The sequence below is a fragment of the Phacochoerus africanus genome, chromosome 3, assembly GCF_016906955.1.
Source record: "Phacochoerus africanus isolate WHEZ1 chromosome 3, ROS_Pafr_v1, whole genome shotgun sequence".
Lineage (NCBI taxonomy): Eukaryota > Metazoa > Chordata > Mammalia > Artiodactyla > Suidae > Phacochoerus > Phacochoerus africanus.
The window spans coordinates 28634848-28705146 of NC_062546.1; the positions used below are offsets into that span (position 1 = coordinate 28634848).

The 70299-nt window shown below is 51.8% G+C and overlaps 2 protein-coding genes across 2 annotated transcripts; both read right to left on the reverse strand.

Annotated features, from left to right (window-relative positions):
- Nucleotides 1-28179: 28179 nt before the first annotated feature.
- SRXN1 (sulfiredoxin 1) lies at nt 28180-34844 on the reverse strand. The gene is made up of 2 exons (XM_047771415.1): nt 34599-34844; nt 28180-30461 (listed from the first exon to the last, which is right to left on the reverse strand). The coding sequence occupies exons 1-2, from the start codon at nt 34806-34808 to the stop codon at nt 30258-30260; spliced, it is 414 nt and encodes a 137-aa protein (XP_047627371.1). The 5' UTR covers nt 34809-34844; the 3' UTR covers nt 28180-30257.
- Nucleotides 34845-47435: 12591 nt separating this feature from the next.
- On the reverse strand, nt 47436-59378 carry SCRT2 (scratch family transcriptional repressor 2). Its single transcript, XM_047770342.1, has 2 exons — nt 59246-59378; nt 47436-48226 (listed from the first exon to the last, which is right to left on the reverse strand). The coding sequence occupies exons 1-2, from the start codon at nt 59376-59378 to the stop codon at nt 47436-47438; spliced, it is 924 nt and encodes a 307-aa protein (XP_047626298.1).
- Nucleotides 59379-70299: the final 10921 nt, after the last annotated feature.

A 70299-nucleotide genomic window follows, 5' to 3' on the forward strand; every position in this document is an offset into this window, starting at 1 on the left:
AACCATGAGGTTGAGGGTTCAATCCTAGCCTCGCTCAGTGGGTTAAGGATCTGGCGTTGCTGTGAGCTGTGGTGTAGGCTGGCAGCTGTAGTTCCAATTGGACCCCTAGCCTGGGAATCTCCAAATGCCACAGGTGTGGCCCTAAAAACAAAACAAACAAACAAATAAACTATATTGAAAATGATAAATCCTGTACAAACTCCTTAAGCATCATTTCAATCTGCATTTTCTAGGATTATTGACCACAGACTCTCCCCCCATAAACCCCAGCAGAGAACACAGTTTGGCAGACATTTCTCCAGCTCTTAGCAATGAGTTCTGCCTCAGTGTTAATGGGTATCCCATTGTCTCTTGGATAGGAGTGAGGCGAGAGTGAGCAGGTGGGTGCTGGTCACCAGGCAGAGCTGGATCAAGAGGGGGCTTCCAGGCATTTTCCAGGAGCCCCACTCTCTATGGGATACCAAAACTTCATTAGAAATATAACATGTTGGGGAAAAACATGTTTCCTGGCACTTCTGTTAGGGAAAGAGCAAAGAAAACGGGAAGGATAATATTATTGAGGGATTACTATATGCCAGCCATTCTTCTAAGCACTTGCAGGCATTTTCTCATTTAATCCTCAGAGCAGCCCCTTGAGCTAAGTACTATTAATGTTTCCATCTAACAGATGAGTAGAGTAAGGAACAGAGAGGTTAAGTAATTGGCCTAAGGTCACACAGCTAGGGAGTGGATAGGAATTCTTGGATAAATCACTTATGATGGGGATGAGGAGGGAAGATTTCTACTCTAGGGCCGTTTAAACTCAAGGGCTTTAAGGAGTTAAGAAACTTGCCCACAACTGACCAGCTGGGAGAGGGGGAGAGGCGAAATTTGGATCTGGGTCTCGAATGTTCTCAAGTCTGTGTTATTAGCTGTGGTGGTTTGAAAACATATCCACCTCCTCTTCCCAGCAAGAGCTAGAGTCTATGTCCCCTGCCCTTGATTCTGGACAGGCTTGTGACTTTTGACCAGTTGGATTTCACAGACGTGACCCTCGTGACTTCTGAAGGAGGGTCCTAAAGGTGACACATCTTGGGCCTTGCTCCCTGGAACCCTCTTACCTAGAGCTCAGAGTTGCCAGGTAACAAGTTCGAATGCCCTGAGACCGCCAGATCGCGGGGAAGCCCAGGCTATGCGAAGCGGCTTCTGATCCACTGTGCTGTTCTCCCCATCCTCCCAGCCCAGGGGACAGATGTGTGAGCAAAAAGGCCTTCATGTGCTTCCATCCCCAGCTGTTGAGTCACGTCCACCTTTGAGTCTTCCCGGTTGAAGCCTCAGACATCACAGAGCAGCAAAAAGCCTTCCCTGCTGTGCCCATTATCATGACTCCTGAACTAGTGGAACCTGTGAACATGAGAAACTGGTCATTTTAAGGCATCACCTTGTAGGGTCTGTTGTCCCACAGCCGTGCTAATTGTACGGTAGCTCATTGCAATGTCTCCTAAAATGTTATCCTCATACCTGAAAACACCAAAATCCTGAACATTTCATTGATTTCTTATTATCTGCTATAATTATATTCCATAAAGTTACCACCCACACGGAATTAGTAAATACTGAACACATCACTCCTAGAGAAAAATACAGGGTTAATTTCCTGCGAGCCTGCAGTCACATTTCCCCGAACCTGATCAATACATAACCTTGTTTTATGTGTGTTTCTGCTTAAGGACACCTTATTTACTATATACTGTTGATTCTTTTCACAGTCAACTTATGGACAACAGTGTTATAACTCACACCTGAGCAAAGCTTATCTGTCTAACACATGTATTTCCTCTGTAAGACACATCACAGCCTTCTTGAGCTTAGAAACACCAGACAGCACTTCAGCACTGTGCTTGAGGCCATTATAAACTGTGACATCACCAACCAAAAAACACCAAAATGTGCAGGAGTTCCCACTGTGGTCCGTTGAGTTAAGAATATGACTGCAGCGACTTAGGTCCCTATGGAGGCACAGGTTGAATCCATGGCCTGGCCCAGTGGGTTAAAGGAGCCAGTGTTGCCACAGCTGTGGCATAGGTTGCAGCTGTGGCTCAGATCCCGTCCTTGGCCTGGGAACTTCCAGATGCTGTGGGTGCAGCCATAAAAAATAAAATTAGGAGTTCCTGTTATGGCTCAGTGGAGACGAAACTGACTCGTATCCAAGAGGATGTGAGTTTGATCCCTGGCCCTGCTCAGTGGGTTAACGATCCGGCATTGCCATGAGCTGTGGTGCAGGTTGCAGATGGGGCTCGGATCTGGTGTTGCTGTGGCTGTGGCGTAAGCTGGCAGTTGCAGCTCTGATTCGACCCCTAGCCTGGGAACTTCCATATGCTGCGGGTGAGGCCCTCAAAAGAAAAAAAAAAACAAAAAAAAAACCATTAAATTAAAATAAAAAAAATAAAGCACCCAAAAGTGCAAAGTGTGGTGCTAAGTAAACCTCAAACAGGACTCTTGTTTACAGTATGAGAGTGGAAAAAAGAAGGCAGAGTGTCAGTGTGATCTGCTGGGAAAGTGAGTTTCAGTGACACAAGTTTTTGCTCTGTCTGTATCTGTGAATGACCATGAAACCCCTGGAGGGTATTCATGTGGGGGTTATAGATAAATTTTAGGGGACAGGCAAATTCACAACATGGACTCTCCAAATAGTAAAGATCAATGGTATTATGTAACAAGTTCAGGATTTGCTGTCTTGATTAGTAATTATAGAAAGTGAGGGGTCCAGCAGGTGAAAGCATGTCCTGAGAGCCTTGCTGTTCTCGTTTGTCAAATGTGGGTGATGATGCCCACCCTGCGGGGCTTGTGGAGGGAAGGGGTAGTACTAATGACAACAACTTTCCTGTCTTTTTTTCTTTTGAGGGCTGCCCCTGCGGCATATGGAGCTTCCCAGGCTAGGGGTGGAATCAGAGCTGCAACCGCTGGCCTACACCACAGCCACGGCAACGCCAGATCCGAGCTACGTATGCAACCTACACCACAGCTCATGGCAACGCCAAATCTTTAACCCACTGAAGGCCAGGGATTCAGCCTGCATCTTCATAAACACTGTGTTGGATTCTTAACTAAGCTGCGACAGGAACTCCCAACAACAGCTATTATTTATTGAAGGCCACATGCGGAGCACTGTCATGCTTCATCCCATTGACTCCTCCCAGCAATCCTGTGAGATAGATCCTATTAGGAAGCCCATTTTACAGATGAGGAAACTCTGACCCAGCAAAGTGAAGGGATTTGGCCCAAGATCTTGGCAACTAGAACAGGCAAAGCTGGATCTCAAACCCATTTCTGTCTCCTGCCCACGTTCCCTCCCACCTTGCTCCAGACAGCTCTTGAGCCCAAGTTTATAAGATGCCTGCCTCGTGGTGTGCTTGCAGCCGGTGGATGCACTGCTGATGATCCTGAACTGGGGTCTGGGGCCTTTGAGGCCGTTCTGCAAAGGGAGGGTGGAGGCTGAGCCCCGGGGTGGGATGGGGGCCTGAGGACGAAGGAAGGGAGCCAGTGTGGTGAGAAGGCAGGGCGGACAGCTAGAAGGATCTTGAATCAGACCCCGTCCTCCCCTCCCACAGAGGGTTAAAGCAGCCCAGGCTCCTTCTGGCAGAACGGAAATCAGATTTTGAGAGCTGAGCAGGGCTCCAGAGGGATGTTTTTCTTCTCCATTTGTCTGCTGTGGCTGGCCCATAAAACCCACCGGAACTCCATGCTGGAGTGAGGAATTCCTGCTGAACTGGATGTGGCGAATACAGGCAGGGGGGAGCCCTTATCAGAGCAACGACCACCCCCCAGTGTCAAAGCTCCTGCTCTGGATCAGGTGAGTCCCTCCGAAGGCCTCACGGGATTCCTTGGATGGGGGCATCTACAAGGAAGAAGTGACAGCCGCTTCGCCAAGTGAACTTGGACGGGGGGTGAGGAATAAGAGCAAACAGGGAGGGGTCTGGCTGTGGCAGGTGTGTGGGTCCTGGCTCCTCCCCTTCCATGCTGGCTGGAACTGGGCCAGTCTCTGCCCAGTTTTCTCTTCTTTGCACTCAGGGAGCCTGAGCTGTGACTTCCCAGTCAGAGCTGACAGTTGGTTCTTTCTATCTAGCAGGTGCCTTGCATGCATTTCCTTCCCTGAAGGCATTCTTATCACCCCTATTTTGCAATGAACCAAGGCTCAAAGAGAGGAGGGAGCCTGCCCAGTGGTGCCCACTAGAAGGGCAGAGCAGGACTCAAACCCAGACCTCATCTCTCAAGCATTCCCGCTGCTGCCTCCCCATGTGAGCTTCTCGATTCTCCCTGTTCTGAGACGCCCTCTCCCATTTCTCTTGGGTGACCTCTTCCCTCTTTAAGACTCAGTTCAGGAGTTCCCATCATGGCTCAGTGGTAATGAGCCTGACTAGTATCCATGAGGATGCAGGTTCAATCCTGGCCTCGCTCAGGGGGTCAGGGAGCTGGCGTTGCCAAGAGCTGTGGTGTAGGTTGCAGACATGGCCTGGATCCTGAGTTGCTGTGGCTGTGGTGCAGGCCAGCAGCTATAGTTCCGATTCGACCCTTAGCCTGGAAACTTCCATATGCCACAGGAAGTGGCATATGGAAAAACCCCCAAAAACAAAAAACCAAAAACCTCAGTTCATGCATTACCTCCTCCAGGAAGCCTACCTTGATAAACCAGGCTGGGCTGGGCTGAGGCTCCTCTCTGGCTGCTACAGCCCTGAGAAGTAACTGTTTTGGTCACTGGGCTTTGAGCCCCAGGTGAGCAAAACCAACTTCTGATGTGGCACTTCCTTGTGCCTCATGCATCAGCCAACACGTGAAACTTTCCATTTGCCTTGAAGATGCTACATGCTTGTGATGGCTTTAGAACATGGCCCTAGAGAGAGGTGGGGGACATGTCCTTTCCGCTTGAGTCTGTAACTGCTTTAACCAATAGGTATGGCAGAAGTGACCCCGTGACTGCCGGGGCTGGATCCTAAAAGGTGATGCAGCTTCAGCTTGTTTGCTGGAGCGCCCATTCCTGGAGCCCTGAGCTGTTGTGTGAGAAGCCCAAAGGCTCTGAGACCACCATCCTATGAGGAAGCCCAGGCCACGTGCAGAGGCCACATGCAGGTGCTCCTGCTGGCGTCCTAGTCTCCAAGTCGTCCTAGTCCAGGGACCTCCAGATGATTCCAGGCCTCAGGTGTTAATGCCCATCCAGCCTTTGAGTCTTCCCCATCTGAGGCTCAAGACACCACGCAGCAGAGACAAGACGTCCCTGCCACACCAGCTCTGGATTCATGAGCATCATAAGTGCCTTGCTTTAAGGCACTGAGTTTTGGCGAAGTTTGTTCTGCAGCAATGGTAACTGGAACAGTGCTATTGTGCAGGGCAAGTCACCTTCATTTCTTGCCAGGATCATTGCAAGAATCCCCTCAAGGGCTCCTTGGTTCCTCTCTTTCCCCTCTGACATGTGCTCTTGACACAACAGAGATGTCTGATAGTACACAAATCAGACCCTCCTCTGCTCAAAACCCTCTGTGGCTCCCAGCTCACTCAGAGCAAAAGCTGAATCCGTACAGTGACCCACAGGCCCCATGTGATCTGTCGCCTCTCTTACCCTCTTACCCCTTTGCCCTACCTCCTACCCTCTCCCGTCCCTGATTCCCTTCCAGCCACAATGGCCACTTGGTACTCCTCATACCCCTTGCACTCCACCTCAGGACCTTTGCACGTGCTTTGGACCATGCACCACTGCCTGGAGCACTTCCTCCAGGGGTTGTCTGGTTCAGGCCTCTGCTCAGATGTCACTCTCTCTCTCGGTGAGGGCCTGCCCTATTTCACACCTTGACACTCCTTCCCCACTGCCCAACCACTTGCCTTCCTTTCTTTTTTTATTTTGCTTCAGTGCCTATAACTGTCAAAGATACTACACATTTTACTGTAAAGCAGGGATCACTGTTTATTTGTGAATGTATCCCTAGTACCTAAAATAGTAGCTGCTACTCAGTAGTGGTTTGTTGAGTGAATGGCTGAGGTGCAGGAACCCAGAGGTGGGGCTGCCGGGGAAAGGCAGACAGAGCTCAGGAAAAAGCCAGAGTGGAGAGGCCAGGTTGAGCCAGTGTGGTCAGGACAGGAGGACATTTCATGGAAGTGACAGCTTGCTGCCTGGCTGGGAAGCCCTGAGGATGGGCGAGCACAGGGCAAGGCTTTGAAGATGCAAACAAGGGGCGTCTCCTGGGCCCCCCTCCTTCCTGGTCTGCTGTGCCTCCGGCCCTGCCAGTAAACAGGATCTCTGGGCAACTGTCTGAGAATCCTGCCCAGTGCCCCAGAGGCCTTGACTTTCTCCTTCCTGGCGATAAATCGGGTCCCTTCCAGCTGTGACATCCTGGATGCCACTGGGGGAGGGGAGGCAGGGCAAATTGGTTGCAAAGAGCCATGCATGGCCTTGAGCAAGGCACTGTACCTCGAGTTTCTTGTCAGCAAATGGGAATGATGGGACTATGGACTTCAAGGGGTGACTGTGAAGACAAATGAGAACATGGCACGAGGAGTTCCCATCGTGGTGCAGCTGAAATGAATCCGACCAGGAACCACAAGGTTGTGGGTTTGATCCCTGGCCTGGCTCGGTAGGTTAAGGATCAGGCGTTGCAGTGAGCTGTAGTGTAGGTTGCAGACGCAGCTCGGATCCCATGTTTCTGTAGCTGTGGTGTCGGCCAGCAGCTCTAGCTCCAATTAGACCCCTATCCTGGGAACTTCCATATGCTGCGAATGTGGCCCTAAAGAGAAAAAAAAAAAAAAAAAGAACATGGCACAAAAGAGATGTTCCATTAACCCATTAGTGGGTAGAGGCACAGGGACCCAAATCCCAGCTCCACCACTGAGCTCTGTCTCTTCACCTGTAAAAGAGGGTTAGGTCCTTAACTTCCAGGGTTATTGAGAGATTCAAAATGTAGAGCAAGTCCTTAGCACCCAGAAGGCATAGAAGAGTCGTTACCTGTTCAGTAGACATGCCATAGTTGTTAGCTTTTATTAATGGTAACTATTCTGATGATAGAGAACAGAATGTTATTGAGAAGCCGTTTGGGGCCCAGAAGCCTTGGTTCACACCCCAGAGAGGACCGTGGACTTGACACAGCACACCTGCAGTCACGTGACTTTGTGTCCTGCCTGGGAGTGGGGTGTGGAGAGTTCAAATCCAGGCCCCACCACTCCGAAGCTATGGAAATGGAGACATGTTATTTAATGGCTCAAGGCCTCAGTTTCTGCATCTGAGAAAGGAGAGTAATGATAGTACTGGCCTTGGGGTTCCCGCCATGGTGCAGTGGGTTAAGAATCTGACTGACTGTAGCAGCTCAGGTTGCTGTGGAGGCCCTGGTTCGATCCCTGGTCTGGCACAGTGGGTTAAAGATCTGGTGTCGCTGAAGCTGTGGCAGAGGTCACAGCTGAGGCTCAGATTCAGTCTCTGGCCTGGGAACTTCCATATGCTGTGATTACAGCCATAAAAGAAAAAAAGTTTAAATAATAGCATCAGCCTCTTGAACATTGGCCTCAAGGATTGAGTGACTTAAAACGTGTCCAGTGCCTGGCACTGTGTGCGGCCTTAGCAAGCAACAAGCAGAGCATACTGGGCAGTGTTACTGTGTTCATTTCATGAATAGGTAAACTGAGGCTCAGCCAGGAGAATGCACTTGGTCCAAGTTGTCAGTTGCAATGTTTACTGCTGCTGAGTTGGAATAAGCTTCGTTACAGCATTAGAAGATCCAACCAGCGAACTTGCTGTTTGTAAGCTATCCCCTTCTGTCTCTTAGGGATTTTCTTTTTTTTTAGTTAAATGAGAGTCCATGCCAACAACATTAGAAAAATGGACAATGAAACGACTCAACATTGAGATGATCTCATCCACAAACTTTTTTCCAGAGAGCTCGGGAAACATTTTGGCCTGGTATTAAAAGGTCTTGGGTTCCAACTTGAGATGTACCAAGCAAGGTAGTAGGGAGTCCTTGAAGGTTCTTGAGCAAGGGAAGAATGAACTTGAAAGATATATATCGGAGAATGCATTGGGGTTAATTTAAGTTACTGAGGTCTGGACATTGCTGGTGGGGTGCAAACTGGCACGAATCTCTATGGAGAGTAGTTGAATCCCACAAATATCCAAGGTGTATTTGTAGAGCCCTTACACAAGCCAGGTGCTGAGCAGGTGCTGAGGATTCACCCCAGCCCCACGCTTGTGGTCTGTAAAGAGGCAGACGATAAACGAACGTACAACTTGATATACTGCACGTCGAAGGAAAACACGTCAGGAAGAAAGCAAAGCTGAGTGAGGAGGGGAGCCCGCGTGGGGAGGGGAGGGGTTTGATTTGAGGCACAGATGGATGAGCCATGCATGGAGATGTATAGGAGAGCCCATTTGGGGTAGAAGCAATGTTAAGAGTAAAGGCCCTGGATGGAAGCATGCCTGGGAGGTTCAAACTCCTGCCCTGCCTGGGAACATGCCTTGTGTGTTCAAAACTCTGTGGGATGGAGGAGAGGGTGGAAGGAACCTGGTGAAAGAGGTCATGGCTTCAGACACATAGGGCTTCAGAGTCATTGCAAGAATGTTTTACTCTGAGTCATGGGGGAGATTGGCAGATGCTTCTGAGCAGAGGAGGGACAGGATCTGACTCAGGGGGTTTTTTTGGTTTTGTTTTTTTGTTTTTTACAGCTGCACCTGTGGCATATGGAAGTTCTCAGGCCAGGGGTCGAATGGGAACTGTAGCTGTGGCCTGCACCACAGCCACAGCAACACCGGATCTGAGCGGCATCTATGACCTACACTGCAGCTAGTGGCAATGCTGGGTCCTTAATCAATTGAGTGAGGCCAGTGATCCAACCCGCATCCTCACAGAGATACTGTTGGGTCCTTAACCCACTGAGCTACAAGGGGAACTCCTGACTCAGGTTTTAAGGGGATGCTTCTGGCTGCATGTGGAGAATGGATGTGGGGGTCAAGGCAGAAGCTGGGAGCCCAAGGAGGAGGGTGACTTGCACCAGCGTGGTGAGAGTAGAGGTGGTGAGAAATGCTCAGATTCTGGATCTGTTGTGAAGACATGGAGCTCAGGATTTACTGAAGAGTTGGCAATATCTGTCACAATTGCAGGTGTATATATCCTTTGCCTAACAGATCTGCTTCTAGGACTTTATCCCACCTCCATTCTTGCATATGGGGGAAACGACCCACATACAAGAGTGTTAGCTGCGTGTAAAGGGAAAACTGAACAGGCTGGATTGAGCCAAGCGTGGGTGAGGATGTGGAGATAGTGCTAGGGGACAGGAGCTGCCATCTGGAAAGTAATATGTCATGTTAAATACATATATATGTGTGTGTGTGTGTGTGTGTGTGTGTGTGTGTATCAGAGTGTATAAAAGATGGCCACCAATTCCTTGACATTGTTCCCATTGAGGCGAGGTCTATGCACCTGTTCTCTGAATCTGGGCGGGCCCATGACTGCCTTGACCAATGACTATGGCAGAAATGATGCTATGTCAGTTTCTAGGCCCAGATCTTAAAAGATTAGCAGCTTCCGTTTTCTCTTTATTGGAATAATTGCTTGGGGAGAAGCCAGCTGTCATGAAAGAAGTCCAACCACTGTGAGGAAGTGTAGGTAGCTATGGAGAGGTGTCCGCTAGGATGAGATGCCAAGGTGGGGAGGGGAGCAGAGAGAAAGTGAGCAAGAACAAGAGTGAGAGCTCGAGCAGCCAGGCAGATTAAGGTTGCAGATGTGAGTGAAGACGCCATCTTGGAAGGGAACCTCCAGCTCCTGCTGTCTCAGCTGACACGGCATGGCTCAACCATGAGCTGCAGAGCCAAATCCTTTGCGAATCCCTGACCCACAAAATCACAAACAAAACAATGTGTTGTTTTAAGCTTCTAGGCTGAGGGTCATTTATTGCAGTACAAAAGATAACCAGCATAGTTATACCCTATGACCCAGCATAGGGGTACTGCACTCCAATTTGTCCAGACAAAATTCTCTTACCAGCCCATCCAAGGACATGGTAGTTCTGTTGTGATGGTGGAGACTTAGAGACCACCTAGGTGCCCATCACCAGGGGAGTAGAGAGGAAAACATGGTGGATGCCAACCAAGGAGTCCTAGGCAGCAATTGGAAACCACAGGTCAATCCACAAGCTGGATTGATATTAAACAGAAAATGAACACTATGAACACAAATAAATTAAAAATGCACACATAGAAAGGAACAATACACATATAAGCGCACTGGGCTCATTACGTTCTACAAGAAGACTTACACCCCAAAGAACACACATGGAACCCATCAGAGCGGGTCTTCAGAGGTGCAGAAAATGGGAAGGGAAAATGGGATAAAAGGGAATAGAGAGAGAAATAAAACGAAGGAGGGGCACGCAAGGGTCAGCACTGACAATCAGCCATGAACTGAGGAGTGGTTTTTTTTTTTTGTTTGTTTTGTTTGTTTGTTTGGTTGGTTGGTTTAACTCATCTCTCTACATTTAAAGCTTAAACCACAATAATATAGGTAAATGTCTATAAATGGGGATTGGTTGAATAAATTACAGCACGTTGACAAGATGACAAAGCCATGAAAGAGAATGGCGATGCTTGCTATGTGCTAATATGTTAGAATCATCAAAATGTATTGACAAGGGGGAAAAGGTGATATACAACAGTGTATAGAATATGCCTCCATTGGGGGGATACAGGTGTATGTATTTGCATAAATGTTTATAAACAATTGGTATCTCTATGGAAGAATATTGCAGAAACTGATGCAAGTGGATGCTTCTGGGGAAAAAAGCCAGGTGTCAGGAGTGGATGGGAGGCGTCAGAAGAGGTGGCACCCAGGAGGTGTCTTCAGAGAAGGAATCACCACCCATATTGGAACCACCTTCTGCAGGGAGTGCCGTGCCAGGTGCTGGGGCTCAGAGGGAAAGCAGAACCCATCCCGACTCTGCCCCACCCATGAGATGACCTTGGCTGACAAAACCCTGCATGGTCACCCTCTGCCCTCACCAGCTACCTCCCTTGCCTTCACCACTCACCCATCCCTTCTCCCCTTCTCCGCTCCCCATCTCCAGGTGTATTTTGTTTGTTTGTTTGCTTGCTTTGTAGGGCTGCACTTATGGCATATGGAAGGTCCCAGGCTAGGGATCGAATCAGAGCCACATTTGCCAGCCTGCACCACAGCCACAGCAATGAGGGATCCGAGCCACATCTGTGACCTACACCACAGCTCACGGCAACGCCGGATCCTTACCCACTGAGCAAGGCCAGGGATCAAACTTGCATCCTCGTGGCTACTACATGGATTTGTTTCCACTGAACCACAATGGTAACTCCTCCAGCTGGTTTTTTTTTTTAATTACTCAATGAATTTTATTACATTTATAGTTGTACAACGATCATCACCACAACCAAATTTTATAGCATTTCCATCCCAAACCCTCAGTGCATCTCCCCATCTCCCAACCTGTCTCCTTTGGAAACCATAAGTTTTTCAAAGTCTGTGAGTCAGAATCTGTTCTGCAAAGAAGTTCATTGTGTCCTTTTTTTAGATTCCACCTGTAAGTGATAGCATTTGATGTTGGTGTCTCATTGTCTGACTGACTTCACTTACACGATCATTTCTAGGTCCATCCATGTTGCTGCAAACCCCGTTATTTCTTTCCTTTTAATGGTTGAGTAATATTCCATTGTGTATATGTACTACATCTTCTTTATCCACTCCTCTGTCAATGGATATTTAGGTAGTTTCCATGTCTTGGCTATTGTATAGAGTGTTGCAACGAAAATTGGAGTACATGTGCCTTCTCAAGTCATGGTTTTCTGTGGATAGATGTCCAGGAGTGGGATTGTCCAGCTGTGTTTTTAAACACTCAAAGAATACAGAGAATAATATAATAAAACCCTACATTCTTACCATCCAGTTTAAGGAAGAAAAAGTCAAACACAATGGGGAGTGTAGTGGTTTTAAAATACATCCACAAAGTCTTTGAAACTCCTTCCTTCGAACTGGATGGGGGATGGGGAAGGCATCTAATTCCCCCACCTTTGAGTGTGGGTGGGGTTTGCTGACTTGCTTCTGGTAAAGGGAATGGGGTGGAAGTAAAATTTGAGGTTAGGTCAAAAAAAGGATATAACTTCAGCCCAGATGTCTGTCTGTTGGTGCTCACTTTTGGAGTCTACTCATCATGCTGTGATGGCATCCAGGTCACAGGGAGAGGAACTGAGTCCCTCTCCTCTCCCCTCCCCCACACCCCTAGCCAGCCGAAAACTAGCATTAACTTACCCTCCATGAGGCTAGGGGTCACATCTGCTGGCCTACGCCACAGCCACAGCCACAGCAATGAGGGATCCCAGCTGCATCTGCAGCTTACACCACAGCTCACAGCAACGCCAGATCAATAACCCAGTAAGCAAGGCCAGGGATCGAACCCATATCCTCATGGAAGCTAGTCAGGTTTATTACTGCTGAGCCACAGTGGGAACTCCCAAGGGTTTCCCCCCGCCCCCCACGCAGGTTACATAGCTAATACAGATGGCCCCTGGTGTCCCTTCCCAATAAACTGTCTCCCTATCTACCCCAAAGAACCCCTCTATTGCTATTTATTATTCAAACAATATTTTAATTTTTACCACATTGACATACATACTTATCCAATATATAGGACTGTCTTTTGTTCTCAAAAGTGTGTAGAAATGCCTAGGACATAATACATAATTTGTATTTTTAATATGTATCCATCCCACATACCTTTTCTTTGATGATGTGCTTGGAGATGTGTCTGTGTGGAGGCAGGTGGTTGCAGGTCTGTGGCTGCTGTGCTATATTCTATTGTATTAATATACCGAAGTGTACTGTCCAGAACTCCATGCTGGTGGACATTTGGGGTTTGCTATTACAAACAACAGTGTCAGTAACTTCCAGGCACCCTCTACTTCCCTTCATGTGGCAACTTATTCTTCAAAGTCTCAGCTGTGATACCACTTTGCCCTCCACCCCTCCTAGCTGTCAAGCTCTCTGTCCCCACAGGGTTCCCCAAAGCCAGTCTCTCTTGGTGTTTCTTTGACTTTGCCTTCTGGTACCTAGGGTGCTTGATCAGTGTTCAGCTCTCTGGTCCTTTCGCTGAGCTGGAGAGTAGCTCCAGAAGGTGGGCTTTCCTTCCAGTCCCTGCACTCCATCACCTACCATAGGGCCTGAAACACGGTAAGACCTTCCAAAAAAAAAAAAAAAAACTGGTGTATTAGTAATGCCTGAGAGGAGTTCTCACTGTGGCTCAGTGGTAATGAACCCAACTAGCATCCATGAGGATGCAAGTTTGATCTCTGGCCTTGCTCAGTGGGTTAAGGATCCAGCATTGCCCTGAGCTGTGGTGTAGGTTGCAGACAGCAGCTCAAATCTGGCGTTGCTGTGGCTGTGGTGTAGGCTGGTAGCTGCAGCTCTGATCTCACCCCTAGCCTGGGAACTTCCACATGCTGCGGGTGCAGCCTTCAAAAGACCAAAAAAAAAAAAAAAAAAAAAAAAAACCCAAAGGAATGGCTGATAATAACTTCCTCACTTTGGGCCTCAGTTTCCCCATCTGCATGGTAAAAAATTTCCATCAATTTTGGGGCAACTTTCATTCAGCTTCTGAGAAGGACCTCTGTGGCCACCACAAGGTAGAGAGACCTTCAGGTTTCAGCAGAGCCCCCTTTCTTTCCCCACGTCCTAGCTTGGTCTCCATGGGAGATTTTGTTTGGAAAGAGTTACCATTCACTGAGCAGATGTGTTCTAAGCTGGCACGGGCATTTTCTCACTTTAACCACTCGCTAACCCTCGGGAGTAGATACTCTTGTTACAGAGGGATAAACTTAAGCAAAGAGAGGCTGAGTAACTCATCATGGGACTAGGGAATGAGGGAACACGATCTGAGCCAGCAGAGACGGGCTCCAGAACCTGACCATCTAACCATGGACCCCTGCCTCAGCCTCCCAGCTTTAGAGAAGGGGTGGGGAGTGGAGGAGGAAGAAGGAGAAAGACGGGGGCAGGAGGAAGGGAAAGGGGAGGATGACAGCCACTCTTTGGAGGGCCTTGCCAAAGAGAGCATCCTGATGTCGTCTGTCCCTTCCCCAGCCCCCTGCCTTACAGCCCTGATGGCTTCAAGACATCTTGCCTCCCCCCATTTGGCTTCCTGGCCCAGCTCCCAGCCCCAGTGGGGTCCTGCTGGGCTTCAGCAGCTCAGAGCACTCTCCTATGCCTCTCCTACCAGGTGTCTGGTTATGAAACCCCGGAAGCTGAGGTCTGGGGTCACAGCCCCGCTCCAGCGATGGGACAGGAGGGTCTTTCCAAACCAGCACCTTGTATTTCCCCAGGAGCATCAGAGAAAGGAGGGGAAGATGGTGAAATCTAAAGGGTGTCTGTCAGTATACCTTCATTTTTCTTGGTATTCCTCTCATGGCTCAGCAGTAATAAACTGGACTAGTATCCATGAGGACATGTGTTGGATCCCTGTCCTTGTTCAGTGGGTTAAGGATCGGCTTTGCTGTGAGCTGTGGTGTAGGTGGCAGCTATAGCTCAGATTCGACCCCTAGCCTGGGCAATTCCATATGCCACAGGTGCAGCCCTAAAAAAAAGAAAAAGAAAAAAAGAAAAGAAAAAAGAAAAGGTGTTTGTCTTTCTAGACACCTGGGCTCTGGGACAGGTTGTGGGGTGGGGGTATGTGGTCTTATCTGTCTCGGTGTCAGGGGATCGCAGAATGGGGGGCCCTGGGGTATGGACCACACCTCTCTTTGGAGGACTGCCTCCCCAAGGACTAGGGGGAAGGTCCCAAACATGAGTCCCGAAGGGCCCCTGGCTCCTTGGGATTCTGCTGTTTCTTTGCATGACTTCTGAGCCTGTCATCCTAGCTGCCTTCCATCGCTTCCTTTAATTTGTTCATTTTCTTCCAAACTCGACTTGGTTCCAGGCTCTGGACCTGCCTTTCATTCATTCAGCAAATCTTATGGAGGGCCTACTGCATGCCAAGCACGGTTCTGGGCACTGGGGACACAGCCATGAGCAAAACTGACAAGTATCCTGACAGCTAAGGAATGTGCAGGCTCTTTGTAATAGACAAGTGAGAAAAATAAGTAAATCAGGAGGAAACTTCCGAGGAGAAGGTGCCAACTTTTGGGTAGGGTGGCCAGGGGAAGCCTCGCTGGGAAGTTGGCAAGTGAGAACCGACTGGAAGGAAGAGGCGTGGCCAGTGCAAAGGTCCTGAGGTGGCAGAGTGCCTAGCATGCTGGAGGTGCAGCAGAGAGGCAGGTGTGGAGTAAATGAGGGGACGGGGAGGAGAGGGAAAAAAAAAAGTGGAGAAGCAGATCCTGAGAGACCTGGAGGTCATTAAAAAGGAGCTGCGTTCCCCCACCCCTGGCCCCTCAATGGCACTCACTTACTGGGGGTTTTGAGCAGAGACACAATCAGATGTCGATTTTGAGATCATCCTTCTGGCTACTGAGTGAAGAAGAGAAGGTGGAAGTTCTCTGGTGGCCTAGTGGCTAGGGATCGGACATGCCGATAGCACTGAGAACTCTACCCAGTCATCTGTGACAATCTACACGGGGGAAGAATCTGAGAGAGAATGGATACATGTCTATGTACGACTGGGTGCCTTTTTTGTTCAGCAGAAGTTATCACAAACTTGTAAATTAACTGCGCTTCAATAAAACAAACAAACAAAAAAGTCAAAAATGTGATTCCTATTGGACCCAGGAATACATGAGCATGGACCGATAATCCAACAGCACAAAAGACAGTAAGATGAGACGCTCCCCCACCCCATCCTCTCCTGAGCCATCCCTGGTCCTGGTGTTATTCGTATCCTTTCCAGAATTGTTGGGAGCAGGCTATGCACTGGGCAGGCTAACACATACGTGCCCCCTCTTTGCGAGCTACACGTGCACACAGATGGTGGCTGAATGCACACCTTGCTTTGCGCTTGCTTTCTTCCACTTAGTAATTTGGAGACAATCTTGTATTTGTCCATAGAGACTCCTGCTGATATGAGAACCTGATTTCTACCTGAGATGCGATCACAAGGAGGGTCCAAAGTGGGGAAGGGACAAGTCCCCATCGTGAAAAAGGGAAGCAGACCTGGAAAGCAGCCTCAGACCCCTGTGCAAAGGAGCAGCCGGGTCTCTCCAGTGGGGAGCCCGGTCTTCCAGGGGCTGCCCCAACAAGAGGCCAGACCCAGGCTCTGGTCCCTGTTCGCCTTCTTAGCTCTCGTTAGGGACTTCCCGGCAGCTCCCTGCTGGGCTGGGCCTTGGGAGCCCCATTGATCCTCTGACAGGCCAAGACAGATCGTCGGGGAGTGTGTATTCAGGTGCAGGCCGAGCACATGGAGGCCAGATGAGAATGGGGTGGTGATGGGGGGGGGGGGGTCAGGGGCCCACTTGGGTGGGGGAGAGGCCTGCCGAGGCCAGGAGAGAGGATCCCACAGACACCTGCCTCCCCTCCCCCTCCCTCCTTGGGGCAGCTGCTCCCCCAGCCTCCTCTCACAAGGCAGGGCCGCCCAGGGGGCTGGGGCGGGGCTCACCCCGCCTCCTCTCCTCTCCTTCTGGCCTGGGAGGCCTGGGTGGTGTGGACAGAAGTGGGGACAGGGAGGGCATCCTGCCTGATAACAGCTGGGACCCTCCTGTGGAAAGACCCGCAGCTCTTCCCAGGCCGTGAGGCCGGCTGGTTACTGTCTCCGAGGCCCCATCAGCTTCTTAAAACTCACACCCATCATCCCTTTCTGGTTATGGAAGCCCCCCGCCTCTTCCCCAGTTCGACCTCCCCTCCTCAGAAGGAACGGGGAACTGGGCCGGGCCTGCTGACCCAGAGGGTCCTGGTACGGGTCCCGGGGGCCACTGAGTCTTTGCATTGGAAGGAGCCCAGACACAGCCATGAGTCCGTCTCTGTCCCTGAGGCTCAGGTGACAGGTTCTCACTCCCTGACGTGGTGGCCCCTCAGCCAGGCCTGCCAGCGAGTTCTCCCTTCTCCTTGGCAGAAATCTGCCGCCCGGTGGCTAGCAGAGGGCAGTGTGGTCCTCAGAGTGGAGGGGTCTGACGAGATGCACTGTGACCGGCCCAAAGGCCTTTAGATGGCACACGCTAAGTGGGTGCCTGAGCAGGGTGTGGTACGCCAAGGGGTGGGGGACTCAGGGCGGACAGGCTGGGGGTGGAAGAGGCTCAGAGGGAGGGATGTGGGCAGAGGAGTGGGGCTCAGGGAGAGACAAGGGGCTTCAAAGCAGATGTGAGCACAGAGAGAGGACCAGGATTCTGCGACACACACAAGAACTTGGTGAGGGTGACAGAGTCTCCAAGAGAGGCTGGTGGAACAGAGGGAGATGGGGCTCGGCGGGGATTGTACATTCAGAGAAGAGAATGGGGCCTGGGGGGGAAGACTCAGCTAAGGAGATGGGGGGAAAAGGGGGGGATCACTCTGGGGCGGGTGGGTGCCCACAGTCACTGCAGCTCAGGGAGGAGGAGGCGGGTGGCACCAGAACAAAGCCCTGGGGAGCAGCCCGGCCCGCAGCTCCTTCTCGGCTGACAGGCTGGGAGCTAATTATCTTTAATGAGCAGCTGGGTCCCGGTTTCCTGGGATTTGCATTTGCAGCGATAATCAGCACAGCAGCACCTCTGCGGAGGGCTGCCTGGACTAGCCTTCCAAAGGCTGACATTCAGGGAGCCGAGGTGCGGTCGCAGGAGGGGCTTCCCTGGCCTCGTGCAGGGCTGGGGAAGGGGCTGTCTTGCCTCCCCTGCGGATCAGAGGATTGTTGGACGGCGGTGTTCACTAGAGGCAGAGGGCAGGCATCAATTACCCGTCTCGGCTGGGGCCAGGGATGTGAGTCCTGGGGAAGGGGCCAGGGTTGTAGTCCTCACAGATCCTAGGACTTTAGGCTTAGGACTTTAAGTCCCTTAGCAGTGCGGCTAGCCATCAGTGCAGAAAGGAGGGAACGGGCCAGAGAGGGGAAGCCTGTGGCTCAAGGTGGCACAGTGCAACAGAAACACCCGTGAGCGTGTCTGTGCCAGACACTGCCCAAAGCATTTTATTGAATCCTCACTACCGACCCCCTGAAGGGTTGCTAAAAATGGTAATTAACCGCTATTATTAACCCCATTTTACAGATGAGGAGACAGAAGCACCAAGCCGTCCCACAGGGAGGCCCCACAGCTGGGATCTGAACCCAGTCATCCAGCCTGGTCCCTGCAGGGGTAGTGGGCTGAGGAGCTTCCCGTGGCTGTGGGGGCCTCTCCCCCCTCATTCTCCTCTCCGCAGGGATGCAGTATGTTTGGTGCCCCCCGGCAGGCTTGGGAGGTGAGACTTAAGTATAAATAAATAAACAGGGAGCAGATGGTTGGAAGGGGGGGACAGAGAGGGACAGGGCCGGGGCCTCCTACTTCTCCTTGGGAAAACATTACTGGGCCAGAGCAAATGGATTCCAGACTCAGGCCCTAGGAGCTCCTTCCCCAGCCCTGCTCTCTTGTCTGCTGGTCTGGGACCTGGCCCAGCCCTTGGGAGAAATGGTGAGCTGGGGCCCTGAGCGCTGGGTTCTGTCCATCTCTCATTTCTGCTCTTCTTCCTGTGTGACCTTGAGAAAGTCACTTTATCAACCTGTGTCTCCATTTCCTGATCTGTCAAATGAGTGGAAGGAGAATGGGTGGAAGAAGGTGGTTGAGTTTCTGTTCAAGGGCCACCTCCTCAGGAAAGCCTTCCTTGATTGCCCCAGGAAGACTTTGTTAGCGTGACCACTTAGAGTATCAGAGAGGATATGGGTATTTGTGTCTTTCATTCCACAACAGGCTATTCAACAGATATTTGCCGAGTCTACTGTTTGCTGGGCACTATGCTACCCTCAGGGCTGAGAGTTTTTCTCTGTAGCTCCGGCAGTGGGCCCAGAAGGGCTACTAAGAAACCTGTTTGAAAATGAATGAATGAGTGAGTGGATGAAAGGGGAGATGAGGAGCTTCCATGTTTCCCAAATGTGGACCCGACGGTGGGGCGATGGTGGGAGTGAGCCAAAGATGATGTGGGTGAACAGCATCAAGGTATTAAATGACAAAAATTCACAATGAGAAAGTCATTCCTTTTGTAGTATCTCCCAGACTTTCCAATAGGCCAAGGAGAAAGTCTCCAAGAATGCTGGTAAAAGCTTTCTAACGGCTGTGAATCACTTGTGTGCTCTCTCTCTTTCTCTGTCTCTCTCACCTGGATAAAGCTGGTCTCAGGCCCAGAACTTCAGGCAACGGTATCCAGCTAGAATTTGAGAATATTGTTTTTTTTCCATTTTACTCATTTTGGTCAATTACTTCTTTGGGGAGGCAGCGGGGGGCGTGCCCAGGCACACGGAGGTCTCTGGGCCAGAACTGAATCTCTGCCGCAGCAGCAACCTGAGCCACAGCAGTGAGAGCTCCAGGTCCTTAACCCACTGATCCACCAGGGAACTCCAAGGTCAGTTCTTATTTGTGGTAAAGGATTCTGATTTTTCATTTGTGTTTGGGTATTGCTGGTGGGAGTGCAAACTGGTCCTGGGGAAAGTTTGGAGAAGGGCTGGCACTTTCTGATAAAGTGATTATCTGGGGCCAGAGGGGTGCTGGGGACCTGATGTCACAAGACTACTCGTGAAAGTGATAGAAATGTTCTCTGTTTTGATTGAGGTGGTGGTTATGTGGGGGTGTATATTTGTCCAAATGCATTGCGTTGTACACTTTAAATGGATGCATTTTATCATGTGTAAATTATACTTGAATAAAGTTGATTTAAAAACACATATAAGAGTTCTTGCTGTGGCGCAATGGGCTTGCTGGTGTCTCTGCAGCACCAGAACACAGGTTCTGCCCCAGGCTGGCACAGTGGGTTAAAGGATCTGGTGTTAATGCAGTTGCTGCATAGGTCACAAAGGCAGCTTGGATCTGATCCCTGGCCTGGGAACTCCTTATGCCTCGGGGTGGCCAAAAAAGAAAAAAATAAAACCTGAAACAAACCAACCAACAAACACATATAGTTTCTGCTGAGGCTCAAGAGGTTAAGGATCTGGCATTGCCACGGCATGGTATCCATCATAGCTGGTAGCTCAGATTCAATCCTTGGCCCTATGCCATGGTACAGCCAAAAATAAATAAATAAATAAAAACACATATATATATTTAAATTTCGGTCAGTCTCCCAAGGCTGTGTGTAATATATACATTATATTATGTACATAACATATATTTAAGAGATTAAACACAGATGCCCTGTGGATATGGCCAAGTCAATGGAGGTTGACCATCACCCAGCACAGTTTGAGAAACATGGAGTCAATGAATAAATGGATAGACAGGAAAAACAATAAATGAAGGAACAGGTAAATGAGCAAGCGAATGAATATCTACCCCATTTATGGTAATACAGCCCCAACATATCAGGTGGTCTTGATCAGGGGTTGTCCTTTCTCAACTTGCATAGCTCCTGTAATGGGGAGCTCACTACCTGATGACATTTCCATTGCCCGAACACTAGGCCTAGGTGAAAAACCTCTCTTCATATTTAGTTGATCTGCCTTGTGACCCCCTGCCCTCTGTGGCTCCACAGACACATCTCCCAGAAAGGGGAGCAGCCCAAGTGCTCCCTCCCATAGTCTGCTCTTCTCTGGGCTCTTCACCCCAGATGCTTAGCTGCTCTGCCCACTAGGTTCAGCTTGCCCAGAGATGACATCATAGCAGGACAGCGGGACAAAAAAACAAGTACAAGGCAAATAAATGAAATGATTGCAAGCTTTGAAGGATGAAAACAGGGTGAGGATATTGGGGAAACTGAGGGAGACAAGGAAGAAAAGGAAGCCTCTCTAAGAATGTGATATTTGAGCTGAGTCCTGAAGGATGTGAAGAAGCCAGAAGAACCAGAGGAAGGGCATTCCAGATAGAGGCAAGAGCGAGTGCAAAGGCCCTGAGGTCAGAATGCAATTGGAAGCTCTGAGGCAGCCAGTCTGGCTGGAATGGGATGAGCGTGGAAGCACAGTTATGCAGGGTATTGATGGTGGGGAGCTGGGAATTGTTTTCTAAATTCAATCCTCAAATACTTTTAAGCAAATGGTGTTATGACATGACTTACATTTTAGTAGACACTCAATAAACATGTACTGAATTAAAATGAACCGAAGGCCCTTCTAGTTCCCGTAATTCGGTGCTTCCAAAGTGATAATGATATGCCTTCAAGGAACAATGAATGGCCTCCAGAATGGGCCTGACTAGGTTTGAATCTTGGCTCTGCATCATCCCTGCTGTGTGACTGTGGGCATGGGGCCTCATCCCTCTGAGCCTCAGCTTTCTCATCTGCAAATTGGGAATAATAAGTGAACCCACCTCATGCGTTCGTTGTGAGGATTAAATGCCTTTATTTGGGGAAATATTTAAAACATGTAAATAACATCATAAGGTCTTTCTGTTTGTTAAATAAAGTGAAAGATGGTGAGGACACAGAGAAAGATGATTAATCCTTTTTCTTTCTTTTCTTTTTTCTTTTTTGTCTTTTTAGGGCGTGCCCATGGCATATGGAAGTCCCCAGGGTAGGGATCGAATCAGAGCCGGCCTGTGCGCCTGTGCTACAGCTCACGGCCACACCAGATCCTTAACCCCCCGAGTGAAGCCAGGAATGGAACCCGTGTCCTCATGGATACTAGTGGCTTCTTACCGCTGAGCCACGACGGGAACTCCTGGATTAATCCATTTTCAGTGTCTTCCAGTCCTGCAGAGAGTCCCAGATTGGGAGGGTGGGGGTGGGGCTGAGTCTCTCAAGCACTTGAGAGAGAAAGAGAGAGAAGGAGAGAGAGGAGAGAGAGAGAGAGAGGGAGAGAGGTTGCCCAGCCTCAGTGGGACCTGGAGGAAGTTAGTAACAGTGTTAAGTTTACACTGTTTACATGAACAGCCTGATTTATTTATGTCACATGCTATTCAGTGGACATAGTGTTATGTCACTGAATGATTTTCCATTCCGTTTGGCTATCTCAAATTTCCTTAAAAAAATTTTTTTTTGATTTAAGTAAAACAAAAGCAAATAGATTTAACAATTCAAAAACAGTAAATTGTGAAGGAGGCTCTTGACAGGATTTTAGGAAACTTTTTTATTTTTTGCTTTTTAGGGCCACACCTGCAGCATATGGAGGGTCCCAGGCTAAGGGCTGAATTGGAGCCACAGCTGCCAGTCTACACCACAGCTCACAGCAATGCCAGGTCCTTAACCCACTGAGCAAGGCCAGGGATCAAACCCACATCCTCACTGATACTAGTTGGATTTGTTTCCGATGAGCTACCAAGGGAACGCCACCAGTGGAGGTTCTAGAAAAAGCTGGTGGACTATCAAGTGTGAGGGTCACCAGGGTCCCCTCTCTTGCTCTTATACCTCAGATCCAATTCCATCCATTGGAAAACTCTGGGGCTCCATCTTGAAATTACATCCAATTCTGATCACTTCTCTCCACCTTGATCCAATCCAGCAACCATGACCTGGAGCCCTGGTGACAGTGGCAGCCTCCTCCTTCACCCTCTTCCCATCCCCACTCCACTCAGCAGGCAGAGCCACCAGGTCCCTCCTCTGCTCAAAGCCTCACAAGGCTCCTGGCCAAAGTCCCAAGCTGATGGTGGCCCCCTCTCCCACGTCATCACCTGCCCATCACCCTGTCCATCCAGTGTGCCCCCACCACACTGGCCACCTTTGCTGTTTCTTGGACACTCCTAGCAGGCTCCCACCTTGGGGCTTTTGCATGCGCTATTCCCTCTGCTTGAAACACGCTTCCCTCTGACTCCTATAGGGCTTCTCTCCTCAGGTCTTTGATTCTGTTCAGCTCAATGCCGCCTCCTTTGAGAGGCCATCACCTTAAGGAAACTGGTATTTCCCATCTCATACTTTCTTCTTCCCCTGCTTCTCCCTCATAGCATTTATCACCATTGGACCTTGCAGGTTACACTTTATACACATTTCATGTGTGTTTCTTGCTCTCCTCTCCTCAGTACACTTCAAGAGGACAAGAGTTTCTGTCTGTTTTGTACTCCGATGGCCGCAGCACCTGAGCAGTGCCTGGTGCCCACTAGGTGCCCATAGAAGGAATTGGTCCAGGGAGCGTGTGAAGGGTGGGGGGCAGCCTCTCCCAGCCCCCTCTGTGGTCCCTCAGTCCCCTCTCTGGGCATGGCTTCCCTCTCTCCCTCAACCCTCAAGGGCAGTACAGGACAGTGAAGCTTATCTCTCAGGGGAAAGGTTTCCAGCTGCAAGCAGACCCTCCCCCAACTCCTCCCTCCCCTGCAAGCCCCACCGGGAGCCAGCCTCAGCTGACCCCAAAAGACGGAGGGCCTTGGGGTGAACTCCTGCTGGGTGCTCCTGGCAAAACCCCTGCCACCAACAGAAAGGAGGTAAGACCCGAAAGATTGAACAGATGGAGCACGATGGAGGATAATGTGAGAAAAAGAGTGCATACATGTATGTGCGACTGGATCACTTTGCTGAACAGCAGAAAATTGATAGAACACTGTAAACCAGCTATGAAGGAAAAATAAAAATCATTAAAAAAAAAAAAAGAGTGAACAGCCCTTGGGGAGCCTATTTTACAGACAGGGAAACTGAGGCTCAAGAGGTGCATTTATCTCCAGGACAGTTGGAGCCACATTTTTCTCCCCTGTTAAAGGCAGCTAACTCCTCCCTCTGGAGGTTGTCCTGAGGATTAAAGAGTTCGATAAAGCCTTTAAGGAGTTCCCGCTATGGCACAGTGGGTTAATGATCCGGCTTGTCTCTGTGGAGGCACCAGTTTGAGGATCCTGAGCCTGGTGCAGTGGGCTAAGAATCCATGTTCCTGCAGCTGCGGCGTAGGTCACAGCTCAGGCTCAGATTCAATCCCTGGCCTGGGAACTTGCATAGGTCCCGGGTGTGGCCGATTGACAAATAAATAAATAAAGCCTTTAAGCCCTTAGTAGGGTCTGGCACACCATAGGTGCTCAAGAAATGTTGGCTACTCTTGCTGTTGTTCTGAGAGGTGAAGGTGCTCGCCAAGATCCCACAGCCGGTAGGTGGCAAAGCCGAGATTCGAACCTTGGCTTGGTTTGTCCAAAGTGGCTCCCCCTCACAACCACAGAATAATAACAATAATAGTAATGGCAACAACAACAATAGTAGTAACACTACCAGCAACGCTAATTGCCTTTTCCACCCCATTCAGTAGCTCGAAGGTTGTCAGGTGGCAGCACCTGCCCCGTGCCCGCAGCCGGGACCCCTGGCGCCCGTCCCTCCTGCCATTCCGCGCTCTCCCCCGGGGACAAGGTGGCTGCCCGCACAACCTCCCGCTGGGGGCGCCCCCGATCCCGCCGCCCGGGGAGGCCCCCGGGGCAGGCGAGCCGGCTCGGGGGCTCTAGAAGGAGCCGCGGCCTGGAAGACATTACACGGCTGTCGGCCGGGGGGCGTCGCGAGGAGTTCCGGAGGGGGTCCCGGCGGCGGCCGCGCCGGGGGAGGGGACGGCCCCACCACAAAGCGCGCTTTGTTCTGCGCTCCCCCCGGGAGCTGGAACCAATGGATTGGCGGCAGCTGAGGTCATCCGTCAGGCAGCGCCGGGGGTCAGGCCCCGGGAAGGGGCTGCCGGGGAGGGCGGGCGGATGGGCCGGCGGGGGGTCCCTGTGTGCGGCCCGTTGAACCGGGCCGCGCTCGCCAGGGCTCTGCGGCGGGTCGCTGCTCCTCTTCGGGCCTCAGTTTACCCATCTGTCCAACAGGGAAGATCATTTCCTCCACGTCCTCTCTGGGGACACTGCACCAAATGTGGAAGCAACGATGACCGAGATGGTGGTGGTGGTGGTGGTGTGGGTGGCCTTTCTGTAAGAGCACTCCCCAGTTCCCTCCCGCTCTATGGGGAGCTAGAGTCGGGATTCGAACCCAACGGCTGCCTGGGAACATGGAGGCAAATGTGGGAGGCAGGGAGGGCCGCTTTGCAGCCCCTGTCTGGTTCAGGGGAGTCAAGGCCTCTCCCTGGTTCCCAGCTTTGACTCTGGATGCCACACTTGGCCTACATTTTGCCAGGGCTGACAGGTGGGGCTGCCCAGACCTGGTCCAGGAGCCTCTGGAGCTCATTTTCCCCGCCCTCTGGTCCAGGGTAGAGCAGGGCTGGATGTCCCCCACCCCTCCCAGACAGGTGTTTTTTCCGACTGGAGACAGATCAGGGTCTGAACACTTTCCTCTACCCTCACCTCATAAAACCAGATCCCACCCTCATTTGTGTGTGCCTCGGCATTCCCGTCTGTACAATGAGACAACTAGGCTTCTAAACATTCAATAAGGGGATGCTGGGGGATGAGCCATCATATCCAGGGATCTCCAGAAACGGCCCAGAAGATGTGTATGTGTTTCTAGAGAAAGGGCTCATGGCTTTCGTTCGGCTTCTCAGTTGTGTTGTGTTCATGACCCAAAGCAGGTTACGAAGCACCAGTTGGAAAGCCACTTCCCCCCCGCCCGGCCCCGCTTTGGAGAACAATTTGCCAGCACCTTAGAAGTTGGAAACTGAGCTGTGCGCTGGCCAGGCTGTCCCCTTTCTCCATACACAGCGGAGAGCGTGCAGAGTGAGGGCAGAAGGAGTTCATAGCAGCAGATAAGAGTAACTCCCTCGAAGGGCCATTAACAGGGGAATAACTAATAAGTGGTTATATTCCGACCCTGGGACGCCATGCAGCAATTGAAAGAATGAGCTAGACCTATATACAATTTATTCATTTAACTTTTTTTTCCTTTTACAGCCGCACCTGTGGCATATGGACGTTCCCATATGCCATAAGGGTCAAATCAGAGCTGCAGCTGAGGCCTAGGCCACAGCCCTGGCAAGCAACATGGGATCCAAGCTGCATCTGTGACCTATGCTGCAGCTTGTGGCAATGCCTGATCTGTAACCCAATGAATGAGGCCGGGGTCACATCCTCACAGAGACAACATGGGGTCTTTGACCAGCTGAGCCACAACGGGAGCCCCCATTTAACATATTTATTGAATACCTACTATGCGTCTGGCACTGTTCTTGGCCCTGGGCCTACAGTGATAAGGCAGATCAAGAATTTACATTCTAGGAGTTCCCGTTGTGGCGCAGCGGAAATGAATCTGACTAGGAACCATGAGGTTGCGGGTTCGATCCCTAACCTCACTCAGTAGGCTAAGGATCCGGTGTTGCCGTGAGCTGTGGTGCAGGTCGCAGACACAGATCGGATCCCACATTGCTGTGGCTGTGGCATAGGCGGGTGGCTACAGCTCGGATTACACCCCTTGCCTGGGAACCTCCATATGCCACAGGTGCGGCCCTAAAAAGACAAAAAAAAAAACAACCCTTACATTCTAGTGGATGAGACAATCATAAACAGGGAAGATAATTTCAGGTAGGGTGATAAAAGCTATGAATAAAGCAGAGTAAGGTGAGAAAAAGATGGGGGAGGGGCTGTTTTAGACAGCATGGTCAGGACAGCCCCTCCGAGGAAGTGACCAGAATGAGGGAGACTCTGGGAGAAGAGCAAGGACACTAATGGCGTGGGTGGCTGAGGCACATCACCAGGGAAGAAATGCAATCTACAAAAGAAAAAAAAATCTATTCTTTTAAATTCCATAATCTCTCTTTTACACACACACGCACCACAAAGTTAGATAAAGATCTGGAAAAAATCAATACAAAAAGAAGAAAGAAAGAAAGGAAGAAAAAGAGAGAAAGAAAAAGAAAGAGAGAAAGAAAGAGAGAAAGAAGAGAAGAAAGAAGAGAAGAAAGAAAGAAAGAAAGAAAGAAAGAAAGAAAGAAAGAAAGAAAGAAAGAAAGAAAGAAAGAAAGAAAGAAAAGGTCTGGAAGGGTATCTGCCAAATTCATGAAGGTTATTTGCCCCAAGAGTGGAGAGGGCAAAGGGACAACCAGAACTAGGGCTCATGGTGGACTTCAGCTTGCCTCTCATATTTTTCTTTGTTAATATTTAATTATTTAACATGTTGCCATCTTAATATTTAAAAGGTGAATATACTCACATATAACTTGTGAAATTAAAAAAATTTTTAAAAATCTACCATGGTGAAATCTCAGGACGGTAAGGGAAATAAAGGGATCCCTACACATTGCCTTTCCCTGGACCCAACTTCCCAGGGGCAGTGGTTTGTTTGGGAGGGGACATGCATTAGGATCCGAGAGTCCAGAAGAGGCGCAGCTCAGCCTGGAGAATCTGGAAGATTCTTGGAGGAGGTGTCACCTTTGCTGAGCTTGAGACTCTCTAGCCCAGCACCCCTTGTGCAGAGACCAGGAGACAGATCCGGACAGGCCAGGATGTGTGCAAGGCCACAGAGCACCATCAGACAAGTACAGCCCAGTCTTCCAGCCAGGTCTCCCTTCTCTTGCTTGGACCCCTGGTTTCTCTGGGCAACTGATGGGCCTCCCTCACAGCCAAAGCCTTCTATCCATTCCTTTCCCACAGCAGTTGCTCTGCGGGGCTGTTGTGAAAGCAGCGCCACCTGCTGGCCTAGGGGGAAGTGCATCTATCAGCCTCCACTGAGAGCCACCACCAGGTTTCACCCTTCAAAACCCAACTCCTCTCTCCCTTAGAATGACCAACCCTTCCCACTTCAAGTCTGTTCTGCAGGCCCCCCCACGGCATAGGAGTACCCTGGTGCTGCCTGTTTGAGCCTTATCTGCAGGAAGAAAAAGTCATTTCAGGAAGGGGCAACCATTCTGTCACTCTAGCTCAGTGAGTACAGGAGACAATGACTCAACATGAGACAGTGGCAGCTCAGGACGGCAGTTTACAAAGCATGTCCTCAGCTTTCTCACCCTCACTACAAACCTCAGGGGTAGACAGTCCGTTAGATAGATAGCTAGGGAAAAAGCCCCAGGGAAGGGCCTGTCCAATGTCGCATGGTGAACAGGTGAATGGTGAATGAGCCAATGCAGATCTCCTGGGATTCAGCCCTAGGGCCTTTCTTCTCCATTGGGAGTGAAGGGGCTGTCTTCATATTTAAAAATACTTGACACATTCTAGATCAATGGTTCTCAGCCCGTGGTCCCTGAACAGTAGCATCAGCATCATCTGGGAACTTGTTAAATAAGCAAATTCTCAGACTCCACCCCAGACCCTCTGAAATGGCATATCTGGGGGTGGGGTCCCACCACCAGTGTTTAGCAAACCCACCTGAGAACCTGAACCATTGGTCTAAAGCAATTACACCTCCCTTTTTATTAAATAAACTTTTATTTGGGAATGATTTTCAATGTATAGGAAAGTTGCAAATATAGTACAATTCCCATATATTCCGCACCCAGCCAACATTCACATATTATTAACTAAAATGCAGAACTTATTCAGATCTCCAGACTTTCTACTAACATCCTTTTGTTATTATTTTTTGTTACTGTTGTTGTTCCCAGATCTAATGCAGGAGCGCACACTGCATTTCAGACCACATCCCTTTTAAATTGGTCGCCTCAGTCATCTTTCACTGGGACAGAGAATGAAACTGTTGTCTTCGTTTCTGATCTGGAGAAACGGAAGCTTGAAAAATGCCAAGTGACCGAGTTCCCTTAGCAGGGTGGTGAGAGCAAGGGCTCACTCTGAGCCCTTCCTCTACCTCTTCCCTTCCCCCCAGGCTCTAGGATTTCAGAAGCCCCTTTGGAATGTCCCACTTGGCCTACCTCCCCCAAGCCACCAGTACAGATGATGAGTAAGGCCCCTCCCTGAGTGGGTCCAGCCCTGGGAGAGACCCAGCCACTGCCCCATCACCCCCCCCCCCCCCCGCCCCATCGGCAGGGCCAGCACAGTATCTTAGTGACTTCGGCCTGGACAGAGCAAGGTTCTGTGCAAGAGAGAGAGAAACACTCTTATCTGCTTATCCAAAGACATTCGTGATAGATGAAAAAAATGCCATAAATCTTTTGGAGTTTCTCCAAGAGATGTAGTTTGTTTCCCCAGCCCTTGAATCTGGGCCAAACTTTTGATTTGCTCTGAACAAATCAAGAGCAGAAGTGACATTCTACCAATTCTGACCTAGAACCCAAAAAAGTCTTGCAGCTTCTTCCCTGCCTCTGTCTCTCTCTTCTTCTCTTTCTCTTGGTGGTCCGAGGCCATGAGATGACTAAGCCTGAGCTAACCTGCTGGAGAGACCCCTGGAGAAGAACCAAGTCACCCAGCCAGCAGCCTACCTACTGCCAGACAAGTGAGTCAGGCTCTCTCAGACCATCCAGCCCCATCTAGGGTGAGAGCTGTTTGCAGGCAACCCCATGAGTGACCCTAGGCAAGATCAACAGAACTGCTCAGCTGAGCCCAGCCCAAACTGTCATCCCACAATATTGTAGGCAAATACACAACCTGTTTTTAGCTGCCAAGCTCTGGAATGGTTTGTTGCACAGCAAAGGCCAACGGACACACAATTCCTCATTTCTCTCTTGGTAATGGGACTGCCAATTTTATTTAGGAGGCAGTGTGCCAGTTCCAGGAGGGGATATGACTGGTCTACTCAGCTGGGACAACTCTGTTCCTGCCATCTTAGCTTTCTTTGCAACCAGGGGTGGCAACTGTACCTGGTTTGGGCCAAGGAGACCTAAGTGGAAATCTGCAGGGGAAGAGACCAGGAAACAGGCCCTGGAAAAAGGTCTGACTTTATGAGAGAGGTTGACGGGTCCAGCTGGCTGGGCCCTTCCTCTCCCTCCCCGACTCCGTTCTTCCTCGAACCCAGCCACGGTTGCCGGAGGCACAGCAGCCATCTTGTGACCATGGAGTGACAAGCAGTGAAGGAAAGGCTGAAAGGATCACAGAGATGTGTGCCTCCCCTAACTCCACCAAGCTGTTGAACCAATACCATCAGCCACCCGCCTCCAGAATTCATGCTCTATGGAAAAACAAACTTCTCTTTGTTTAAGCCACTGGGACCCAGGTTTCCCTTTACTAGCAGATGAACATCTTTACACAATAAGATATATAAAGACAGACACGCAGAAGGCTCCTTGTCCTTGGGAATCTGGAGTCAGCAGTATGTGGCTCCCCAAACCATCTCCTTTCTCATTCCACCCTCTTAATCATCCCTTGAGAGCACACAAGCGACCCCATTTTCACCGAGGTGGGAAGTGGGGCTCCCACACTGTTCAGTCCTGAGTCCAAGGTCGCTGCAGTTAAATAAAGAGGGTGCTTCGAGTCTGACCCACCCCCCAGGCACAAGGACAATGCACCCCAGTTGCACCTTTGCATGGCCCAGCCCACTGGAGGCCGGCTGTGACTTCTGGGTTCTTGGCAGTGGTGGCAGGTGTCAAGGAGGCTGCTACTGCAAGTCCGGTGTGGAAGCGCCCAGGTACACCCTCAGGTCCGAGAGGGTGGACTGGACAAGCTTGGCAGGGGTGGTCTCTCGCTGAAGCTGCTGGTAGGCTGCGTAGCGGTGACAGCCCCCAAAGGAGTAGAAGTAGTCACCGCCCTGGGCCCCTTTGATCCAGAGGACGTCGATAGGGGGCACTCTGTCTGGATCCTCCTGCAGAGTAAGAGGGTGTAGGGTGCATGAGCTTGGAACAGCACCAGTCAGTGTGCAATGCAGACGCTGTTAGCCTGTGCTGAGCTCCTCCGAGGTGCGCATAGCACGGCAAAGGCTAACGGACACACAATTCCTCATTTCTTGTGCGGGCTTGTGAGAGGCAACTGTCACACAGTCAGGAGTTCTGGGAGGGGGCTGACACCACTTTGGCAGCAGGAAGATCAGCCATGGTGAATGTATTTACACCAGGGACATGGGCAGATGCTACAGATCAGGCTCCCCCCGCCCCCGCCCCGACTAGGCTATTAACTGATTATCACAGCCCATGCATATTATCTTCTCTGGCACCGTTTCAGACTCTGGGAATAAGGTCAAGACCCAGTCCCCGCCTCCCTGGAGCTTCAGTCTAGTGGGGCAGACGGAATGGAGAAGAGAACGTTAGAGTGAGAAATGCCATGAAGACGGTAACACAGGTTGACATGACAGAGAGGGGAGACCACCAGACCCCTCTGAGGTGACGATGGAGCAAAGACCTGAACACAGGGAAGTCCCCTGGGAAAGAGACAGGTGGAATCGTTTAGAGAGAGAGCCCAACTGCCAGGTTCAAATCTTAGCTCCCGGGACAATTCGCTATTTGTGCCTCAGCTGCCCCAGCTATCAAATGGGGATAAACACGACAGACCCAGAGAACTCAGGACGGTTGGTTTGAATGAGTTCATAGATATAAACCGCTTCAAAAGACACCTGGCCCAGGAAAGTGCCCAATAATACACATTGCGTATGATCTGTGGGAACAGCATTTGAGGCGGAGGGAACTGCAAGGGCCAAGGTCTGAGGCCAGCACAAGTTCACTGTATTGCAGGCATGGCAAGGAGGCCAGTGTGACCCGAGTGGACTCGGGGTTGAGGAATAGAAGAAGTCAGAAAGGAAGCAGGGGGTAGGCCCTGGAGTGTTTTATTTATTTATCTTATTTTCTTCTTCTAGTTTAATTGAGATATAATTGCCACCCAGAACTGTATATGTTTACGGTGTACAGCATAATTTGACTTATATACATCATGAAGTGATGGCTATAGTAAGTTTAGGGAATATCCATCATCTCATATAGATATGACATTAAAGAAATGTAAAAAATGTTTTTTTTTCCCTCGCGATGATAAGGCTGCAGATTTATTCCCTTAACAACTTTGATATATAATGTTTAGCAGAGTGCATTGTATTTATCCTGCTATACATTATATCCCTAATTTATCTTATGCCTGGACGTTGGTACCTTTTGACCACCTTCATATAATTCCCTTCCTTCTTCTCATGCCTCCCACCCCCACCCCTCACCCGCCCTGGTCTCTGCTAACCACAAATCCGATCTCTTCTTCTATGACCCTGTTTGGTTGTTTTCGGTAGATAATTGACCTACCACACTATGTTAGTTCCTGGTGCACGCCACGGTGATTCGATATTTCTGCACATTTCAAAATGATCCAATGATAAGGCTAGTTACCATCTGCCATTCTACAAAGAGATGACACACTTATTGACTCTATTTCCTGCACTGGACATTTCACAGCCGTGACTCATTTATTTACTAACTCAAAAAGTCTGTACCTCTTAGGAGGCCCTGGAGCGTTTGAAACAGGGGAGGGTGACAAGATCTGAGGAACAGTCTAGAAAGTCATGGGAGAGCAGGCTTGGGGTGGGGGGTGGACAAAGGCACGAGCAGGGAGGACAGAGGCAGGGCCAAATCAGGTATTCAGGAGAAGATGCAGGCCCGAGGGAAGGTGTGTGGGGGTGGGGTGGGGGGAATAGGGAGAGAGGTGGACAGGTTTGGGACACCTTTAGGGGGATAGAGCCCCGGGAGGGGTGAACGTGAGAAGAGGAAGAGGAGCATCTAAGTTGACTTCCTGTGAGGGGCCTGAGCGGCCAGATGGTCCTCTAGGTAGGGAAGGCCTAGGGCCGGATGGGAGGGGGTGGAGTGCTCTGGGGAGACTGAATTAGGTGTGAGCTGCCTACAAGGCCTCCCGCCACTGGCCCACGGGTGGTCTCTTATTAGACTGCTTCAATGGATGCATGTATCCATTTATCCCAGAAATGATGACTAAACAGTAAGGCCCAGCAGTTAGGAACGGGGGCTCCCGAACCAGGCAGATGTGAATGTGAATCTCAGCTCCTCCAAAGAGCAAGGGCTGGACAGGGCGGTGGGGCGGGGAGCTGAAGAACTGGCCTTGCCACTGGGCATTGTTCCGCATCTGTAAAATGGGTTTAGACATCCTGCTGATGAACTCAGGGAGCTGATGCATGTGTGCCAGGCACAGAGCAGAGGCTGCCCAGCGGGGGAGCTGGAATGAGGGGCCGCTGTGCCTGGCAGGCCTAGTGCTGGCCACCGGGGGGTGTGGGTGGATGGGTAGAATAAGAGCCCCTGGCGATGTCCCCATCCTAATCCTTGGAGCCTGTGAATGTGTTACTTACATGGCATAGAGACTTTGCAGATGGAATCAAGTTAAGGATCTTGCAATGGGGAGATTATCCTGTTATCCAGATGGGCCACATGTAATCACCAGGGATCTTAAACGTGGAAGACAGAGGAACAAGAGGAGGTCTGATGTTTCTGGCTTTGAAGATGGAGGAAAGAGGTCAGGAGCCAAAAATGTGGGTGGCCTCTATAAGCTGGGAAAGGCAAGGAAATGGATTCTCCCCTGAGCCTCCAGAAAAGAATGCAGCCCTGCTGATACCTTGCCTTTAGCCCAGGGAGACCCATTTTAGACTTCTGAACTATAAAACTATAAAGTAATACAATCTGTCTTTATTTTAAGCCACTAAGTTTCTGGTAATTTGTTACAGTAGCTATAGAAAAGGAATGCAGATGGTGAGCAGAGGCAAGCCAGGGTCTTGCCCTCACAGAGCATATGTTTCTGGCCTAGAGGACAGGTGGCTGGGGCCATTACAACCCAGTGGGATCAAAGGTTTGCTGGTAGGCATGCAGATGGCTGGGGGCCCATGGGAGGCCCCAAACCCAGTAGGGGCTGTCAGGGAAGATACTGACCGGAAGACCAAGAAGGAGTTAGAAAGAGTAAAAAAGACACGAAAGAGTTTTCCAGGGGTGGGGTGGGGTGGAAAGTCTGTGCAAAGGCCCAGTGGTGGAAAAGAGCACACAGGGCCAGATCCTTCAACAACAGCCAGGCACCGTGTTCGTGTCACGGAAAGAGCAAGATAGGACCAAGTCCCTGCTTCTGTGGAGTTCACATGAGGTGGGGAGGAGGGACAATAAAACCCAAACAAATGTATAAAATAACTCAGCTGGACACAAACCCTGCAAGGAGAAATACCTTGGGTTAAGGGGGGAGCCACAGAACAGGGAGGCAGGGACCTAACCCCAGCGAGGCAGCAGGCTCTCTGGGAAGCAGTTCCAGGCAGGGGGAACTACCAGCAGTGCAAAGTCTAGGACTGAAAGACATGCCTGGAATTAGGAGAGGTGTCTGGTGGGGCCTCAGGGTCTCACATGGCCACCCTCCAAGGGTCTGGGGGAGGGGGACAAGATGCCATGCAGGACACCTATGGCCCCTCCCTCCCCCCTCATTCCTTCCAGGATCACACCAGCCTTCTCCAGCATCCTCTCTGAGCTGTGGCTGACCTGTTCCTCTCCCAGTTCCAGTTCAAACGAGGCCCTCTCTGCAGACAGGACCGCCCCCCCCCCCAACCCCAGTCCCACTGCCACAGCCAGAAGTGACCACACAACTTATCTCAGGATAATGTGGTGGCCATGCAGCTGGGCACTGTGGCCAGGCTGTACCACTTTCTTAAATGCCTGACCTTGGACAAGTTGCTTGAATCCTCTTGTGCCTTATTTCCTCATCTGTAAAAGAACCTCTTAAGATTGGCATGAAGAAGCTAAGCACTTAAAAGAGCTCCCGAGCCATTTCAAATACCATCTTGATAGGAGTCAGAGATTGTTATTTTTATTCTCTCCTCCAATCTCCTTGCTCAAAGAGGAAACAGAGGTCCAGAGAGGCCCAGCAGCTTGCTCAAGGTCACACAGCAAATGCTGAGCTGCGGGGGAGACTGAACCAGTCCCGTCTGGCGTCCGGCGCATCCTCCCTCCTCTGAAGCCCTCCCAGCTGCCAGCTTCCCCCAGGGCCTCACCCGGATCGTGTCCACGAGGCTCTGCACCTTGGCCGGGTCCAGCACAGACGGCAGCGGCCGGATGAGCACGCTCAGCGGCACGTTGTGCACCGCGGCGATACAACCCGAGTGGATGCTGCCGCCCTGCGCGCTGCCGCTCGGCCCAGGTCCCTCGGGCGACCCCTGGCCCATCCCGGCCCTGCCCAGCGCTCCTCCCGCACGCAGTCCCATCTCGCCGCCGTCGCTACCGCCGCCGCCACCCGGCGCACCCTCCTCCCAAGGGCTTTAACCCCAGCCGGGCCGTACCATTCTGCGCAGGCGGCGGGGGGCCCGGCCGGTGCGTCTCTCTCCCCCGGCCCCGCAGTGGTCCGGCCCATCCCCCGCGCGTCCCCGCGGGACCTCGGCTCCACTCGCCTGGCGCCGCGGGGTGCACGCGGGGCTCCGGCTCTCCGCTGGGGGGCGCCGCACCGCTTCTCCTCTCCCGCTCGGCGTCCCGGGAGTGGAAGCGCCCGGGCAGACTGACTCAGGGTGAGTCTGCAGGTCGTGGGGCGGGAGGGGCGCCGATGGCTGTGCGTCACACACTGGGGTGACTCAGGTCCGCGGGAGGCGGGGGCGGGGACGCGGCGTGGAAGGGGCCAGATCTGCCCGGCGAGAGTGAGTTGGCAAAACCTCGCTCTTGGCAGCCCAGCCTTTGGAGCCTTAGCGGTAATAGCGGTAGAAGTAATAATAATACCTACCAACAACAGTAATACTACGAGTCTGACGAATCTGGTGCTGTGTGGGGCACTGTCTTAAACACTTTGCATGTACATTAGTTTATTTAAACCTCAAAACAACTCTGCAAACTAGGTATGATTAACTCCCATTTTGCAGACGGGGGAAACTGAGGCACAGCTTGGTTTAAGAGACTTGACCAGGGAGTTCCCGTCGTGACTCAGTGGTTAACGAATCCGACTAGGAGCCATGAGATTGCAGGTTCGATCCCTGGCCTTGCCCAGTGGCTTAAGGATCCGGCGTTGCCGTGAGCTGTGGTGTCGGTTGCAGACATGGCTTGGACCCCGTGTTGCTGTGGCTCTGGCGTAGGCCGGTGGCTACGGCTCTGATTCGACCCCTAGCCTGGGAACCTCCATATGCCTTGAGAGTGGCCCAAGAAATGGCAAAAAGACAACAAAAAAAAAAAAAAAAAGAAAAAAAGAAAAAAAGAGAGAGAGAGAGACTTGCCTAAGGTAATGAGCTAGTAAGTGGCTGGACCAGGGTTTGTATCCTAGCAGCCTGACTTCAGAGTGTGTTCTGTACCCACTGTTGGTTTGTATGTTGAGATACCTGTGACTCAACTCAGAATGGCTGTAAGTGTTAAGAAGACTTGTATTTTCACATAATTAAGATGTCTGGAGGTAGGCATATCCAAGGCTGGTGAAGAAGTAGCTGAACAATGTCAGGATGGAGACTTAAGCCTCCTGTTGAGATTAAGGTGACGTACCTTTCTCTGGGGCTAATGTAAGTTTGGGACTGGAAGCTGGAGACATCCTAGGATCTATGCAATATCCTTTTGTTTTAGTTTGGATCCTCTCAGAAGTAGATCCCAAGTCTAGGACTTGTATGCGGGTACTTTATTTGGGAGCTGTTCTAGTTATTATCACTGTAGCACAAACCTCTCGGAAATGTAGTGACATAAAACAACCATTTTATAATCCTCACAGATTTTGTGGGTTAAGAAATCAGGCATGGGAGTTCCCGTCGTGGCGTAGTGGTTAACGAATCCCACTAGGAACCATGAGGTTGCGGGTTCAGTCCCTGCCCTTGCTCAGTGGGTTAACGATCCGGCGTTGCCGTGAGCTGTGGTGTAGGTTGCAGACACGGCTCGGATCCCGCATTGCTGTGGCTCTGGTGTAGGCCGGGGGCTACAGCTCCGATTCGACCCCTGGCCTGGGAACCTCCATATGTTGCGGGAGCGGCCCAAGAAATAGCAACAACAACAACAATAACAACAACAAAAGACAAAAAAAAAAAAAAGAAAGAAAGAAATCAGGCACGGCAAAGTGGGGACTGGTTGTCCCTTCTCAGCAGTGTCTGGGCCATCAGTGGGGAGGTGACTCAACATCCAGGGGTGACCTGATGGCTGGAGCTGGACTCATCTGGAGGTGATTTCCCTACACATTCCTTGGGCCGTACCACCTGTCAGCCAGAACATCTCCCTGGGGCCTGGGCTTCCTCATAGCATGGCAGCTGGCTTCCAAGAACCAGTGTCCCAAGAGAACCTGACAGAAGCTTCATGGCCTTTTCCGGTCTAGTCATGGAAGTCATATGACATCATTTCTATTTGTGGGAGTGGTCCCCATGCCCCCTCCATGCTGTTTTCCATAGTGATTGTACCCTCATCCCCACCCCACCCCCAGTCAGGCTCAAGGGAAGGGACAGAGAGTCCATCCCTTGATGGGAGAAGTAGCAAGGTTCTAAAAGAGCCTGTTGTCACAGGAAGCTATTATTGTGACCATCTTTGGAAGATGGTCTGCTGTAGGAGGCGATTCCAGGCAGGACCGGGGAAAGGAGAAGTGCTAATGGGGGGACAGGATGAGCAGGTTAACATGGCGGTTAAGTGGGGCTCACTCTGCTGGAGACTCTGTGAGGAAGTGTCATGTATCAGAATTGTCCCTCTGTGGGGTGGGGGGCTAGAGATATTTATAACTATATTTTTAGTCTTTTTAGGTCTGCACCTGCAGCATATGGCTGTTCCCAGGCTAGGGGTCAAATTGTAGCTGCAGCTGCCAGCCTGCATCTCAGCCATAGCAATGTGGCATCCAGGCTGTGTCTGTGACCTACACCACAGCTCACAGCAACGCCGGATCCTTAACGCACTGAGTAAGGCCAGGGATTGAACCCACGTCCTCATGGGTACTAGTCGGGTTCATTACTGCTGAGCCACAACAGGAACTCCTGCACTGACTTTTATTCACTGGCTTCCTGTCCCTCACTGGTTGAGGGTGGCCTAAGCATGTTAGGTCGCTGCCGTTTCTGGGCTGCTCTGTACTCAAACTGAGCAGGTGTCTGAGGACCTGGAAGATAAAGCTTCTGGCTTCAGAGGTGGCCCAAGGGAATAAGGGGCAGGACATCAATAAGTTTCTTTTCTGTCCAAACCAGCTGGAGTCCATGTTTGTCGGTTGCAACCAAAGGCGCTGTTACCTGCTCTCCTTGTCCTGCTCCTGGGTGCCCTGCTCCTCCCCTTCGCTTTCATCTTTGACAAAACTTATGTATCAGGCATTCCCGGTATGCAGAGGACTTTGCCGAGTAGAAAGAGGAAAGGATTTCTGTGCCGCAAAAGGAACATTAAATCTTTTTTTAATTAGAGTATAGTTGATTTACAGTGTTATGTCAATTTCTGCTGTACAACAGAGTGACCCAGTCATACATATATATTCTTTTGCTCATATTGTCTTCCATCATGGCCCACCCCAAGAGATTGGACACAGTTCCCTGTGCTGCACAGTACGACCTCATTGCTTATCCATTCTAAATGCAATAGTTTGAGTCTACTAACCCCAAACTATCTGTCCATCCCACTTTCTCCCCTCTCCTCCTTGGCAACTACAAGTCTGCTCTCCACATCTGTGATCTGTTTTTATTTTGTAGATAGGATCATGTGCCATATTTTAGATTCCACATATGTGATATCGAATGGTATTTGTCTTTCCCTTTCTGACTTACTTCACTTAGTATGAAAATCTCTTGTTGCATCCATGTTGCTGCATATGGCATTATTTTGTCCTTTTTTATGGCTGAGTAGTATTTCATTGCATATATGTACCACATCTTAATCTATTCATCTGCTGATGGCCATTTAGGTTGTTCCTATGTTTTGACTATTTTGAATAGTGCTGCAGTGAACACAGGGGTGCATGTATTTTTTTGAATGAAAGCTTTATCCAGATATATGCCCAGGAGTGAGAATGCTGGATCATATGGTAGTTCTATCTTTAATTCTCTGAGCAACCTCCATGCTCTTTTCCATTGTGATTGTACCAATTTATATTCCCACCAACAATGAAGGAGGGTTCCCTTTTCTCCACACCCTCTCCAGCATTTATTTGTTGATTTGTTAATGATGGCCATTCTGACTGGTGTGAGGTGGTACCTCATTGTAGTTTTGATTTGCATTTCTCTAATAATTAGTGATGTTTAGCATTTTTTCATGTGCCTACTGACCAACTGTGTGTCTTCTTTGGAGAAATGTCTATTTAGATCTTCTGACCATTTTTTGATTGGGTTGTTTTTTGGTTGAATTGTATGAAGTGTTTGTATATTTTGGAGATGAGGCCCTTATCAGTTGCATCATTTTCAAAGGTTTTTTTTCCCATTCTGTAAGTTGTCTTTTCATTTTTTAAATGGTTTCCTTTGCTGTGCAAAAGCTTTTCAGTTTAGTTAGGTCCCATTGGTTCATTTTTGTTTTTATGACCATTATTCTAGGAGGTTGATCAGAAAAGATGTTGCAGTCCCTATCAAATTATCAAGGACATTCTTCACGGAACTAGAGCAAAATATTTTAAAATTTGTATGGAAACACAAAGACCCCCAAATAGCCAAAGCAATATTGAAAAGGAAAACCAGAATTGGAGGAATAGGCTCCCTGACTTCAGACTATACTACAAAGCTGCAATTATCAAAACAGTATGCTACTGGCACAAAACCAGAAAAATAGATCAGTGGAACAGGATAGAAAGCCCAGAAATAAACCCAAGCACCAATGTCAATTAATCTATGACAAAGGAGGTAAGGACATACAGTGGAAGAAAAATAGTCTCTTCAATAAGTGCTGCTGGGAAAACAGGACAGCTACATGCAAAAGAATGAAATTAGAACACTCTCTAACACCACACTTAAAAATAAACTCAAAATGCATTAAAGACCTAAAGGTAAGGCCAGATACTGTAAAACTTCTCGAGGAAAACATAGGCAGATTGCTCTTTGACATAAATCGTAGCAACATTACATTAAATCTTTCCCTGCCCCTAGAATGCTCTTGTCCATTTCTATGGCTTGGCTTACAGGGTTCTGCCATGTTGCTTGGTCTCATTCTCAGTTTCTCTTTTCTCCTCCAGCACCTCTTTGTCCCCTCTACCAATTGCTAAGTTCTTGTTCTTGTTTCACACACTGCCCTTTTCTTCTGCGGTTTGATACCTGCTGAGCATCTCTTTGGGGCCTCAAGGCAGCTTTGCACTTAAACTGTTTTTCCTCATGGTCACCAGATGACTGCCAGTGACAGCTGGGACAGCCTCCTCCTTTGTTGATGTCAGTCAGCTCCAGCTGCTATAACAAAATACCTTCAACCAGGTGGTGTAAACAGCGAACATTCATTTCTCGCAGTTCTGTAGGCTGGAAGTCTGAGATCAAGGTGCTGACAGATTTGGTGTCTGGAGAGAGCACACTTCCTGGGTCATAGGTGGCCATCTTCCTGCTATAGTCTCATACAGCAGAAGGGGCCAGAGAGCTCTCAGGGATCTCTTCAGGGCCCTGATCCTCTTTGTGCAAGTGCCACCCTCATGACCTAATCACCTCCCTGAATTCCTGCCTCCAAATGCCAAGAGAGTGGGGATTAGGCTTCAACATATAAATTTTAGAGGGAATAAACATTCAGTCTAGAGCAGTTCACATCCAGGAAAAGAGAGCGAGAACCTCTCCCACAGCAGGATGGAAATAAAGCTTTACTCTTCGGTCTGATTGCATTAGCTCGAGTCCCATGACTATTCGGGATTAATAGCATGCTCCAGAAACATATCATGTGCTGAGCTGCTTAAGTAGGGGTGCTGGAACCTGTCACCCACTGGGATGATCGTGATTGGCTTGGAGAAGACCAATTAGCAACACCCCTGGGGTCAGCCTCCTTTGAGCCCCTTGGATAGATTAAGTCATGGGTGGATGTCTGAACAAATGTGAACTTTGTTGATAAGGAAAGGGAGGAGCAAAGACCTGGGTGTTAGTGGCATATTCCTTTGGCCCACTTTTTTTTTTTTCTCCTGCACCCACACCATATGGAATTTCCCAGGCCAGAAGTCAAATCTGAGCCATAGCTGCGATCTATGCTGCAGCTGCAGCAAGGCCGGATCCTTAACACACTGCACTGGGCTAGGGATCAAACCTACGCCTCAGCAGTGGATCCAAGCCACTGCAGAGACAACACAAGATCCTTAACCCACTGTGCCACAGCAGGAACTCCCCCCTTGGCCCACTTTTGATTTCAGCTGAAGTTGTGGTGGGAAGTTTTGTGCAAACCCAAGCTCACCTAGCACTGCTGGCCTCCCAGCCCAAGCTCCCCATGTCTTCCATCCCTGTGGGAGCTCTACCCACAGGCTCTAGCACAAGCACATCCCAGAAGTGTTGAGGTGTTCACTGAAGGGGACAGAAGCTGGGCAATTGTGAGAAGCATTCCAGGACCTTTCTGGACCCTTCGGTCTGATTGCATTAGCTCAAGTCCCAGTACTGGCCCCATAGCTGTGGCAACAACCCCACTAACACACCTTCTGTCTCATTCTTCTTGCCCTTTCACTTCTGCCTCCTGGAATCACCTCCCAAATAAACTACCTTCACTCAAGCCTTTGCTAATGGAGAGCCAAAGCTAAAGGAGAGGGGGAGTGTCATGGGTCATTCCCAGTAGTTCTGATTCTTGCCTGGGTTAAAATTATACACATCTTATTAGATGTGTGGCCTTGGGCCTGTCACCTGTCTGTGCCTTGGTTTCCTAACCTTCAAAATGGCCATCACAATGATGCTTAATTTGTAGAGTTGTTGAGAGAAGGAAAAGAGATGATGTAGGTAAAGTCCTTAGAACAGAGCCCAACACACTCAATCAATATGAGCTGTTTGATTACATTTTAAATTAATAATAGATCTCAAAGGTCTCTCTGTGTTTGCCCTGCCAGACTAGCCACAGTGTGTTAGCCAAGACTCTTGTTTGCAAGTGAAGAAAGCCAACATGAATCAGCTTAATGACAATGGAGCCCTTGGCTACTTCACCTGTGGGGTGAAGCTGGGCCTCAGGGAAAAGTGGTTTCAGAGACTTTTTTCTGTCTCTCACTTGGCAGAGGGATTACCTCCACATGACGGAAACGTGACTATCAACAGGGATTATATTTGGCTTTTAGTAAAAAAAGCCTGATGACAGAGGATTAAGGCACCCTAATGTGTTTCTTCTCATGAAAGAGAACCTGGAAGTAGGAAGTCCAGGCTGGGGTGGCTACTCCATGGTCTCTAGAGGCACAGGCCCTTTCTATCTGTCAACTCCATCACTTTAGAGTAGGGTGTTTATTCTCAGGGTTACCTCCTGGTTTAAGACTGCTGCTGAACTGCCAGCCTGGAAGAGGGTGGAGAAATGGAAAGGCAAAAGGATATGACCCCCTCCTTTTTAGGTGCTATCTCTGAAGTTCCACCAACACTTTCCCTTGCATGTCATTGGCTAGAACTTGGTCACATGATCACCCTCGGCTGCAAGGGCAGCTGGGATATGTAGTATTCATCTGTGTGGCAATGTGCTCAGCTAACAATGGAGTTTTCTTACTAAGAAGGGAGAGGATAGATGTTGACATGAACAATCCGAGCCATAGTTCTCAAGTTACAGGTCTTAGGACTCAGAGAGAGGGAGAAAGGAAATTTCCAAGTTCTAGTCAGATGTCCACATTTGAACCAATCATCTATGGCCATGAGGGACAAAGACTTTTTTTTTAAAAAAAAGCATAAACCACCATTATTGATTATGACTTAAATGTACGTAGTTCACTTAAGAAAATATTTACTGGTCATCTGCTCTTGGCTAGGTGCTGTGCTAGACCTAGGACATTTAATGATAAGCAAAAAGACACTGCCAGTTCCTTTCTCATGAAGCTTATAGATTATGGGGAGACAGAGAATAACCAAATAATCACACTGATTAATGGAAAAGTGTACATTGATTGTAAGTGCTGTGAACCAAGATCACGTGGTCCTTGAGGAAGTGATCATCCAGCTGGGAGATGAAGGTTAAAAAGGCAATAACTAGTCAACAGTGGTGGTGATGGCAGTGCAGTTAGAGTGTTACTGGTGGTGAGAACAACTTATGCAAAGGCCCTGTGACAGGAGGGAACAAAATTGCTAAATGGAGGCAGCTGGAACCCAAAGAGCAAAGGGCCTCATGGCTGAAGATTCATCAGGGAGGGCTTCAAAAGTCACCCAATGCTGGCTTCTCTTTTCCCAAACACAGTGGGAAATCACAGAAGCATTCAAACAGGGAAGAGGAATGGGAGGGACGTGATCAGATCCGCATTTTAAAAAAGATCCTGTTGGTCACTGTGGAGACAGGAGGAGGGGTGGTGGGGGCAGAATGGAACCAGGCTGGTCCAGTTGTCCACGTAAGAGATGATGATAGCTAGAGACTAGGGTGAAGACCGAGAAGGCAAAGAGGGAAAATAAACAGAACCTGCGGGCTTGGGTGGTAAGATAGGGGAGATGAGGCAGGAAAGGACAAATCAAGGCTTCAGATTCGGGCTGCCCTGTGGTACTTCGGGGATATCCATGTGGATGTTTGCAGGCCGATATGGATTCACAGCTCGGAGAGGTCAACATTGAAAATGTAAATTTACGGGTCATCCGCATGTGGGTGGCAGTTGAAGTCCTGGGTGTGATGAGATTGCGTCAGGGGAGGACATGGTGAGAAGAGGCGTCTAGGAGAGCACTTTGAGGAGCACAATCTGGGACATAAGAAGGGACCGGAAGTGGCTTCCTTCCTTGGGTACAGGAAGGTGAGTCTGCAGAGCGGCTGGGTGGAGCAGCCAGACTGGTCAGAGGAGAGTGGGGGTGGCAGGAGGTCTTCCTTTGAGAGGATTGTGAAGAGCAGACTGGCGACATGTGAATTGAGGTGCTCTGGGCTGCAGGTTACAGGGACACAGGCTTTCCCATCTCCCTGCTCTGCTGTCCAGGAGGTGGGCTTCACGGTTCCCTTTACACTCGCGAGATGACACACATCCTTGTTCATTTAGGCGAGAGAAAGACTTGACTTCCTTTCTCTTAAGAGAGAGGAAGAAGCAGTTTCCCATAAGCTTCCAGCGAACCTTTCCTTAAGTCTCATTGACCAGAATTGAGCCATATGCCCATTTCTCATCCCATGGGGGATGCGATTCCTCTTAGACCAGTCAAGCCCACCCCTTAAGCTGACTTCAGTCCCCAGATGGCATGGTGGGCAATCAAGAGGGCAGGGGGCGGTGACAGACCACAGCAACAGCCTGCATATAGTCCATGGGCACCCAGCATCCATCCACCTCTCTAGGGTGTCTTCTGTATTGCATGTGAGAGAGTTAAACACTACATTTCTCAGACCTCCTTGTAGCAAGGAGACTCACCGTGAATTAGGTTCTGCACTTCCTTGGGGTTTGGATGGCAGAAGTGGATAGGGGCCATTTTCTTATCGCCTGCTCTCCTGCTCTTGGCAAGATGGCCTTAGAGGTGCTTGGTTTTTCTCTAACAGTGTTGAGCCACCAGCTAATGGGAGGCAGGTACAGAGGCTGCGGCAGGGGCCTCCTGATCCCCGGGTCACACATATAATGCTGTGTTCTTGAACTCAGTAGTTGCAGCGCAGCCTCCGGACTCCTGCCTGTCTGGCTGCGGAAGAGGCAGTCCTTCCCCGGTGGGCCAGTTCTGTGGTGATGTTCCGGGGGTCCCACTGAGGGCTCACCCCTTCCAACAAGTTTGTCAGCAGCCAGTTCCCTGGGTTACATACGTTCTGCTTCAAAGGGATTTAGTACAGGGGATTAGCCATTCATGACACGCTGGTCTAGAGTGGGCTCTACTTCCTGGACCTGAAAGAAATGTAATTCATGCAGCAGCCAGTCAGGAGCAGTGTGCAGCTACCGAGACCTGTGTGTGGATGGCTAGGGAGGCATCCAGTGACTGGGCCCGCCCCTCCCTTTGGGAACTTTGTGGGAGATTTCCACATGGCTGGCACTGCTGGAGACGCCTAGCACATAGCTCAGGCTGCAGCCAACCTGTCCAGAGGTGTAGGAAAGGTGAGGTGGCCAGGTACCAGGGTGAGGGTGTACGAGTTGAGTGCCTACAAAAGGAAGAAAATGGAAAGGTGGCCCTAGGGGAGATGAGATTCTAGCCTGTAGGCCCACCCCCAGCCCCCAGCCCCCAGCCCCCAGCCTGGTATCTGGCGCTCAAAGCACGCAGCACTCACTGCCCCCCTGCTCCTCGCCTCGAGTCTGTGCTGGGGGTTGAAGTTAAGGGGCATGATGCTGGTGGTCCCCGGTGAGTTTTTGGTAAGGTAGGGATTGGTTTATATTTTGAAAGATCACCAAGCCAGCTGGCAAGGAGGGTGGACCGTCTTCTTGAACATCTTTGGTGATGGACAGTTCACAGGCTCTAGGGGCAGCTCACTTTTGGAATAGTGTCTACTGAGCCAGAGTCAGCCTTCTTGCATGCATGCACTTGCTGCAGATGACTAATAGGGCTGGTCAGAAACCTGGCCAGAGCAGCAGGGAATGAAGTGGGTAAGAATATAGAGGTTGTAAACTGGCCGTCAAGGGACACATCTGGCCCAGAGTTGTATTTGTTTGGCAGGTGTAGTTTTAATTTGAATTGCAATTCTTTAAGGTGATCCAGGCTCTTTGCTCTCAGTCATAGGCTCCACCATCCCCTAATGTGTCAGGGCAACCTGCTTCATTCACGTATGTTCTTAATCTGGGTCTTGAACCCTTTCAGAGTGCAACCCCAGTATTTAAGGACAAGTTGGGACTGAGGATGCCTGGGACCTTGTGGCTGTCAAGGGACCCCTGGAGCTGTATGACTGCTGGCAGCAGCTACAGGCTGGTCAGGCTACAGGGAGGGAAGTGGAGTGGGCAAAAATCTGGCTGCATCTCAGATGCACCCCCGCCCACCCTCCGTCCCCATCACAAGGTGTAGAGGCGCTGCTGAGTGGCCAAAGTCCCTTTAATATCCCTGAATTGCCTTACAAGTAATACTGCTGTAGGTGAGGAAGGGATGGGGGAGGAGGAGGGAGGGGGAGCGCCAGGCGCTCATACAAAATATGGCCAAAAGGCTTAGCATGCATGGAAAATTATTGCTGTCGGAAGTTCCTATTTACAGGGTCAACACCCTCCGTAATTGCTTCTGCAACCCCTCTCCCTCCCCGCATCCCTGCTGCCTCCCTTCCCTGGCGGGCCTGGAGCTGAGAAGCCCTAGAGAAGTGCCCCTGCTCCTTGGGCCCTTGCAGTCTCCACCCTTCTTTGTGGTTAAGGGGAGAGGAGGAGGGTCGGAGAGCGAGTCCGAGACTCCTGCCCCCAGCTGGGCGCCTAGAGATGGGGCAGAGGCGTGTGCTTAAAGCAGAGGGGGCCAGGGCCCGCCCGCGTGGAGGTGTGTGCTTGGTCCTCGCCCGGGCATGCAACAGCGCGGCGGGGGAGGTAGTGGCGGCCAGTGGGGGCGGGGGCAGCTGGCAGCCCTGGCCCCTCTGCCCGGGAGAGTTGCATAGTCGTGGCCGGGAGGGAGCGCTCCTCCCGGGGAGCGGGAGCGGAGCAGGCCGGAGGAGGCCCCAGCGGGTCCGGGGCTCAGTCGGTCCCTGGAACTTGGGGTCCCTCAAGAAGAGGAATGAATAGGAAACATATCATGGAGGAGGCTCCTCTCTCCGGTCTCCCGGGGGTGGGAGTAGAAGGTTCAGGAGGGTGGGGACCTGCCCCCGTAACTGGACCTCCTGATGTCCCCCCAGGTGAGGGTCAGCAGGCTATCCCTCCCATTCTCCTGTCCCCTTCCCCAGCAAATGCAGGCTCTGGTGAGGGTGGGGCTTCTCCCTCACTCCCCAAAACGGGGTGTGTTGGGGGGGGGCAGCCCTCTATGGCCTTTGCTGTCCCTCTCCTTGCCTGGCTCCCTGACCTCCCAGTCCAGCTGGGGAAGCCAGACCATCCCTGGGTGAGGGCAAGAGATTAAATAGAATAATAAATAGATAAATAAATAAATACACAAATAAATAAACTGGAGAGGCCCAGCCAGAGGGGAAGAAGGGCATGTGTGAGGTGCCCCAGACCTCCCCTCGACAAATAAGGAGGGGTACCTGTAATCCTGGGGGTGGGGAAAGTGCTCAGAGAATGGGGGGAGAGGCTGGAAGCCCAGGGAGGGGCTGTGCGGGACTGAGAGAGAGGCTACATTAGGGGGCAGGACCCTGAATTGCCCCCCAAAGTCCGCCCCAGGTCAGGTGAATTCAGAGGAGTGAGAGCTGCTAATGGGATGAGAGGTGTGGAGAGTAGGGGGTGGAAAGTCCCCCCCCCCCCATGAAGAAGGGGTGGGGTGTGTGTGTGGGGGGGGGGGAGAATGAGAATATGAATGGCTGGGCCTAAGGCCGGCAAGGTAAGGAGGGGATCCGGGCAGACTGGGGACTCCAAGAGGGGTTAAGATTAGATCCCTAAGGCCTGCGTCCTGGTCTGGATGGGGAATCCGTGACAGGCAAGGAGTCAAGGGTAGGTTTAGGCCTTAGACTGGGGGCTCCAATGGAGAAATGGTCTGAGATTCAGCTGAGAAGTGAGAGGAAAGGTCTGCAACGTAGAAGGGGCGAGGTGTAGGGTCTGGGCGGGAGAAAATTCCGGCTCCGGGGCCTGGGAGAGGTGCGGACCTGGTGCCTGAGTTGGGAGCCTTGAGGAGGCGAACAAAGGGTCAAGGTCCGAATCTCGGTAGCCGGTAAGGATATGAGGGTCGGGAGGTCCCAGGGAAGACAGTGCCGGAAGTGAGTTCTGGGTTTGGGGGCTGGAGAGAAAAGTTCCGAGCTGGGAGCGGGGTCCCCACGAGGGGTGCGGGCAGGGGAATGCAGCTGGGGGATGCTGAGGGCAAAGGTAGGGGGCCCGGGGCGCGGAGGGAGGTTCAGCTGGCGGGGCCGACGGGGGGCGGCGGGGGTGGCTCGGCCCCCTTGACGCAGGCGGCCTCGCAGTGCTTGTGGAGGTAGGACTTGAGCGCGAAGCTCTTGTCGCACTGGCGGCAGCGGTAGTGCTTGAAGGCCGAGTGCGTCTGCATGTGCGCGCGCAGGTTAGAGCGGTCGGCGAAGGCCTTGCCGCAGTGCGCGCAGCCGAACGGCTTCTCGCCCGTGTGCGAGCGCATGTGGCCCTGCAGCAGCCAGGGCCGCGAGAAGGCCTTGCCGCACACGCCGCACTTGTGGCGCAGGTTGTGCGTGAGCACGTGCATGGCCAGCGCGGGCATGGACACGTACGCCTTGCCGCACGTCGGGCACTTGCGGGCCAGCTGGCTGTCCAGGCTGCGGTGCGTCTGCTTGTGGCGGCTCAGGTTCGACGACGTGGCGTACGTCTTGCCGCACTCGGCGCACGCGTGCCGGTGCCCGCCGCCCGCCGGCGCCCCCGCGCGCCCCGCGCGCCCCCCGCCGCTCCCGGCGTCCCCCGCGCCTCCCGCGTCCCCGCCGCCCCCGCCGCGCCGCCGGCGCGAGCGCCCGTCCGAGATGAAGAAGGCGTCCATGGAGTAGCTGTCGGTCACCGCCGCCTCCCCGCGGAAGTAGCGCGCCGACAGGCTAGATTGCGGGCTCTCGGGGTCGCTGTACTCCTCCGGCGCCGCCGGCGGGTACGCGGGCTCGGCCGGCGCCAGCTCCAGGCCCGGCTTCTGGTCCACATCGTAGCTGCTGGGGGGCAGGCAGTGCGGGACGTAACCTGGAGAGGGTGAGACGGAAGTGGGGAAGGTGAGACTCCAGGGAGGGGAGGCGTCCCCGTGGTCGCTCTTGGGAAATGACCGCTGCTAGTACAGCGGCGGTCGCTTGTCCTGCACGTCTGCTCTGGAGGTCAGGCTGCCCGGGTTCAGATCCTTCCTTGTGGGCCACAATAAAAACCACCCCACCCCACGCTCGTGGAGCACGGTGAGGTCAAAGTCCACTGACTTTGTGTTCACTAGTCAAGTTCTTAAGTGCTCACGGCCACTCAGGGAAGGTATTATTATTATTGCATTCTCTCTGCAGGTAGAGAAATGAGGCGTGTAGTGTAATCTTACAGTTAGTAATTGTTGGAGCCAGGAGTCTTGGCAACCTGACGCCAGAGCGCAGCCTTTCTTTGTTCCAGCTGCATTCTGCCACTCCAGGCCTATGACTTCTTTGAATCTCAGTTTCCTCATCTGCAAAGTGGAGCATATGATTGGACACTCCTTCCGAGTCTTTGGAAGGACTCTGTAAAGTGATGACAAGAACTGTGCATTGGCGTTCCCGTCGTGGCTCAGGGGAAACAAATCTGACTAGCATCCATGAGGACGAGGTTGGATCCCTGGCTTTGCTCAGTGGGTCAAGGATCCGGCGTTGCCTGGGCTGTGGTGTAGGTTGCAGACATGGTTCAGATACGTGTTGCTGTGGCTGTGGCATAGGCCAATGGCTACAGCTCTGATTCGACCCCTAGCCTGGGAACCTCTGTATGCTGCAGGTGTGGCCCTAAAAAGACAAACAGACAAACAAACAAATGTGCATAAGGTGCTTCCTGTGTGCCAAACTCTACCTCCATGCTTTATGCATGTTAACTCATTCAGTTGTCACAGATCCTACAAAGTAGGTCCTGTTATAATCCCCATTTTACATATAAGGAAATTGGAAGAGAGAGCGAGCACAGTAATTACTATATAAATGTTAGCTATTATAATTATGCTTTTTACTTGCTTGGAAAAGTGACTTCACTGAAGATTATTTAATTGTCTGCCTTCCTCACCAGACTGTGAGCCTCCCAGGGTGGGATCTGTGTGCCCAGCATGTGCCTGGCTCAAAAGAGGTGTGCAAAGAATAGATGTTGCACACACGAATCACAGTCCTGTTAGCCCCACCTCCTAGGATTGCTGGGTATTTAAAAGAGGTCAAGAGGTGCCCCAAGAAGGGGACTTCCTTCTGCTTGGTCCTAAGCCTGTTTTGCTCCCCGCTCCACCAGAAGCCTCCTGGAGTTCCCTGTGAGAGTCATCTCCCCTCCTTCTCCTCCCTCCTCTCTAGAAGTGGACCAGAAATCCTGTCCATTTTGGGATCCAGTGACTGCTGGGCAGGCTGGGGCTTTCCAAGGGCAGGGACCATCCTGATTTGTCTCTGCCTTCCAGGGCCTGCCATAGTCCCAGCACTCTCCCTGAGGACCCTGGGGCCTGGGCTCCCAGGAGACCTTCTAGCAGACACACAAACTTGTCACCCTGGTGTTTCCATTGTCCTTTGATTCTGAAGAACCTTGAGGGTTAGGCCCCTTTATGGGGAGCCGCAAAGCAGGAGATTTGACCTCCTCCTCCTGACCCCTGCGACCTGTACCTCCACCACCCCCAGCCTCCCTGACTCAGGTAAGCAGGTGGAAGAGGGCTTTGTAAGCAAGGAACTGGATTCAGAGCTCTTGTCCCCTCGCATAGCCTGCCTGATTCAGCCTTGTGCCCTGGCCTCTCATTTGGGATTTGGGATGGTTACAGGGTGAAGTCTGGGCAGACTGTCCTTCAGCCCTGAAGGCCATGGTGTACTTTAATTTTTTCCTCTGTCCCTTCACCTGCCCACACAGGACCCTCTGCACTCAGAAATGATGGGGGATTGTGGGGTTGGCGGACTTAGTAGGGAGGGGCACTGAGGTCAGGTGCAGAGAGGGCAGTGGTGGTGGCGGTTTTATAGTGGAGGGGGCTCAGCCTCTCAGCACCCCATTCTTCCCCTCTTGTCTGCCTTCGGTCTGGAGGTTCCCCCACCTCCCGCTCCAGGAGTCAGGCCTGGGACTTGTCATGCCCCCAGATGTTAAGGGAGTATTGTTTCAGACTAAGTTGAAATACCTGTTGGGCACACCCAGACCTCCTCTTTCTCCTTCTGTATTTCTTCCAGTTGGAAATTACTGATGATAAAATAGTACTAACTGATATTTATTGAGCACTTACTAAGTGCCAGGCTCTGTGTTAAATGCTTCAGGCCTGTCACCTTGTTGAATCTTCACAAAAGTACCCCGTGTTACAGAGAAGGAAACAGGCGCCGGTGGTGGTGCTTGATCAAGGGGTGGAACAAGGATTGGAACCCACTGCTCTGCTCCCCGTTTTCTACACGCCCGAGAGGTTGTTCGCCTTCTATCCCCAGTTCCCCAGCTGATAGGCACTCGATAAGTATTTGTGAAGTGGGTGATAAATGGGTGATAAAGATTTGCCAGGCCAGCCTCATTCCCTGGCCCAGCAGGGTATGCCGCCAACCATTCTGTCTACCTGCTCCTGGGACAACTTGATTCCCGACACTTGTTCTAGCTGGGCGACCTTGAGTAGGTCGTGTGTCTTTCTGTGTCTCATCATTCCCTGGAGATGGGGATAGTATAAAATTCATTTGGAGAGGGTCACTGATCATGTGGCCCTTGCCTTGCACGTTTTATTATTAAGGAAGGATGGCATACTGGTTAGGAGCCCGATTTTGGTGCCAGACTGCCTGGATTGAGTTCCAGCTTTGCTATTCCAAGCTGTGTGGTCTTGGACAATTGATCTCTCGATACGTCTATTTCCCCAGATGTAAAATGGGGGATGGTAAAAGCACCTAACTCATACAGTTTGCAGTAAGGAGTCCACGAATGAATTTCATGGACAGTAAGGAGTCCATGAGTGAAAAGTGAACAAATAATAACCAGCACTCCTGGAGCACGTATGTGTCAGATGCTATTTAAAGGCTTTACACACACACAAAATGCATTTCACCATCATAACGCTGCAGTTGGTACCATCTTACGGATGAGGAATCCGAGGCACAAGGTAGTTAAGTAACTTAGAGTCAGGATTCCAACCCAGTGCCTGGCACAAGACCCGGACTGTCATTATGAGTAACAATAACATTCTCCCCAGATGGATTTCCGTGCTGCAGTTTTCTTGGCGTCTGCACAGACACATCTTGCAGCTCCTCCCTGGGCCACAGTTTCCTCACCAGGATGTGTAATTTCTGCCTCATGCCCTGGTGAGAAAACTCCTGTGTTGCACATTGGTAGGAGCTCAATGGACCCGGCAATCCACGCCCCAGCTGGGCTCTGTCTGTGGCGCCCTCTGGTGGTAGAATTCAGTACTGCAGCACCGTACTCCTGCCGCTGGGGGTCTCTTTATAGAAATAGGGGCGCCTCAAACAAAGGCTGCTCTTCTGCTTACGGATGGATGTGGAATTGCCTTCTGGACAGGAATTGTGGGGCCAGACCAACTGGGGGGCCAGCAGCTGTGGAGTTTGGCAGGGGTTGTGGGGTGGGGGTGGGAGGGTGGTATGAGAGTTTATGTGTTCATGTTGGCAGAGGTGGTTCTAACTTGCTTTGTGACCTTGGTCAGTTTGTTTAACCTCTGCGGAAGTTCCCTTGCGGCACAGCGGGTTAAGGATACAGTATTACCGCAGTGCAGGTGGCAGCTGGTTCAACCCCTGGCCCTGGGAGCTTCCCCATGTTTCAAGTGTGGCCAAAAAACCCCACAAACAAACAAAAACACCCCCCCTGGACTGTGTACTGGAATAAGGTTGACTGGGAGGCTCTAAAGACCCTTTCTGCATCCTGGCGGAATAGACCCCTCAATGATGCCCATTGTCCTTTCCCTAGAACCCAACCCTCATCAACTCCACTTCAGACCGCAGACCTCTCCCTAGCTGTGTGACCTTGGGCAAGTTAGTTAACCTTTTGGTGCCACAATCTGTATAAAGGAACTCATCATGGAATTGAACGAATTAATGGTATAAAATGCTTAGTACAATGCCTGGCACGCAGTAGCCTCTCAAGCTGCTATTATTATTGTCATTATTACTGGCCCTCCATTTCTTAGTGATATCCTTCTAATCTGCTGGAGAGTAGAAGGGGACACACCTGGGTATCTCAGGCTGCTGTGTGACCTTGGGCAAACCACTTCACCTCTCTGGGCCTCAACCCTGGAGCCTCCTTTAGGACACTATGGGCAGTGCTCTTCTGACTCTGTGCGTGGAACTCAGACAGGTTTGGGGTGCCTTCCTGTACCCTACAGGTGACTGTAGAAGGCTGAGCTGCCTGCTCCCTAGCCAACAGAGTGAGAAAGTCCTCTCTTGTTTGGGTCCAGATAGAGGCAGGGAGGCCCAGGGACCCAGAGAGAAGAGACTTGACTCTCATCCTGGCTCTTTTACTCATACTCCAGCTGCGTGACCACGGGCAACTCAGAAAGCCTCTCCAGGCTCCAGTGCCCCATTTGAAGGATAGGGGCTAGAGCCACTCCTGCCACGTGGGGCTGTAGTGAAGGGAGAAGTGGCGATGTCGTGTGCATATCACCTGAGAATGACTTTCGGTTTTCCCAGCCTGGGAGTCTTGATATTTCGGGCTGACGGTCCAGAATATATTTTTAAGATTCCCTGAAGGGGGATTCTGTGAGAAGTCCAGTGCTGGGCGCTCCTCAGACATGTCTCTTCCAATTGTCTGACCCCTTGGGATGAGGGTGGGGCATTTCTGAGAAGCACTGCTGCTGCTGTTGCTTCTAACTGCCGCTGAGCTCTCCCCGCGTGCCAGGCACCACCCTAGAGGCCTGGAGATGGGAGCGGGTTGGCCACTGAAGGAGGAGGCGCACGGCTCAGAACCTTCCAGGGCTTGTGCTTTTTCCAGCCCCCCTGGAGGGAGGAGTCTCAAGACACACTGGCCTGTGTCCAATGGGATGATGAGGTCTTGCGGGGTGGGGAGAAGCTGTTTTTTCTAGAACATGCTCCAGCCCCTGGTAAATTTTTGCAAATAGTTAATAAAAGTAACAGCTAACACTCAGGGAGCACATTAGTTCATGTCTGAGGAAACCGGGGGCGGGAGGTGGGGGGGGCGTCTCTTGCCCTGGTGCCCTACTTGTGCAGAAACAGAGGCCCAGAGAGGGGCCTCGACCAGGTCACAGAGCACGTTCATGACAGAGTGAGGCTGGCCTCTGCCTCCTAGGCCAGTGCTTTTTCCTGGTCTCCAGGATCCCAAAGTTCCTTGAGGGAATTTCCAGCCCCAGTGCCACTTCCCTGTCTCTAGATGGACCAGCTTCCCAGGTGGCCCACTTTCCTGAGGAGGGCCGGCCCTGCTTGGTGGGGGGAGGGGTGCTGGAGGGGCTGCTGCATGGGTATATTTAGAGCCACGTCTTGCTGTGCCAGGGCCTCGGGCCTCGAGAATCAGCTCCAGCCAGCTGAGCAGAAAGCCAGGTCTGTCAGCAGCAAAGCAGGATAAAAATAGTTTCTCCTGTCTGCTCACAGAGCTGGGCAAAGGGGCTGGTACCTCCCCCTCCCCTTATTATAGCATCTTTGTTAGCGGTTCCCTGGGCACTGGACCAGAAATGACACCCACCTCCTCCAAGGGCCTGGCAGCTGGTACACCTGCTCACTGGGGATGGGGTCCTTGAGTCCAGATGAGCGGGAGGTCAGAGGGAGGTCTGGCCCAACATGGCCAGGGCTGTAAGGTGTGGGGCCCTGCCCACTGACTCCGACCCAGGGAGTGTCTAGAGGGTTTGGGGCCCCTCCCCACCATCCCTACCTCCTGAAATCCCCATATTTGGGTTTTTCCTGAGCGTGACCCAATTCCCGTGGCCTACAGGGAGGTCCACAGCTCTGCAGGAATCAATAGGAAAGATTTTTCAAGGGGCTGCAGAAACTGGAATGGTGGCTAGTGGTCTTGTGCTGCAGAGCCCTGGCTGATGGAGCAGCCCCCTGCTCCTTCCAGGGAGCCTCAGGGGCCCTTTCTGGGTCTTGTTCTGGAGAGCGGGTATCTTGCATAATGCACTTCATCTTTCCAGGCTCCCTGCTTTCTGTCCTGCCCTCTCTGTGCCCCCAAAGGTGCAGAGGGTACATTCCCCCTTTCCTTCCTACCCAAGAGCGAGCAGCGGACATTCCATCCCAGGGGAGACCACCACTGGAAGGAGGCCAAGAGTTCTGGGGGCCTCATCTCTCTCAGCCACGTCTCATGTGCTCCCCAGAGGGCCTCCAGGCTGTGGGGATCCTTGGAATATGTGGATTAAGCACCAGCCAGGGAGGGGTGATGTGTTCTGCCATGCATGCCCTTGTCATCTCGGGCAAGTCACCTCACTGGCCTCAGATTTGCCTCTGGAGGTTTGCCCTGTGCTCTGTTCTTTGCCCACAGTGTGTGGTGTGGTGTGTGTGTGTATTGGGTGGTCTTTGGGATGTGTAAATTGCTCTGCTACCATAGGGACTTGATGTCCTCTCCCGCCCTGTCTCAGGAGCCACAAACTGAGACTGTCTGAAGAGTGAATGCACAGCCTGGACCCTGCACGTGCCCCTTGTGACCCCAGGTTTTAGGAGGGACCATGGACCCCAGATTCAGTATCCCACATGGGCCTTGTTATTCCACATTCCCACTGACTATTTCTTAGGAAAGTCAGATTTTGGGGGGGTCCCTAGAAGGTCAGAGTTGAAAGAGATCAAATTCAACTGCTTGATTTCATAAGAGGAAAACTGAGGCTTGGCTGGGTAAGTTCAGTTCAGAGCCACAGAGAAAGCTAACGGTGGTTCTAAGACTTGAACCAGCCAGCGTTAAGAATGGATCTGGATGTGACCTTGGACTAGAAATTGGATCTGGACTTGATTCTGGAGCCTGAACATTGTCCTAGACATGGATTGAAACTTGAACTTGGACATGGATTTGTTCTGAATTTCGGAGTGGACTTGTAATCTCAGACACTGACCTTGGACCTAGACTTCAGACTTGGTCCTAGACCTAAGGTTGGACATGGACATTGAACCTGGACCTCAGATCTGGACCTGGACATTGTACTGGATGTTGGACATGGACTTTGAACCTGGACCTCTGGCATGGCTCTAATCTTGACCTTGGACTGGACCAAGACTGTGATGCCAGGGGCAGGTCATTAAAGAACACTCAGACGGGCCTGCTCAGTGTCTTTGGACACCTCCTCTGCCATCTCTGGGCTACCTCTGCCAAGGGATCGGGGCTACCCTTTTGCATCCCTACCCTCCAGATGGGCTTTCTGAAGTGTGGGGTAGACGTATGGTAATTGGGGACTTTCAGCCAGATTCCTAGGCATGGCCTGGAGCGACTCCCTGGCGCCATCTGAGGGAGTGAGCGGAAGCGGGTGCTGGTATAATGTGGTCAACTAGATAAGCCCATGGGCAGAAGTAGGAGCACTTCCTCAGCTGCTGGGGAGGCTTAATGTAGCTGCGGAGGGCAGGCAACTGCGTTATTGGATTGGCATTGATCCTTCATCTGCCTGGGTCGGATGTGCTCTGAAGGAGTAGGGGGGCAGGACGGGTGGGGGTGCAGAGGAAGGAAGATCTGGCATCCAGCTGGAGTTCAGAGTTAGGTGTGAGGCGAGCTAGACACTCCAGGGGCAGTGAAGGTGTCCTCGGAGGTGGGGTCCACGGAGACCACTGCTGTGCAGATGGATGGGCAGCCTTCCCCAGGGTTCCCTAGGCCAGGGACCCAGGCCGGGGAAGGGGTGGGCTTGGTGGAGTTGGAGGGCGATGTTCTGAGAGGGTTAGGAGGCTGCAAGTTGGCATCTCACAGAGAGACTGAATCTGTGCTCAGATCACCCCCCCTTGGGGTGGGGGGAGGGAGGGCTCCTTGGAGGCAGAAAGCAGTGGAGGAGCAACAGGAGCAGGAGAGGGAGAAAAGAGGCATTATGTTGGAGAGGATGGTGAAATTTCGTCTGCTCTGCCTTCTTTGGGGGCTCTGCAGAGAGACCTGGAACTTTCCCCATTTGTGGGGCTTCTCTTTCCCTATTTAGGGGTTCTCTGGCTTCAGGGGGAGCCTAGAGATGCACCAGATGCACCTGCTGCACCCTCTGCCCAGCCCACGGAGGCTGAAAAAGGAAGGGAATAAGGAGGCGAAGAAGAGCGTTGCTCGTGTGTATGTGTGTGTGCATGTGTGCGCGTGCGTGCACATGCACATGTGAATGCGGGAGGAGGAATTCTCTAGGAATTCTCCAGCACTCCCAGGCATTCCCTGAGCTGGGGGTACACTCTTTAATTTGGGTTCCTGCATCTTCATCCTCCAGGAGCCGGAGCCTCCCCTGACCTCCGCATTCACAGGCTCCCTTCCTGCCTCCCTGGATTCCCCTCCCACCAGTCTCATCCTGGCCCTGCAGCCGGTGCTGCAGGAATGGCTTGTAAGAGGATCTTTCTAATAACTGGAACTATCTCCAGCCCCAGGCCCTCCCCCTTCCCTCCCTCCTTTCTCCTCCCTCCTCCTTCTCTCCCTCACTCTCCTCACCTCCCCCCCTCCTCTCTTTCTCCTTGTTTACCCAGCACACTTACACACGCTGGGAGAGAAAAACGTCGGCTCAGCAATTTTTCACACTTCCCTCAAACGCTCAGCAAGGTTATTTCCGGCAGAGCGGAGACAACAGACCCCTAGGAGCCGGCAGGCTGTGCAAGGACCCCCAGCACCCCTACCCACCCGTGGAGTGAGGGAGCCTTCACTTCCCAGTCTGGCCACACCCCAGGGACGGAAGAGGCCTCTGGTAACAGGACAAGGCTTGAAGGTTCGCTCCCTGGCCTCTGGCACTAACCATTTACTGCAGGCACTTCCAAGGTGGCCAGGTCAGGGTGCCTGTCCTCTGCATGGGGCATCCTGCAGAGACTGGACTCAGAGACTCCGCCACCCTCAGCTAGACCTGGGATGGTAAATGGAGCCCTACAGGAACCCTGACAGAGGCCCCCTACATTTTGTTAGACCCTCACGCAGTCATCTTGGTGCCTTCCACCCTACCACTTGACCTTCACAGAAGCTGAGCTTGTCAAAGTTGGAAGGATTCTTAGATCATGCCATCCAAACTCTTTTACTGCTAAGGAGGTGGAGGACCAGGGAAGGAAAGGCACTTACCCAAGGTCACGTAGCAAGTCAGAGATCTAGAGGCCGGGCCTCCCAGAGTTCCAGGCCACATGTTAGACTATCAGGACGGTCTCAGGATTCCCCGGAGGCCAGGGAGATGGTCTGGAACTCTTTGGGGAAAGGGCTGAGGATGGGGCTCGTTCTAGGGTGTCAGATCTGGTGGACCATCCCTGATGGTGGCTTTGCCCTGACCCTACTTCCCACCATTCACTCAGGGGCTCCTCTCAGAGCTTTTTTTTTTTTTTTTGGACCAAATTCAAGGCAAGGCGTTCCTGCTTCACTCCAAAGGAACAGTATGCAGTTTTTGGCTGAGCATGAGAAATTCTCTGGGCATCTCTGGGTTTCCTCAGCTGGCCTGGGACAGGACCAAGGGGATTTGAGCAGGCAGGAGGGCTTTATGGCAGTCCCCCAAGGGATCCACAACACAGGCTGGCAGGCATTTCTTTTCTATCCATGTCCTCAAGCCTGCATGGCCCCGGGTATACCCTCTGTCCTGCCAGCACTCAGACAAGCCCATCCATACCCCTGGGCTTCAGTCCTCAAACCCAAGAGGTTCTGGGGTCAAGAAAAGAAGGCAGTAGAATAAGAGACATGTGGGCAAAGAAAAAGGGAATTGGTTCTCTTGGGGATCTGGGGGAGGCCGGGGGATGAGTGTCTGTAGCCATATCCCTAATTATTCCCTAATTTCTTTGACCTTGTTGAGGTCACAGAACCCTTTGCCCAGCGCCCTCTTGCTACCTGGCTTGGCAGGGTGATGGAATGTGGGTGAAGTGCTTGGAAATCTGTGAGGCAGAAGCTCCCACTCTTCTGGCTCCTGCCTTTGCCATCTCAGCTACCCCTTCATTCTCAGCCCTTTCTTCTCTCCTTTTTCCTCTCCTCTCCTTTTCCCTCCTCTCTCTCTCTCTCTCACCACCCCCCAAAAGCTGATGCCACATGTGATGTCAGATTTCTTACTGCAAAAAGGACGCCTCCTCTCTAGACACCTGTCCTGGTGGAGGCCATCAGAGGAGAACCCTTTTGTGACCCCCCCCCTTGATGGGGAATGGGGTCCACAAAAGCAGTCTCTGATTCTTCTCCATACCTTCCAGAGATCACCCCCTTCTGGGCCTGAATGACCTCTCTTGTCCCCCAAACCCTTGTCCCTACAGGAACTTGCTCTGAAAAGGGATGAAGTGTGTTGGGGGTGGGGGACACCCAGGAACAGCAGGGCTGGTTCCGGAGGGGCATAAGAAGCTGGAGGGGGGAGGGCATGCAGCCCAGGGGACCAGGAGCCACTTTGGGGGAATCCCTCCTAGAAATCCTCTTTTCATCTTGGTCCCCAGGACGGGCCCAGCCTTTGGCAGGCATGTGGCTGAGGGTAACAAAAGAGTTGCTGAGAGAGGGGGCCTGAAGAACACTTGTCTGGCATCTCCAGGAGGAGCAGGCTTGAAGGGAAAGAGGGTGCTCCCAGCTACCCCTTGGGAGCCAACCCTGTCTCCCCAGGGATTGGTAATCGAGGCCGGTTTAACCTTCCCCATTAGGGCAGCACACTCGGGCAGCCAGCCTCCTTCCTTCTGCGGCGGAGAGGAGACTCTGGGACTGCCTTGTGCGTTAGCCCCACAGCGCCGGCCCTTCGTGGGCGCCTCTCTCTCTCTCCATTCTCTAACCACCCCTTGTTCCAGCCCCGATCTAGGGCCGCAACTTTCTAAGTCCGGGCTGGCGCTTGGCGACGGGATGGGCCGACCCTGCGACTTTCCCTTTGTACGGGCCTGGCCCTTGCCCCGCCCGCCCGGCCCCCGGGAAGCCTGAGAGGCTCACACATCCAGGGAAATCTCCTCCCGGGGGTTCCCTGCCGCGCGCACCCCTCCTCGTGGCCCGAGCTGGGGAGGGCCCGAAGTCCCCTCCCCTCTTCTCCCCCCGCCGGGTCCCACTCACCGTTGTCCCCGGGCGGCCCCCGGGCGCCAGGCAGCACGTAGGCAGTCTCCAAGGGGTGGTAGGTGGGGGCCGGCACCCCGCTGCACTGGAAGCCGTCCCCTTTGATCTTCTTTACCAGGAAGGAGCGGGGCATGGTGCGACTGGCGGGGGGCTCGGCGGGGGCACTTGCGTGGGGCCCCGGTGGGGGGAGACGGCCAGCCGGGCGCGATTGGCTGTCTGCGCGGGGTTTCAGCACTGGACAGCTCCCAGCGGGCGGGCAGGCGGGCGGGCGGCAGCGCGGAGCCGGCACCGGTGGCGGCGGCCCGGGCTCTGGCTCTGGCTCCCGCTCGGGCTTGGCGGCGGCGGCGCGCAGACAGGCGATCACTGGAGCTGTGCTCAGCACTCCGGCTGCCGGCTTTATATGGGACGCAGGCTGGAGGAGATCAGGTGGTCCCCTAGCAATGGAACTGTTCAGCGCTCTAATCCATCAAATGTCCCCCAGGACAATCGCTCCGCACACGTTCCCCTGAACCGGCAGCGGTGGGGGCAGGCCAGGCGCAGGGAGCAGCGGGCAGGCAGGAGGGGAGAAAGTGAGGGTGAGAAAGGCGCAGAGATACGGAGAGATGGAGAAGGGTGGGGGGAAGACTAGGGGGAAGAGAGAGAGAGAGAGGGAGAGAGAGAGAGAGAGGAGATACACAGAGAAAGACAGAGACAGAAAAAGAGAGGCACACACACTGAAAGAGGTAGAAATAGGAGCAGAGAGACCAAGATAATGACAAAAAGACACAAGAAGAAACAGAGAGAGAAGAAAGGAAGAGATGGAGAGAAGTAGCAACATACACCCCCCACAGGAGAAAAAGAGAGATCAGATACACAAAAAGAAAGCCCCCCAGGGATGTAAAGAAAAGAGAAGAAAAGTGCAAGACAGAGAAAGAAACCGAGGGGACAGAAGGTAGGGTAGTCTGAGCAGGCGAGGTTCAGGCACATGGGGACACAGGGAAGGGGATGCGAAGAAAAGAGTGTGAGCTCGCCCGTGGCGAGCTTCCTGCCCCCAGCCCTCTCCTTGTCCCCCAGTTTTGAAGTGGCCAGTTTGGACACTCAGCTTTAACTAGGGGAAATCATCCCACCCACCCCAGCTCCCAGTGAAGCCCCCTCTTGGGTTTGGGGTTCAACTTTCGTCTCCCAGAACCAATGGGAGGAGCAAGTCCCCCATGCTGATGCCCAGCCCCGTTCAGCCCAGCCGGTCCTGTTCCGGTGCCTAGATCAGGCGGGCGCTGCAAGAGGAAGTGAAAATCGTCCAGTAATTAATTTCCCTGCTGCCGGGGGGTGGTGGTTTTGACACATCCGAGGCTGTGTCTTTCCCTGAAGCGGGGAGCAGACAATAGAGACACGTGGACTGGGAAGGGAGAGGGGGGAAGGGAGGGGGAGCGGGGCTCCCGCTGGAACTCTTTGCAGGTCAGCTCCTTTGTCTCCAGGAGGATCTGAGCGGACACCCCCGCCCCCCACCATCCGGCCAGAACCTAGGGGAGCTTCCATATCTTGGTAGAACCGAGGAACAGGAGAACACATCCCCCCTGCCCAGCAGATGCTTGGCAAAGTGCCATGGTGGTGGGCTTGCCTCAAAAAGTATGGGATAGCCAGAGCTCAAGAGTCCTGGAATCAGACTCTAGGAATGCCAAGATCTCATTGGTCAACAGCAGTCTGTTTATGGGATGCCAGGCTGATGGAGTGGTAATGTGCTTTGGGAACTGGGTCATCCCAACACCAGTTGGGAGACGAAGACCCATGGAGACTAAGAGAGGGCACGGAGGTGACCAAGGTCCCAAAGTGAGTCAGCAGAAATTTCCAAAGACCCCCGTAGCCTTTGGGCCCATTCAGTCAAGGACTCACACAGTCTTTGAGATGTCACTTAGAAACCTCAGAATAAAATTTGGGCCCCTAGTATGGCCAAGGCCCTGAATGATATGGGGCGCCTTGCCTATCTTCTCAGCCATATTGCCCCATATTTTTGTCCTCTGGGACTTTTTTTAACCTCAGTCATAGAAGGTTGAGGTGATTATACCACTTGTCTCATGGCACACCCATGGCACACCGGTATTCCCTACTCTAACCACACAAGCCGATCTATGTCTAGTCTTGTAAGCTTACGGCTCTCTCTTGGCCTCCACACTGATTCTCCTGTTCAGATTGTTCTTCCCCCCATTTCACCCTAGTACACCCCTCCTTGTCCTCAATGCAGTGCCGAGGCATCACTTCAGCATCACCTCCTCTGGGAGGTGTCCCTGACTTCCTGCATGGTAGACTGGGCTTGCCCGTTAGCCCCTGAGCTTTGTGAAACTGTCCTGTGTTTGGCTTAGCATACTCTTACAGTGTGCAATAGGATGCCCCAGCTCCCTTACTTATTAGCCATGGGACCTTGGACAAGCAATTCAACTGTTCCGTGCCTCAGTTTCTTCATTTATAAAATGGGAATAATAATTGAAGCTAACTCAGTGATTGTTGGGAGCATGACAAGAGTTGCTACATGTAAAAGGGCTTGGAATGGTGCCTGTCAAATAGTAGGTGCTCAAGCCATGTGGGCTGTGTGTGTGTGTGTGTGTGTGTGTGTGTGTGTGTGTGTGCCTGGAGTACCCAGGACTCCTTTAACACATATTGGAGGGGTTCTGTGATGTAGGTGGTGACTTCAACAGTCCTAGTCCCTATTCTCTTTGGAGGTGACATTCAAGGGACATAAAACTGGGTGGATAATGGAGAGTGATGGTACTTAGACAAGGTGGCCAGCAAGGGTCTCTTGGAAGAGGTGACATCCAAGCAGGACTTGAGTGATGAGATAGAGCCAGCCATGGGAGGAGCCAGGGAAAGAATGCTCCAGGCAGAGGCTTCACAAGTTCAAAGGCTCTAAGGGGAAGAGCTTGGGCCAGTTCAGGAATAGCAAGGAGTAGAAGGAGATGAGGTGAGGAAGCTGGCAGGGCCAGGACCCCAGAAGGTGCTCAGTAAATCATGAATAAATTGTAACTATGGGGTGAGGTTCAGTCTTAAAAGGTGGACCTATTGGTTGGAGAGTAACTTCACTGCTCACATAGAGAAAGTTGTTGAGAGTTATTTGCGGTGTAGTCATAGTTTTAAGTTTATGCTGGGTACTGAGATTTCTGTGCCCTAGGGGTGCCTAATCCAGTGGGGTAAGACAAGTGGGCACCCATGAGTTCACCTCTGCCTTCTCAATGATTCTACCATTCCAGCTCTTACATAAGGGATGGTAAAACTGAGCCCAGAGAGCTTTGCAGGACACTGAGGGTCCACAGTGACTTAGGGACAAAACTGGGCCTAGACTTCCCTCTCTCCTCAGGTCTTCTCAGTGGGAGGGAACAGAGGTAATTCCCCCTTGAACTGGCCAATGGATGGCCACAAAAGCGAGGTATCCAAGGTCCCATTGCTCACTAGTGTCAGGTTGAAGATAACATTCTGGGTCTCTGACCACTGCTGGAAGGTGGTGTGGGCACCTGTAGCAGGTAAGAAGAAACCTTCAGGAGTTCCCATCATGGCTTAGCGGTTAACAAACCCGACTAGTATCCACGAGGATGTGGGTTTGATCTCTGGCCTTGCTCAGTGGGTTAAGGTTCGGGCATTGCCGTGAGCTGTAGTGTAGGTTGCAGACATGGCTTGGATCCCACATTGCTGTGGCTGTGGTGTAGGGCAGCAGCTGCAGCTCTGATTTGACCCCTAGCCTGGGAACCTCTATGTGCTGCAGGTGTGGCCCTAAAAAGGCAGAAGACAATAAACAAATAAACCTTCAGCCCAGAAGGTGAGGTTCAGAAATACCTATGGGGGTCAGATGACCTTAAGCCTGCGTGAAATGTACAACCGCTGGCATAGTTTCATCACTAGGATATATGGGGAGCCTCCCAAACCTCCCCCAACACCGTCTCACTGGTTCCAGAAAGTCCGCTGCTAGGAATTCATTTCTCCAAGTCGCATCAAATAAGGAAAGAATTTTATTCCCAAGGATGCTTGCTGCAGCATCAGAGACTGGAATAAAACCCCCAAGCTGGAGAAAGTGGGGAGGGGCTGTGAGGGGCTGTCTACTTGGTGGAATATTCTGCAGCCATTAAGAGCTAACACATGAGGGAAGACCTCATGGAATTATGTTAAGTGAAGGATGTGGAATCTCAAAATCCCTCACAGCACATTTGCAACTGTGAACCAAAATAAAAATAAACGTGCACAGAAAAATGAAAGAAGCGTGGAACTCTGAGCGTTTCTCCACCTTCTTTTTGTGTTTTCCAGAAAGACCATAACAGGCTTCATTCAGTTCAAGAAGCATTTATGTTGAGCACTTCTAACTACTCCCTTACTTCTGAAGAGAGGAAATGATCAAGTTTTGTAAAATATGTCAGGATAGTCATTCTTCTGACTTTTGGGAAGACAGCATTGCCGATGGCAAATTTCCCCAGTGACAACAATAATTATTATTACATCAACAGCGGCTCCACGTGCCTGGCACTGTTCTAAACATTTACCCTTCGCAGAAGCTGGCCTTGCCAGGGGCTTTCGATAGAGGGATTTAGAATCAGCCTGTTTGCAGCCCAAAGCCGTGCTGTGCCATTTCCCAGCTCTGATTCTCTGCCTCGGTTTCCTCATCTGTAAAATGGGGATGTCCATAGAGCCTGTCTGCAACGTTGCGGTGATGAATAAATGATAATGCACCTATAAAGTGCTTAGAGCAAGTGCCAGGCACCCAGCTACTTGACTTGATAATTAGTGACTATTTTTATTTACAGATCTTCACTCGTCTAAACCTCACCATGGCCTCATGGCAGAAGGCTCTGTTATTGGTCTATTCCACAGATAGGGATAAAATGACTGGCTCAAGGCCACTGTACAGGGGAGTTGGGGAGGGTCCCACATCCATGTGGCCCATTGCCTGCAGGAGTCCCAGGCTTGGCATAATGGGTCTAGCTAGTGGGGGCTGCAGACTCGGCCCTTCCTGCCCTACCTGGACTGCTCTGGCATCCTTCAGATCTCATCCCTGCCTTGCCCATCACACAGCAGGGTGACTCCTGGTGTCTGGGTGTGAGTCTCAGTGCTGTGTAACCCCAGGGTGCTGGCAGAGCCTCTCTGAGCCTCACTCTGCACATCTGTAAAGAGGGGACTGGGCATCACATTTGCAGGCTTCACTCCATGGTATTAGGAAGGAGCACTGCTCTGGGAGTCAGGAGCCTGATTCCAGCCTCGCCTCTGCTCTCTCTCTGCTCCCCCTTCTGGGCTCCAGCTTTCTGGTCTATCGAATGGGCACGGGGCAGGATGGTCCCTGAGCTGCTGTCCAGAGTCAGTAATGGAATTCTGTATGAATTCCAAGGAGGAGAGTGGCCACAAATGCATCCACTCCACGCTGATGGAGCTCTTTCTCTGGTTAAGCTTCACTTTGCCTTTTTCTCCAGTGTATTTTCCTCTGCTGAGGCAAAGGGCAGAGGGTAAGAGAAACCTGAAACTGACCCTGCCTGGCTCTGTACACCAGGACTCAGAGACAACTCGCCCAGGCCATGCGGGGGGGCCTCTGGGATCTGATAGTGGCTGCGTTCACCTTGGTCCTTGAAAACAGATGCAAAAACGGAAGGAGAAGAGCAGGAGGTTTATTGGGGATAACACCCGCAAGGACAAGAGGTGCGCCTTCAGACCAGGGCGCGGGTCTGACACCCGTGAAAGGAGAGGTGGGAGAAAGGGGGATTGGGTAAGGAGAGCTCCAGGCGGTGGCGTGGCTCCAAGGGCATCCGGCCAACCCCAGAGGCAGCTCCAGGGCAAAGATTTCCTGCAGAGGAGTCTCAGCCTGGCAGAACGGCCAGCCCTGGCTCCCCACTGTGCCCAGCCAACAGTGGGGCACCGTGGAAGGGTGTGGCCGATCGAGAGGCTGCTGCAGCAGGAGACCCTTAGTAACTGCGGTCTGTCGGAGTAGCAGGCACCTCCCCACGGCTGCCGCATGTTTTTCTTTATTCATTTAATAAACATTTGCAGCTCTGGGCTCTGTGCCAGGTACTCATCTACACACTTTACAAATATCACCTTAGTTAATCTTCACACTCGCCTTCTGAGGGAGACAGTACTGTGAGCCCCATTTTCAGAGGCGGGAACAGCCCAGAGAGGTTAAGTAACTCATCCAAGGTTGTACAGCCAGTGAGTGGTGAACCATGGGTCCCACCCAGACAGTCTGCTCCAGAGGCTGTGCGCTCACCCTCTCTGCCTCGCTGCCTCCTCTCTAGCTGCAAAGGCCCTGGCAGCGATTTCTGGGAAGCTTTCCATTTTCCTTCCTCATTGGCTCAGGAGCTCAGAACCTCAACCGACTTCAAGGAGGGGCCTGACTGGTGCATTTGGGAGTGTGGCAGGGTCCCAGATCCCCAGAGCTTCTACTCAGTTCCCTCAAAGCCTCCTACCTCAAGGCTTTTGCATATGCTCTTCCTGCTGTCCGAGCACTTGTCTCTCCCCTCTTTGCCTAGCAAACCCCTCCTCCCATCACTCCCCTGCTTGACACCAAGATCTAGCCCAGGAGTTCCTGTCATGGCTCAGTGGTTAACGAATCTGACCAGGAACCATGAGGTTTCGGGTTTGATCCCTGGCCTTGCTCACTGGGTTAAGGATCTGGTGTTGCCGTGAGCTGTGGTGTAGGTCGAAGACATGGCTTGGATCCTGCGTTCCTGTGGCTCTGACGTAGGCTGGTGGCTACAGTTCTGATTAGACCCCTAGCCTGGGAACCTCCATATGCTGCGGGAAGTAGCCCTAGAAAAGACAAAAAGACAAAAAAAAAAAAAAGAAAAGAAAAAAAAAAAAGATCTAGCCCAGGATAGAGATGCTATACAGTGGGAAGGAGCATGTTTGAAAGTCCCAGATGATAATAAAGCTACCTGACATTTATTGAGCCCCTATGATGTGCCAGGAGCCCAGTCTAGCCCTTGAGGTGATCATCTCATTTGAACATCACAGCATCACAGCACAGGTGGAGCTGGCTCCTATCTCCATTTTACAGATGAGGAAACCAAGGCTCAGAGAGGCAAGGGGACTTGCCCAAGGAGAGCCAGCTAGGTGTCGGGATTCAAACCCTGAGCTTTTCTTTTTTGGCTACCCTGAGGCATATGGATTTCCTGGGCCAAGGATCAGATCCAAGCCGCAGTTGTGACCTACACTGCAGCTGCGGCAACATTGGATCCATAACCCACTACGCCTGGCCAGGGATCAAACTTGCGTCCCAGGGTTCCAGAGACGCTGCTGATCCTGTTACGCCACAGCGGGAACTCCTCAAAGCCTGATCTTAAATCTTATAATCCCTCCCTGTAAGAGACCCCAAAGTGGCAAGGGGGTCTCCCTCCCTCAACCCCTCCAGGAATGAATGCTCCTTAAAGGGGGTGTGGTGGGGGCCCATATCTGCTCCATTCACTGCCACACCCTGTCACCTACACAGTGCTGGGCAAACAATAAGTGCTCCATCAGTACATATCTTGAATGCATGGATAAACGAATGAGTGAAAACCCTCCTTGTGGTCCCTCCACCCACCGTGGTCCCCTTGGGGTTAATTTGTCTACACTCAGGGTTTCCCTCTGCTTGTCAGAAAACTGAGTCCCCGTCCTGATTACCACAGTACCTGACCTTCTCCCATTGCCGTGTCTTCTCCTCCAAGTTGGAGACATTCCTGAACAGGCTAACTGCTGCCCCTGACAAGGTCACCCTCCAAGCAGCTCCCTGAAACCTCTAGAAAGGGCTGGTGGCAGGCTTCTGATCACTGGGCTCCCTGCTGGCTCAGGGGGACTTGGGACAAGCCCCCAGCATGGGTCAGGGATGGAGTGGCTACAAGGCCCCTCCCAAGAGCCTGACATTCAAGTGAGATGGTTCAAGGTTTGAGTCTGCATCACCCCGAGCCAAGCTTTAATTCCAGCTCAGCCTCTTCAAGCTGTGTAACTTTAGTCAAGTCGCTTCGCCTCTCTGTGCCTTTGTGTCCTCTCTGTAGCACCTGCGAAACAGGGCTCAGGAGGCATGGAGCATAGTCAGCCCTCTAAGTGGAAGCTCTCCTTGAACAGCCTCCGGGATATCAGCGTCATTCCCTCCCCATCCCGGCTTGATATTTGGGGAAACTGAGGCACGGGCCAGGCAGGTGCCGCCTTTGGGTCGGTCAAGCTCCAGCCTGCCAGATCAAGGCTGGCTCCCTCATCCCACGTGGCCTCTCCGGCCTCGCTCTCTTCCCACCAGCCAAGCTGAGAACCAGCCTGGCAGATGCTGAGGCGGCTGTTGAAGCTGCAGAGCTGGCATTTCTGGGCTCCCATGGCTCCTGGCACAGAGGAATCAACCCCTCTCTGCACCCCCGGCTCTGCCTCCTGCTCCTGCCTCTGCTCGTATACCAGCTGGGACCTAGCAGCTTCTGGAGAAGGCCGGGAGGCGGCCCAGGTGCATGGAGGCAGGGGGCTGTCAGTACTGACCTGTGCCTGACCCCAGACTAGTGGACAGACTCCCAGGGAGGAAGAACATCCACCTGCCCCCCAGGTCACACCTTCCCACGTCCCCTCTGCTTCACCCCAGCTGTAGAGGGCCCGGGAGCAGAGGGGTTAAAAGCATGGCTGGCCTGGGCTCAGATCTCTACTCTAGTACTTCCTGCTGAGTTATCTGTCCTCGGCAACTTTCCTGTTCTCTTTGTGCCTCAGTTTTTTCAGCTGTCAAATGGGGATGCTGATACTAATGTACCTGCCTCACAGAGCAGGTGGAAATTGAGCGAGGGGTTTAGGACACCAGCTGGCACACAGCTGGTGCTCAGTAGCATCAGCCATGGCAAACGTGGAGGCCATTCTCCTCTGATTGACCTTTTGGACCTTTCAGCCCCAAGGAGTGTCCCCTCCCTGACTCCTGCAGACAAGGCTATTCAGGGAAATCCCACTGGCCTGGCATACAGTAGGAGATCATTAAAAGGTCTGCTTGGGAGTTTGTGTTGCAGCTCGGTGGGTTAAGAACCCAACATAGTGTCCACAAGGATGCAGGTTCAATCCCTGGCCTCGCTCAGTGGGTTAAGGATCTGGCGTTGCTGCAAGCTGCCACACAGGTTGAAGATGGGGCTTGGATCTGGTATTTTTGTGGCTGTGGCGCAGGCCTGTAGCTGCAGCTCTGATTCAGCCCCTAGCCTGGGAACTTCCATATGCTGCAGATGTGGCTGTAAAAGGAAAATCAATCCATCAATCAAAGGTCTGCTTGGCTGTGGTGTGGCGTGAACTCTTGGAACCTTCATGATCCCTTTTGGGGATAGACAGTATGATGATACCCATTTTATAAAGGACCACACAGGCACAGAAAAGAAATTGCCCAAGGGTGCACAGCTGGTAGGTCTGCAGGTATTTACTGAGCACATATTATGTGCCAGGCACAGTACTCAGGGCTGAGGATGCAGCAGTGGACAAGACAGACACCTGCTCTCAGCGCATCTCACTCCATCCTACTGTGCTGATAGAGAATAGCAAATAGGTAGATATGCCAGCATCCTGTCCACAGAGCAAGTGACAAGTGGGCAAAGGGAGAATGGGATGGGGTGGGGCTGTTTTAGCCGGGGTGATTAAAGACGACCTCTCTGAGGAGAGGACTTTCACGTAGAGTCCAGAATGCAGCAGCTGTCTGGATGGGACATGGGGGATCTTTGCTAGCATTGCTGTGGCAGGTTGGGTCTGGGATCCTAGAGATCCTGGGACTGGCCGCACCTCGAGCCCCCTTGCCTGGGTATTCAACGTGGACAGCGACCCCCTTGCCCCAGCTGGCCCTCCTCTGTGGAGTAGTTAAAACAACAAAGCAAATGCTTTCACTTCTCTGAACCTCACTTTTCTTATCTGTAAAATAGGCAGTAATAAGCTTAGCACACATGTGGGAGAAAGGAGATGCTTAGCAGAGACAATCCAAGGAAACCCCAGAGCCGGGCACAGCAGAAGCATCCGCTCCTTGGTGGCTGGAGTGGACAAGTGACTTTCCTTTCAACGTGAGTCCCCTCCTTTGCCCTAGGAGTCCCCTCCTCCCATTAGTGGGGTCCATACTGTCCATACTGGTCCATACTGGCCTCCTCTGCATCCAGGGGCAGTCATGCGGCCCGCGTGCCATGCTGGCTAGAGTGTGGCAGCCCTTATACTGAGTGTCCCAAAACAGCAGGGACAAAGGTCTGGGTGTTGGCAGCATGAGCTCTGGCCTTGGGGCCTGGCGAGCAGACGTCCCTGAGGCCAGGCCTTTGACCTAATTTGTTATTTTTTTTTCTTTTTTTTGCACATGAAGCCTCCATCCTGGTTTCTGACCCTCTCTGAAATTCTTCAGGTGTGCCGCCGTGGATCCTTGATGATTCAGCAGCCTATGCCATTGTCTGCAAACTCCAGTCGTAATATTTTTCTCAGATTGAGGGAACTACAGCAGCTTCCACCCTTCTGGTCCAGGGATGGCCCCTGGGAATATGCAGGCACCCAGTTCTTCCCTCTGTCCTCACTGCAAGGGCAGGGGCCTGGGGTGCTCACATTGAGATTCCCGACTCCTGGCACAATGTGACTCAGGAAAGTCTCAATACATGTTCATGGCCTGACCTCTAAGCAGTACAAGACACAGTTTCCACACATCTGCCCATCCCACTTGCTTCCCTGAACCATGTTCCAGTTGATTTGATGTTTTTTGGAAAGTGTTGGGTCCAGAACTGAACACAGAACTGAGCTAAAAGAGACTGTCACCTCCCTCCCTCTAGATATTGGACTTCAAATAACTGGTCCAGGAGTTCCCATTGTGGCTCAGCCATAACGAACCCGACTAGTATCCATGAGGACGTGGTTTCAATCCTTGGCCTCACTCAATGGGTTAAGGATCCGGCATTGCCGTGAGCTGTGGCGTAGGTCACAGACGTGGCTTGGATCTGGTGTTGCGGTGGCTGTGGTGGAGGCCGGCGGCTACAGCTCTGATTCCACCCCTAGCCTGGGAGCTTCCATATGCCTCCAGTGTGACCCTAAAAAACAAAAAATAAAATAAATAATAACTTGTCCAGATAATTCGTAAGATTTTTGGTGACTCTTTGCCCTGATGACACACCTTAAGC

Excerpts from the sequence above, each read along its gene's own strand:
- SCRT2 (XM_047770342.1), bottom strand. The coding sequence starts at position 59,378 with ATGCCCCGCTCCTTCCTGGTAAAGAAGATCAAAGGGGACGGCTTCCAG. Across the intron at positions 48,227-59,245 it reads GGGGCCGCCCGGGGACAACG|GTTACGTCCCGCACTGCCTG; the intron begins GTGAGTGGGACC and ends CACCCTCTCCAG.
- SRXN1 (XM_047771415.1), bottom strand. The coding sequence starts at position 34,808 with ATGGGACTGCGTGCGGGAGGAGCGCTGGGCAGGGCCGGGATGGGCCAG. Across the intron at positions 30,462-34,598 it reads GCCTCGTGGACACGATCCGG|GAGGATCCAGACAGAGTGCC; the intron begins GTGAGGCCCTGG and ends CTTACTCTGCAG.